Source organism: Panthera tigris, chromosome C1 (assembly GCF_018350195.1).
Source record: "Panthera tigris isolate Pti1 chromosome C1, P.tigris_Pti1_mat1.1, whole genome shotgun sequence".
NCBI classification, from domain to species: Eukaryota; Metazoa; Chordata; class Mammalia; order Carnivora; family Felidae; genus Panthera; species Panthera tigris.
In genome coordinates this window covers 160,868,112-160,940,200 of record NC_056667.1, presented here as the reverse complement: position 1 = coordinate 160,940,200, position 72,089 = coordinate 160,868,112, and the positions used below count along the sequence as shown (strand labels likewise).

The 72,089-nt window shown below is 37.0% G+C and overlaps 1 protein-coding gene across 1 annotated transcript; it reads left to right on the top strand.

Annotated features, from left to right (window-relative positions):
• The first annotated feature begins 11,622 nt into the window (after window positions 1-11,622).
• SP3 (Sp3 transcription factor) lies at window positions 11,623-70,784 on the top strand. The gene is made up of 7 exons (XM_042994719.1): window positions 11,623-11,891; window positions 12,515-12,669; window positions 13,215-13,337; window positions 21,047-22,406; window positions 60,745-60,937; window positions 66,367-66,563; window positions 69,023-70,784. Exons 1-7 carry the CDS (start codon window positions 11,885-11,887, stop codon window positions 69,337-69,339), a joined length of 2,352 nt encoding a protein of 783 aa, XP_042850653.1. The 5' UTR covers window positions 11,623-11,884; the 3' UTR covers window positions 69,340-70,784.
• The last annotated feature ends 1,305 nt before the right edge of the window (window positions 70,785-72,089 follow it).

The following is a 72,089-nucleotide window of genomic DNA, read 5'->3' as shown; positions in this document are numbered from 1 at the left end:
GTGCAAGAGGGTTCCCGTTTCTCCACATCCTCTCCAGCATCTATAGTCTCCTGATTTGTTCATTTTGGCCACTCTGACTGGCGTGAGGTGATATCTGAGTGTGGTTTTGATTTGTATTTCCCTGATAAGGAGCGACGTTGAGCATCTTTTCATGTGCCTGTTGGCCATCCGGATGTCTTCTTTAGAGAAGTGTCTATTCATGTTTTCTGCCCATTTCTTCACTGGGTTATTTGTTTTTTGGGTATTTTTTCCTGATTCTTAATAGATGCTTGAATTCACCAATAAAGGTGACTTAAAATTCTTATAGACTGTCTATATCAGTTATAATAAACCAAACCCTCATTAAATTATTGATCATTCCCTAAATATCCCTTTTCTCCTGCATATAAAATTCAGAATTATTTTTTTTAATTTTTAAAAAGTATTTATTTTTTAAGTGATCTTTACATCCAATGTGGGGCTTAAACTCACAACCCTGAGATCAAGAGTTGTATGCTCTACCAAGTGAGCCATCCACGTGCCCCTAAAACTTAGAAGTATCAAGTATAATTTCCATGGAGGATAAGACCTTGGTAAACTTTGTAGAAAATCAATGATTGGAAGTATCAGAAAGCTATTATTTAATTCAAAGAGTCAGCATGGATTCACATCTCATCTGCCTCGGTGATGTGAAATATAATGACAAATATCAGCTGAGGGAAGCCATGAGCCAATTACTTGGGATAAAGCACCATGAAAAGAATACTATACCAACAACTAATATAGAAGTTAGAGAAGTATGGTATAGGGATGAACTACTTAAGTAGATTAAACACTGACTTTGATATCAACGTGTGGAAGAGTTTGGAACAGATGGATTACAAAGCTCCAGGGATCAATATTAGGACCATTTTTTTTTTTCATTTTATATCTCATTGACTTAGAAGAAGGAACATGCAGTAAGCTGGTCATACAAAACCAGAGGGAGGGACAGTCAATACAAAGAAGGAATGAAATGACTTGACTAGACTAGTAACATAAGCAGATAAGTGGCTTATTCAGTTCAGTGTGGAGGAAATATGAAGTAGAAAGATTATCTCACGGTAGTATGAAATCAGAATGTTCAAAATAGAGTAAAAAAAAGGAAAAACTCATTAGATGTGTACATGATTGTGCTAGAAATAAATAAAAAGCATTCAAATGCTATGAGTGAGGCAGGAATATTGACTGCAGAATTTAAATATTCATGTAAATGTTAATATTTCAATAAAAATATTAATTATATTTTTAATGTACTAGACTGAGCAAATAACTCACTGGAATATATATAATTAGAGCAAATATAATGACACTTGCTCTCAAGTATGGTAGAACCCTTAAATTATGAGTGGCCTGTCAATACCAGAAATAAATTAGTTGACCGGGTCACGTAACTGATTATTTATTATGCTTTATAACTTACATATATGCTACACATATTGTATATCTTTCAAATGGCATATAACAAACACATTTAAAGATTTCCTTATGAGTTTCTGATGATTTGTTCAGCTGGTGAATCCTAGTTTTGTGGCCGCTCATTTTATTAGCAGTTTCTCCATTAAAATAAGAAGTCTGAAACTTTAATCCCAACAATCCAGATGTGTGGTGTATTGAAATCAGTGAATAATTCAACAGATATTTATTGGTTATCTTCGATTTGCTCACCGCCATAGATCTGTTTCTTGAACTCTTTTATTAAACAAGATAGGTGTTTTGATAAAGCATACACATCTACCATTCTTCTTTAATATTGGAAATTCAAATAAGTTCATGCCATAGCTTTAAGAAAAATGTCCCAGGGGGACAAATGAAGAGCTATATTGTTTTCAAACCATACCCCTCTCCTTCCTTGATTCAGGGAAGTCAGGGAAGCTGATACATCATGCTTGTACACAATATGTATATAATTTAAACAGCGGTGACAGCCCTGTCTTGAATTAAGGGTACATATTCAAATGTAACGGAAAGTTAAAGGGGAGGGAATAACCAATTGTTGGAAGCAATGGCTTTACGGCAGAGGTTAAGACTTGAAAGGAAGCTTGAAGGCATGTGAGAATTTGTATGAGAGCAGGAGAGTGGGAGGCACAGTCCTGGTGGGAAGGGTGATTAAACACAGGGCAGTGAGGAGTTGCAAGAGAGACCCTGTGTTTGTTACATCTTGGGAATGACTTAACATTTTTTAAAAACTTTCCTTATGTTGATTTATGAGAGAGAAAGAATCCCAAGCAGGCTCTACACCATCAGCACAGAGTCCCATGCGGGGCTTGAACTCACAAACCTGAGAGCACGACCGAGCCAAAGTCAAGAGTCAGGTGCTTAACCTACCGAGCCACCCAGGCACCCCAGGAACCACTAACATTTTAAAGCAAGGTAAAAGAAGATTACTTTGGTGGCAGATGCAGAACAGAAAGGCTCAGGGAAAGTCTGGAGTACTCTCTAGAGCTACGGAAGTCCAGCCCAGGGCAGAGCATGCTTTGATCTCTTTCAGAAGGAGCTGACTGCCCCTCAGTGATTTCTGAATTCAGAGGGCACTGCTTTGACAACGCATCTAGTGAACTTTAGACTTTGTTATTTCTTTTCTATATTATCTGAATTTCATATGTTATTAATATTTTCTCTTTTAATTAGATTATCTGCTTCTTGAGGGTGAAGGTCATGCAGTATCTGGCAGGGTGGGGTTCAGTAAATTTTGTGGGCTCAATGGGTAGATAGCTGAGACATTCTGCAGGAAGACTTGTTAGCACCTGGTAACAGGCTGCCAATGGGAGAAGAAAGAGATGTGACAGGGGTAATTTCACGTGTGGGCATGTGAGAAAATGCTGAGGACACTGTTGTCAGAGACCGGAATGTCATAAGGGAAAGGGGGGCTGGTTCCGTAGAGTTATGGGTTCAGCTTTGAATATTCTGAGTTTGAGGTAAATGTTGAGACATTAAGAGAATTTTTATTTTTTATTATTTACTTATTTATTAAGAAAAATTTTTTAATGTTTATTTTTGAGAGAGAGAGAGACAGAGACAGAGAGCCTGGGGGAGGGGGGGGCGCGGACGGCAGAGAGACACAGAATCTGAGGCAGGCTCCAGGCTCTGAGCTGTCATCACTGAGCCCCACGTAGGGCTTGAACTCACGAACTGTGAGATCATGACCTGAGCCGAAGTCAGATGCTTAATCGACTGAGCCATCCAGGCACCCCTTTATTTTTTTTAATGTTTATGTATATTTGAGAGAGAGAGAAAGAGAGAGAGACCGTGCACAAGCCAGGGAAGGGCAGAGAAAGACGGAGACAGAATCTAAAGTAGGCACTCTAGGCTGTCGGTACAGAGATCGACACGGGACTCGAACTCATGAACTATGAGATCGTGAATGAGACTGTGTCCTAAGCTGAAGTCTGACACTTAACCAACTGAGTCACTCAGGCACCCGAAGAGATTAAGAGAATTTTTAGTGCTTGAGGAAGTCAAGGTGACAGGAGGCAATTAAAGATAAGATTTGGGGATTAAATTTAGAGACATGGCTGAAGTTCCGAGAATGGTTCAGCTTCCAGAGGATGAGTTTTAAAGATAAGTTCAGGAAATCAAAAACTGAGTCTGAAGTAATGTTTTTGTATTTAGGACCTAGGAGGAGAAAAAGAAACTTGAAAGCTGCACTGTCCAATATGGTAGTCACTAGCCACACACAGCCATTTAAATTTAAATTAATGAGTATTAAATACAATGAAAAATTCAGTTCTTTGGTCATACTCACTGTATTTCAAGTGCTCAATAGCCCCACGTAGTAGGTGTGAACAGAGTGCTTCCATCATCACAGATAACATTACTGGACAGCATTGAGAAGTTATGGAGAAATACTCATTTGGGAGAAAACCAGAGAGCAGATGACCTTTGAAGGGAGGAGAGAGTTTTAAGGATTAAGTGTCAAATGCTAAGAAACCTGAAAAAGAATGAAAATCAGCGCGGATGGGGAACCCATGGTTTTGCAATGAGGAAGTCATTGGCAACCTTTCAGACAGCAATTTTGAGTAGCATGGTAGGCACAGAAACTGAGTATAGCATTAAATTAGGGAGGCAGTAGGTAGAAAGTTATTGAGACCTCGGAGAAGGAAGGGAAAGAAAGAAAGAAGACAATAATTCAAGAAAACTTCAGAGTCACAAGGAGGCTTTTTAAGGATGGGGAGACTGTTCATGTTTGAAGTTAAGTGCACCTATGAAGATGGTAAGGGCTCCATCTAGGAAAAGCTCCCTGGTTTTTCTCCTTATTCTCACATTCACGATGCTCAGAACATTCTCCCTTCTGGTACCAAATGTGCATGTTTATGCCCACACCAACCAACACCAGTTGAGTGCCTTACAGTTCAGTTCAGTTCTGGCACCATCTACCTGGAGTTAGTGTCAGACCTCATGGTTTAAGGGCTCAATCTCGCAAGACTGTCCTGATGTTAGAGCCCAGTTCACCAGTTTTTTGGGTCTTTCTTTCTTTCTTTCTTTCTTTCTTTCTTTCTTTCTTTCTTTCTTTTTGTTTTTTGTTTGTTTGTTTTGTTTTGTTTTTGGGAGAGAGCGCCAGGGAGCATGTTCCTGTGGGGGAGTGGCAGAGGGAGAGAGAAAGAATTGGAAGTAGGCTCCATGCCCAGCAGGGAGCCTGACATGGAGCTTGATCTCACTACCATGAGATCATGACCTAAGCTCAAATCAAGAGTTAGACGCTTGACAGACTAAGCCACCCAGGTGCCCTGAATTGCAAGTTCTTTTGACCAACAGGCTATAAATCAGGGTTCCCACAACTTCCTCCTAGGAGTAGATAATTTGCTAGAATGTCTCACGGAACTCAGGGAAACACTTACCTACCTTTACCAGTTTACCACAAAGGATGCAGATAAACAGATGAAGAGACACATAGGGCAAGACAGGGGGAATGGGGGGCGTAGCTTCCATACTCTCTCTGGGCATGCCACCTTTCTAGCAACTTCATGAGTTCAGCAACCTGGAAGGCTCTTCAAACTCTGTACTTAGAGGATGTTTGTGGAGCCATCATCACATAGGCATGTCCGATTGTTAACGCATTTTCCAGTACCTTTCCAGGGGGTGGCGGTGGGGCTGAAAGTTCTAAGCCTCTAATCACGGCTTGGTCTTTCTAGTGACCAGCCCCTGTCCAGGAGCCCACCCCAAGTCACCTCATTAGAACAAAAGATGCTCCTATCATCTAGGACATTCCAAGGGATTTAGGTGCTCTGTGTCGAGATCCAGGGTCAAAGATCAAATATTTGAACACAAGATGTACCTAGAGTTAGATGTACCTTCTTATCGCTTAGGGAATCACAAGAGTTTTAGGGGCTCTGTGCCAGGAGCCAGGTGCAGAGGCCAATGTATGTTTTTTCTATTATTTCACAGGCTTCCAAATCCATGCCCTACACTTATTTCTCTTTTTAGCTCTGGGTTCAAATTTACAATAGTCTCTTAGATATCTCATGGATATTCTCCTAGCCCCTCCAACTCAACACATCTAAAATGAAACTCATGATTGTCCAACCCATACCCATTCCCATTTTTTACATTCCTTATTCTAACGCATCTTTCCAGTTACTAAAGCTGGAAAACTTAGTCATATGTGAATCATTCTCTCCCTCCCCTCCACTCCTTCAGTCAATCAGTTGCCTGGGCATGTTTATTTTACTACTCTGCCATAGACTCATTTATTAATTTATTCTCTTTGTTTAAAGTTATGATTATGAAGTATTTCAGGCAAACAGTAGTAATAGGGGACAATACCAGAATAACATACTCAGCATAACTTAAGTAAAACTTGCAAATACAAAGCCTCTTGAGAAATCCATTCAGATCTCATTCTCCTCTCCACACCCAGGGTTGTCACCACCTAAAATTTAGCATTTGTGGCGCGCCTGGGTGGCTCAGTCAGTCAAGCGTCCGACTTCAGCTCAGGTCATGATCTCCCAGCTCATGGGTTTGAGTCCCACGTTGGGCTCTGTGCTGACAGCTCAGAGCCTGGAGCCTGCTTCGGATTCTGTGTCTCCCTCTCTCTGCACCCCCCCCCCCAACTTGTGCTCTCTTTATTTCAAAGGTAAACATTAAAAAAATAAAATTTAGCGTCTATCATTCCCATGCAAGATGTTATAGTTTTATTCCACATGTAGTGCAGAATATAAGTTGGTATGTTTTTCAACTCCATATATATAAAGTTTATACTGTTTATCCTGCTGTAACAAGCTTTTTTCACTTAGCGTTACTGAGATTTATCCATAATGAATCATCTTTTTTCATTTATTTTAAATGTTACTTAATGAATACACCATAACTTATTAATCATTGTGGATTATACTATATATTATAAATATAATATATATAGATGTATGTGTATGTATAATTGCATTTATTTTGTACTCCACCTCTTGGGTTGAAACGGAATGATGACATGGTGTGACATTTCAACCATTTTAGTGGTAATTGGAAAACTTCTATTCCTTCAGGTAAAAACTGTTTTCAATACTTTATACAGTTCTATCCAGCTTTTTCCCTGCCACCTGATTCTTTTTTTCCCTTCTCTCTTACTTTCTCTAACTAGGCCTTGGGTATGGTTGGCTCTTTTGGGAATACAGTTTGCCCTTGAACAACATGGGGTTAGGGGCGCTGACCCCTTGCACAGTTGAAAATCTGCATATACCCCTACAACCTAACTATTTTAAATCCCCTACAACTTAACTATTAATAGCCTGCTGTTGACTGGAAGCCTTGCCGATAACATAAACAGTCGATTAACTCATATTTGGTATGTTATATATATTATACACTGTATTCTTACAATAAAGTAAGGCGGAGAAATGATATTAAAAATCATGAGAAAAAACACAGTACTGTACTGTATTTACTGAAAAAAAATCTGCATAAAGTGGACTGATGTAGTTCAAACCGTGTTGTTCAAGGATCCACTGTAGTTGATGGATATGTCTGGATTACAGGATTAAAGGATAGAAAAAATTCTATTAAAAGACAGTGAATCATGAAATAAAGTATGAATATAGTTCAGGTTGAAGGTTGTTTCTCATCATTTAAGGACATCATACCTTAGTGGAATCAGGCTAGTAGTGTCATTTGTTAAGTATGGCTACCTCATCAATTTGCTAATTTACAACCAAGAGACTTTCTGGCATCTTATATTATTCTAAGAAAGGCAATTAAGAAGACACTATAATTCAAAGACACATTTTTTTTAAGTTTATTTTGAGGGGGGCGAGGGGCAGAGAGGGAGAGAATCCCAAGCAGGTGCTGCACTGTCAGTGTGGAGCCTGGTTTGGGGTAACACAGGGCTCAAACTCAGGAACCGTGAGATCATGACCTGAGCCAAAACCAAGAGTTGGATGCTTAGCCGATTGAGCTGCCCAGATGCCCCATTTGAAGACAGATTAACAAGGTAGAAATACTTAAAACATCTTTTTTCAGAAAATTGCAATGACTCAGAAATCTGTCAGTGCACTTAGCTTCCTAGACTGACATGAAGATGTTTTCATAAGTGTTATGGGCAATTAGAAAGTTTAGAATATCTAGGTATGTCAATAAGTTAGATCGAGAGAATGAGATCCCTTGAATTATGAAAAGATGAGTCCTTTTGTACTAGGATGATATTCATTAATGAATGAATGAATGAATGAATGAAAATGAGGGTCTAACTTACTTGGGAAAAGTGATTTTGAAAGAGGAGGATTATTATAAGGTTGAACAAATTTTATCATGTAGTATTTATTGGTTTAATTCATCATTTGTTTTCCCACAAGATAATTATCTTGACAATCTTTCTGCTTAATTTTAAACATCCACAATGTGTTAGGTATTGGTTAGAGCACTCAAAATATGATCCCTGACACATGGAGTTCACACCCTAAGACTTGCTTTAAAGATGATCTTCCTCAGGCACCTGGGTAGTTCATTTGGTTAAGCATCTGACTCTTGATTTTGGCTCAGGTTGTGATTCCGGGGCTCTGCGCTCAGCATGGAGCCTCTTTCTCTCCCAGACCCATCTCCCCCCTTGTGTGTTCTTTCTCTAAAATAAAAAAAAAATTAAATGATCTTCCTTATACATATGTACCTATTTTATCTACTTTATTGCATATGTGTATGAGGGGTTTGTTTTTGAGTATAAATCTCTACACCGACTGTGGGGCTCAAACTCAGGACCCTGAGGTCAAGAGTCCCATGCTGTACCATCTGAACCAGCCAGGTACCCCTATTGTGTTTTATTTTTTCTTTTTTCCATAATAGGTAGATGAAACTCTTAAACTGGTGATTTAAGAAAACTTGATATGTTGATTGGTGAAACTGACACATGTGGGTTTAAATCCCGATTCTGCCACCTATTTGAAAAATAACACAGAACAAGTCCCATAATCTTGCTTAACCTCAGTTTCCTCATCTATAAAGTGATAAGTCTATGATACATATCTCCTAAGGCTGTGAGGATTAAAAATGTGAAGGAGTTGGCACATAGGAAAAGCCCCAAAATACTCTCTCTTTTGGTAGATTAAGAAAAAATAAGAAATATGTCTTTGAGGTATATATTTTTTGTTTTTCTTTTTTGAGGTATATTTTTAATAAGGTAGAGAAGATAGAAAGTATGAAGGGGGTTAAGTATACTAGTCAATGTCAACCAGAATGTTTCTGAAATATGATAGTGATTATGTAAATGGAACTTGAAGATTCTTGAAATCCAGTGTGAACAGGTTAAAGAGATCCAGGGGTAGGTAAGAGGAGGGTCACAATCACAGCAACAAAGGTTATGTCAAAGAGACATTGATTTAGGTACAACTATTAAAAATTGCCATTTAGATGAAAATGGTTGAGTATTGGCAGTTTCATATGGTCCACTCACAGATGCTCAGGAAGGAAGAGAAGCAGTAGAGACTATGAGGGAAAGGGAAGAGTCCTTCAGCTGTGGCACAGTTCATCGGGGCTGTTGCTGTTTTTAATACAGAATGGCTAGGCTCTTACAGATGTGAATCAAGCATTATTTAGTAGCCTCTTCTCTTTGTAGAGAAAAAGGGGGTTGAAGATGGGTTAAAGTTCATGGATTGGGTGTAGAAATCTTTTAGGCCCTTTGACATTTATGTTTCCAAAGGATTTCAGAAAACTTTACACAAAGACATAGAAGATACAAAAATAAGTGAGGAAATTGAGGATAAAGGAAAATATAGTAACACCCAGATCTCCTACTGTGATGTAAAACAGTGGCCAGCACAGAACTTCCTGAAATCATCTTTGCAAAGGAGAAAGTATAAATGATGTCCAGCATGGTGCTTCCCTTCGTAATAAGCAACTGCAGTTCTGGATTCTTATGTAATGTGGCAGTAGATTCTACTGAGAAAACCCTGCTATCTTTTAATTAACATAAGCTGTACTTCAAGATTTGACTACAGTGCTGGAATAGCCAAGAAAAAGGTATTCTGTCCAGAGACTGTCTTCATTTCCAGCCTTAAGATATTGCATGACGATCACTCTTTTAAGTGTGGGCTGAGGGGGTCCTCTGAATCTAATTATGTAGTAGTAATACTTTTGGTATATATAGCTCTTAAAAGCGCTGCATTAAAAGCAGAATAGGAATAGTTAGCTCTGGTAGGTTATTTTCCCTTTTCAGAAAGATTAAATGAGTGAGGTATTTTTGCATCTTGTCAGAATGGTCTATGAACCAAAGAGGTTTGAAAATGATTTCTGCATTCCATTTGTCAGTTGGCACCAATGAGGAAATGAATTCCTGTGGCCAAATACTTTGCTCTCTATAGGTGGCTGGACTAACTTTGTAAAAGGGGCACGTAGGTGGTATCTTAGACTCATAAAACACACTGCCACTCTTAGAGAAACAGCTGAAAATCCCTCTTCTAGGGACAGAATGATCCTCTATCCAACATATCCATGCCAGAAAAGTGACAATACCGTGACGTTCCTCCTCTCCTACTCCACTTTTCTCAGGTCTGTCCTCCTCTTCAAGCCTCCCATTCCTCCCCCCCATCCCAAGCCAGCTTATTCTGATGCTTTAATTTTCCTTTAAAAAACTTAAGGGTAAAATAGTACAGCATTTATACTACTCGCCTTTTAAAGTTATTCTTCTATTTAAATATGAGACCAAAGGTCTTACTATTAGATGAGCTCAACTTGAAATTCTGAATTTCAAGTCTTGTTTTTGCATGTTTGTGGTTTTTAGGTTATTTCCCTAGAAGTTATGTCTTTTGTACATTAAGTGCCAAATATAGTGTTTTTGATCCTATGAGTATAGATTACAAGTATAAGTGCCTTAGAATTGAGGTGCAAATTTAGTGTCTCACAAACGGGCTAAGAATTGTATTTAGTTAGCACACACAAAATCTAGTTCAATTGCTTGGACTGCACAACTATCACACAAAATACAATAATTGAAACATTAATTCTTGTTTGAGTTAGATTTCTAATAAAAAGGGTTATTGTGGACAGCGTTTCCACCTCTTGAATTTAACCTTTCTTGGCAATTAGATCTAAAGGTCATACGCAGAAATGTTAGTTGGCAAAACACACACACACACACACACACACACACACACACACACACACACAAAGCCTAAGCATTACCCTCCCTCCGGGACAAAAGAAGATATGAAGGGTGATTAGGGCAAAGTAGTGTTAAACTAATCCAATACGTGAAATGAGATTTTAAAGTAAATAACTAAAATGTTCCAAGAAAAAATACTAAGAATCACTGTTTTTAAGATGTTGGTAATAGTTGGTGGGTTTTTTCGGATGTTGACTTGTTACCAAGACGATCCAAAAGCAGGGAATAATGTATGTTTGACCAGCAAAATGATTGAGTGGATTAAAAAAATTATTCTGCCCCGTTGAATATATATACTCGCTATGTACCAAATGAGATACACTTTAAGTGCCTGTTTTGGTGCCACTGGCCAGAATGAAAAAAGTTCTCCCGTTAGTGAGGTGAACTGAGATTTTTGTTTTCAATGCCTGCCTCCAGGGTACGTGCAAGTGGGAGACGCGTGGAAAACCTGGGGCTAAGGGGGATGGGAACGAGATGGCTCTGACTGTGAATCTAAGAGCTGAATGTGTGAGAGAGAAAATCCTCCTCCAGCCTCGGAGGGGGTGTCTCCCCCAATACCAACTCCCTCCCCCCCGGGCTCGTGGGGCGGGTCTGGTTTGCTCAGTAGCTGCAGCGGCCGTAGCGGCAGCCCCGGGGCTGAGCTGCGGCGGCCTTCTGGCAGCGCAAAGCGGCGGCTCCGAGAGCGTGAGGCCCTGGGGAGAACCGGCGGAGGCTGCTGTCGGGATGGAGGAAGCGTCGAGTGGAACCGGGGCCGCCGGGGACGGATTTCCTCCCCGGCCCAGCTCTCTACAGCTTGGCTGGGCCTGCTCCAAGCACCTGCGAGGTGAAAGAGGCCTGCGTCTGGGGCCTGGCAGCGGCAGCCGGCGAGCAAGGCGGGCACAGCGGGGTAACAGTCGAGCCGTAGCCGCTCTCGGGAACCTACGCCGCCACGGCCGCTTATTGTCTCTCTCTTTCCACCCGGGGGCAAACAGGAAGCGCGCCGGCTGACCGAGCGACTGACGGGCATCCGGGCCAATGAGCACTGCCGACCAAGAGCGTGGCGGCGAATGAGCGCGGAGAAGAGAGGCGGGACTTCCGGGCGGGCTGTCACCCTCTTCCCCCCTTTTGGGCTGGAGGCTCCACCTTTTGTGTTTCCCGCACAGTCAATCAAAATAGGAAAAAAAAATCCCCGGACCGCTCCGGCCGTGTCCGCCGCCGCTTCCCGCATCCTCTCCCGCCGCCGCCGCCTTCGCTCCTCACCATGTGTAAGGCGGCGGGGAGCCCCGCCTGAGGTGCCCTAAACACACTATGACCGGTACGTAAAGCCGAGAGAGAGCAACCCTTGCTGCCGCCGCCGCTGCCGCCGCCGCCGACCACAGCCAGCCCGGGGCCGCCGCCGCCGGCTCCCGGCCCCGTGTGTGCGACCGAGTGTCTGTGAGAGGCAGAAAGCCGCACTCCCTTCCGCCTCCCTCCCCTCCCGGCCAGCCACCGTCCACCCCTTAAGCCCCAGCAACGCCGTGTCCCTGCCGGGCCCTGGGGCGGGCGGCCCGGTCCGCCGGGAGCGCATCCCCCCGTGTGCGGGCGCGGGCGGCGGGCGGGCGTGTGTGAGTGACTGACGGTGCGAGAGGAGCGAGCGCGAGTGAGAGCGAGCGGCGCGAAGGGAAAGGGGAGGAGAGGAGAGGAGAGGGGGCAGGGGCAGCGCGGGGAGGAGGAGGAGGAGGGAAAGAGGAGGAGGAGGAGGGTTACAGGCAGCGGCGGGCGGGGGCAGCAGCAGGAGAGGAGGAGGGATCCGCCGCCGCCGCCGCCGGGGGGCGGGTGGGGGAGGGGAAGGGGACTCGGTCCGGGCTTTCGGAGTAATTTCGCCTCGGCCCGCGGGCCCCCTCCCTCTCCTCCACCCGCCTTCCTCCCCACCCCCACCCCCCCGCGCTGTGCCTGCAGCTCCCGAAAAGCCCGTGAAACAAGAGGAAATGGCTGCCTTGGACGTGGACAGCGGCGGCGGCGGCGGCAGCGGCGGCGGCCACGGCGAGTATCTGCAGCAGCAGCAGCAGCAGCACGGAAACGGCGCGGTGGCGGCGGCGGCGGCGGCGGCCCAGGTGAGGAGCGGCTGAGCCCCGGCCCGGCTCCCCCCTAGCGCCGCTTTCTCCTCCCCTCGCCTCTCCCCTCCCTCCGCGCCTCTCTCCTCCCCTCCCCCCGCCCCGGGAGCTGCCCGCCCGAGGCGCCAACGCTCCGACCCCGCCCGCGCTCCCCCTCCCGCCGCCTTTTTGTGAGTGTGTGTGTGTGAGTGTGTGTGTGTGTGTGTGTGCGCGCGCGCCCGCGTGTGTGTGTGTGTGTGTGTATGTATGTGTGTGTGCGCGCGCGAGCGTGAGAGCGTGTGCGCCCTCCCGGGGGTGGGTTCCGGGCGGAAGGTGGAGGCCCGGCGCGCAGCCTGCCGCCCGCCTTCCCGCGGACGGTGGAGCTGGTGTGCGTGCGAGCGGGAGGACTCGAGCCGGAGTCGAGGAGGAGGAGGAGAGCGCGGGCTGGCGCTCGCCCGGGCGCAGCCTGCGAGGACCGAGGCGCACTTCCTGTGCGAGCGGCGGCCCGGCCCTAACCGCCACCCCCTCCCCCTGTCTCCCTCTCTGAACCCGCCCATCGGGGGTAGGACACTCAGCCGTCACCGCTCGCCCTGCTGGCCGCTACCTGCAGCAAGATAGGGCCGCCATCGCCGGGCGACGACGAGGAGGAGGCGGCTGCCGCAGCCGGGGCCCCCGCCGCCGCCGGAGCGGTAAGTCTCGCGCGCGCGGCCCGCCCCCGCCAAGGCCCTGGGCCCGCCATCCCGGGCCTGCGGCGCGCCCGCCTGCCCAAAAGGCCTCCCGGGCGCCCGCGTCTTCCGCGATACGGACGGATCGCGCAGCCGGGGCACCCTTTCGGGTTCCTTCGCGTGCCTCTGTGGATCAGAGGCCAGCCCCGGCTTTCTCTAAATTGTCACTGTGGCGCCTCGATCCAAATTCACTACAAAATGAAGTCAGAGAGGGCGGGGGTGGAGGACTCCAAAATGGATGTTTGAGCATTTCATATCAGTGCTGAAAACTCCTTCGCTGAACACTACAAAATTTTCAAGCACAGCCTATCGGCCATAGATAGTATCAACTACAGAGGCAGTGTCTTTAGTTTCTAGTGTTTTTGAACCTGGAGCTTTTTCTGCTGCAACTTACTAGATCTTACTGATTTAAATCTTAAATTGCTAAAAAGAAACCAAAAAAGGAATGAAGGTTTAGTCTTTGAATTACCTTTCTGTATGCAGCAGTGAATACTTTGTGAGTGCTTTTTTTTTAGTGGCCATTCTAAATTGATGAATTTTAGTTTTTGCAGATGACTTAAATTTGTGATTTTTCGTAAGTGGAGTAAGTGAAACATTCGCGACGGTTGAAATCCGCGAAGTTACTTACACGATACTTTGGCTTTTGAAATTGAATATGGAATACCAGTGTTAGAAACAAAAGTACATGTAAGGAATTGTATTTACATGCATACTAACGTATACTGTACTTACAGTTGAATGTGATTGGCAGAGCTGTATTTCCATTTTGTTATGATTACCGGTCTGATACAATGTGATGGGATCCTGTTTGTAGTGTTTTTAGTTTGGGGGCAGAGGGTGGAGCTGGTCAGTGTGTTTCATGAGTGCTTAATACAAATTAGCTAGACAGAATTTTTAAGACAATCAGTTGTGAATTTTATCTGTTTGAATCGTCGCTGTTGCGTTAAACATGTGGATGTGTTCACTTGTTAAATAATTAAAACCTCTCCCAGTTGTTTTTTTTTTTTTTTTTTGAGGTGGATTATGGGAATTGATTTGTGTAGAGATATTTTGAATAGTCACTATAGACAGAAAAGTTTGATATTTGGCATAGTCTGCAGGAAATTCTTAGTATGTCTAGGCACTAAGTGAAGCTAATGTTAAGCTATATTGTTAAATATTGTATTTGTATTTTTAGTGCTTCAAATTATATTGTAGAGGTATATGAGTAGTTTTAATGTCTTAAAAAGTATTTTAGGTTTTGTGCTTTTGTAAGCTGATTAAAATGTAAAAGCATAAAATTATATTTGTGAGAGGCGTTGTTACTTTTAAACTTATGGATTGGTAAGCATTTTTTAATGAATTATTCCTCTAGGCCCATAGAGCCAAAACAAATTGTTTATCTTAAAAAACCACTGTACAAGTAAAATTGTGAAGCAGATTGCTTCTACTTATCTTTTAAAATATTTTCAATTAGAACAAAAACTTGTAACCACAACTTAGCAAGTGTATATAGCTCACTGTTAGGGGAGGGGGAGGGGAGGAGTGAAGGAGGAAGTTATGGGTGAAAAATATGTATATGTATATGTACTTGTAGATGGGAATCTCAGCCCTGGGAGTAGAACACTGTCTCTAGTCTCATCCTCCTGTGGCCATATACTTGTAGGGAGCTTGTTTCCTTGCCTCTTTGACTCCTCCTCTCAGTTACCAAATCTCTACTGACATCACATTTCCCGCCAGATGAACGTGAACTAGAATCAGTAGGAGCACTTTTTTCTTTGTATGTTTGGTATGCATGCATAAATTTTTTTCACCGAGTAGAATTAGCAAGACTGGCTTGAGTATGTTTGCCTTAGCAAGTGTGAAAATTAGTTTTCCATTTTAAAAATGAATTTCAGACATGTACATCTCAGAAAATGAAAAAATTTAAGCAATTTTTATGGGCATTTTTTTCTACTTAAAAATGTGCTTAGGTAATCTAACTGTAATCACTCAAATTACTGGGAATCATGAGAGGCCTGTTAAGAGCTTTTGTAGCTGTGCTTTTTTAAAATTTTATTTTGCAATAATTTTATATTTATAGAAAAGTTGCAAAGATAGAACTGAGAGTTACATTATACCCTTCACCCAGCCTCCCCTAATGTTAATATAACCATAGTGCGTTTGTCAAAACTAGGAAAGTAACAATAATACAGTATTATTAACTAAATTACAGACTTCATTCTCATTTTACTTTTTTCCCCACTAATGCCCATTGTCTGTTCCAGGGTCCAATCCAGGGTAACACATTGCATATAGTATTGTGTATGAAATCAAGTGGAAATGTACACATAAAATTCAACTTTATGCTAGTTGAGTTTGGTATTTTAAGATTAAAAGGGCATTGAAAAGCCAGTGAGCTACACTGGAGATTTGTTTTAAGTATTTTGAATTTAGAATTTGTTATAATATGATAGGGGTTTTTTCTGGATCCTGGCCAAGAGTGTTTGGTTACCTTCAGACCAGTGTTGAATAGGTCTAATCATAAAGCATTCTCAACTGTAATGTTCCACAGCATGGACTCCCAAAGTTGGTTTGATGTCAAAGCCCTTTTTGTATTTTATTATTAAAAGTTGTTTAAAAATAAATCAAGAAATATAAGAAGTAGACCTTTATGTCACATTAATTTGTCCAATCTGTATTCATGTGAGTTTCTGGATTATTTATTTGCTTATTTCATTTGTACTTCAAGTTGTGATCAGTTAATTGGGTAATTGTTTTTATTTGAAGTTGGTTTGAGTTCTTTAGTGTTCCTTGAAGATTTTAAGAAACTTGAGTCGTTCTTAGTTTCTTTCCACCTTAGCTTCACACTTGTTTTTGTTTCCAGTAACACTTTGTCCTTGCCGGGTTCTGGCTTTCACAAAGCCATTTGTGGGAACTGAGAAGTTAATAATCCTTTCCAAATGCTATGCAATAAGTGCTATGCATTTTTCCCCCCTTCCACAGGTATTATCTGAGAAGATAGCCTTTTTTTTTTTTTTTTTCCCATTCAACCGCTCCTCCCCCCTCCATTTTTATGCCTGGTTGCACTGGAGAAAGCCCTTGTAATGAATTGCTATAGCAACGTCCTAGGGCTACTCTTGGTTTTGGTCCTTTTTACGGTGTGATTATGTGTTTATGTACAGAGGGAGACCTAAGAGTACCTTCAAGTTACAACTTTTTACGATGATGCTAACTTCCATGTCAGCTTGGTGTTTGTTAGTTGTCTGATAAGAATATGAAGAGTTACTGAGACAAACACTGGTGGATTTTTCCTGAGAGTTATCTTGAACCTAAACCAAATGCTAGTTCTTGCCTGGGTTATGTGTTTTTAGGTCTCTCTTCTTTTGTTTCTGTAGTGTTTCCAATAAGCCTAACATTAGTGTTTCCAGTAGCTTAACATCACATGTTTTTACTTTGGTGTCTTGATTTTATGAATCGTCATCTCTTTGAGTGGGGTGCTGCTAATGAAATTTCTCTTACAAATGAATGGGCTTAGTCAAGGCTCTATAGTTTTGAAAGTTTGGGGGGACTTACTGTTGAATTATGGAAAGAAATTGGTTTAAAATTGGGAGTTTTTCATAGAAGACTTTAATATCTCAAGGTCAGTTTTATTGATCCATTCCTTTCTGTCATTTTCTTTGCAGCGATTTTAAAGTAAATACTTTTAACTATTCATTCAATAAATATTTACTGATCTTTATGCCAGGGATTGTACTAGGCATTCAAATCATGCTGTGTCCTCATAATCTGAGTAATCATAATGATAGGATTTTAGGATAGTGCTTTATAGCATAGTGGTTTATAGCATAGTGCTTTATAGTTTATAAAGCATAACGCTTTATTTTGATTCTTAAGATCCTGTGAGGTAATAATTTTCCCTTTTTTTTTTTTAAGTTTTTAAAACTTATTTTGAGAGAGCGGGCGTGTGGGCTCTGTGGCTCAAACAGGGGAGGGGGAGGGGGAGGGGCAAAGAGAGAGGGAGAATCCCAAGCAGGCTCTGTGCCCTGTCAGTGCAGAGCCTGAAGTAGGGTTTGAACTCCAGATCGGTGAGATCCTGACTGGAGTCAAAATCAAGAGTGAGTTGCTTAACCAACTGAGCCATTCAGGTGTCCCAGTTTTCCCATAAAAAAATTTTTTTTAATGTTTATTTATTTTTGAGAGAGAGAGAGAGGGAGAGAGAGAGACAGAGAGAGAGAGAGAGAGACAGCACCAGTGGGGGAGGGGCAGAGAGAGAGGGAGACAAAATCTGAAGCAGGCTCCAGGCTGTCAACACAGAGCCCAACGCAGGGCTCGAACTCAACAACTGCAAGATCATGGCCTGAGCTGAAGTCGAATGCTTAACTGAATGCTTAACCGACTGAGCCACCCAGGTGCCCCCCACCCCCATTTTTAACATAAGAAAATTGAGTCCTGCTTTAAATCACACACAATTCCACAGTTTTAGCTAGAAGTCAGTTCTTTTCTTTATAATGTAATATACTTACCTCCCCCAAACATAATTATAGCTTAAACCATGAAAGTCTAATAGTTTTCTGAATCAGTGTTTTTCCTCCAATTCTATTAAAAAAATTAATATTGGTAAATTTTTTAAAACTAAATTTATTTCGTTTAAAAGATCCCTTTTGCCTGTCTTTTGGTTAAATTATTTGTTGCTGTTTTTCTTCCCTCTGGGTTTGTGCTTCATAAATATTTCTTATGTATGCATTTCTCCTTAGGTTTATTCAAAAAGTTCAGATGCATCATGCTGTGTTACTTAACGTTTGGGGATTTCCCTTCAATTAATGACCTGCATTTTTGGGAAAAGTGGTACCACAATTTATTTTATTTAACTTCTGGATCCTTGGATAGTACTTACTCAGATTTGTCATTTGAGTAGTTATATTTATTTTCAAGGAATTTCTTGACTAAAAAGCTGTTCACTGATGGTTGATTATTTGCCTTTACTACTATTTTGTAAAAAAAAAAAAAAACACAAAAAACTTCAGATGCCATAAATTTGACTTTTTTTAAAGAATGAAAAAGATAAAATGCCAGTATGATAAAACAATCTGTACCTGAGATACTGTATTCTTTGATATAAGTTGAATAATTGTAAATTTAATGCTGGTCAAAATTCAGAGGTGAACAACAACCTTAGGAAGATAAAGATTGGATATTAGACATATTTTATGGTAGATTTCAGTATAAAGTCTAGATGTAAATGTCTTTAGATTATTTAAGATGCCAAGAGACTGAAATGAAACATGAATTATTACTCAGATATTGAGAACGATGACTTAAGCTTATAATGCCTATACCAGATAGAAGTTGAAGAATGACATGCAACTTTAATGACTGGTCTTCATTTTAGTAATTTAAGTTTGATAAGTTTAAATGTTTGTATTTAAAAGATGATTATTTTAGTTGAAGCTTACACATTTGTACTGGGTCCCACAGTTTATCTGTCTTTAGTCTCTTCCGCCTTTCTTTCAGTCTCCTTCACTGGGCCTTAGTTTATCTTTATAAAACACAGATCCTGATTGCATCACTTGCTTAAAAACCTTTTATAGCTTTCATTTATTATCTGCAGGATAAAGTCCAAACTCCTTAGCAGGATCTACAAAGCCATTAACTACAGGCCTTGATAAAAATGTCTTGTTCCGCATTACTTTTCTCTATGAATATGAGCCTTTTCTGGATTCTCTTGAACTCCACAAACTGTCCATTCTTTAGAATTTCCTTTTGTTTGTGAATATTTTTTTATGCCTTTATTAATGCCCCATCTCTCTTTCCTAGATGCCTACAGTGAAATCATAAATTTATTCTAAGAGTACTTTAAATATCTCGTGTGATACCTTCCCCCCCCCCCCCCCAATCTTCTATGTTCCCCTTCTATGGCTAGTGCACACCTATATTCACGTAGTAGTAGCATGTATTTCTGTGTCTGCTTGGATAAACTGTGAACCATTTAAAATAGAGAGTGTGTGTTTCATGTGCTTACTCATGCTTATTTCAACTTGGCACATATGCTCAAATGTCTTGAATTGAGTTATTAAACTGTGGTTCATCCATTGAAATACATGCTTTTCAACTACGCGTCTGCATGAGAATTAGGTAGTGAGTTTCTTTAAGAAACTTTTAAAATGTGGTTCTACAATATTTGCATTAAGTTTTGTGGACTGGTTTATACTGAGAGAACAGTATATGCCTTAACCGTTTTTTATGGTCATAGATTACAGTGTAACCCTAGATTATCCTTCTGCTCCCCAGTTGTACTTTCTCAAAAAGTTGCTGTGTTATTTTAGAGGATTCAGAGATCCCTTGAAGCCCAAGCATGGGTCCTAGGTTGAGAATGCTGGACTAGATTTGCTTATGTTTTCATTGTCTGGTGATAAGCATAGTCATAGGAATTCACATATAGATGGAGAAGGAAGTGGCATAGGAATGACTATTTTAAGGGTAATTCATATAAAGTCTTATTCTCTGTGTCTTTACCCTTGATCTTAGTGGGAGACAAGTTTGGTATGAATTAAAGGTCTAGGTTCTGGAGTTAGACTTGGCCTAGTTTTAAATCCTATCTTGGCCATTTGATAGCTGTGTGATTTTTCTCAGTTTTTCATTTGTGAAATGAGAATAGTGATAACACCTACCTTACAAAATTGTTGTAAGGAGTAGATAATAATCTCATAAATCACTATCATAGTACTTGGCATTAAAAGAACGGCTCCAATGTGAGACATTACCTTTATTTTCTTAAAAAGTTTTGCCCTTTGATGTTGATGTGTAAGATTTTATTGCTTTCTGCTTTCCTGTGTTGCTCAATCTGTAAAATATGAGGATGATAACTAAATTCTGTTACGTAACAGAATACACAATGTATATGTCTGTCATTTTCCTGCAAACATAAATAGAGTGGTAGATAAAATCATGTCTGTATCCTCCAGCTTTTAGATTCTGGAAAAACCTTTCAGGTGGAGTGACTTTGCCATGTGGTCACAGGGCAATAATCTTTCCTCATTAAAAAATTTTAAGGTCTCATTTTTTTTTGTAGTTCATGGGAAAAGTAAAGAATATGATGGCTTGCTAATGGGATAGTCCTAGCCAAGAGTTTACTCTGGAGGACATTAATATGTGCCATAAAAGGGGAGCTTTAATAGTTTGACTTAAGGTTTATAGCAGTAATACACAAATCTTAATTTTTCTTATTTAGATGATTTGATAACACTGTACTGGTTATGTTTCCTTTTTGTACACAAATATAATGTACCTGATTTAGTGATACATATTTTAGTATATATATTTTTTGAACTCCTCAGTGTTTGTGATAATGTTTGGTTTGAGCGGTTCATAATCTTTTCTAGCCACCTGTATTTTTATTTATTTAACTGTATAGATTAGAGATCATAGGTGAGGGAATAGAAGACCAGTTTGTGGTCATAAAACAAAGAATACTCTGAATTTTTTTCCTGCTCAAATAGCATGGGTTATCTTTGTAATAATTAACAAAATTGGAAATAATAGTAAATATTATGGTTTATATAGTACTGTCTCAGTATTTGAAGTCTACTGTGTTACTAAGAGAACTTTTAATTTCAGGCAGTAGGATTTATGTCAGTTTTTAAGATTTTTTTGAGGATTGATTCAAATATTTCACAGACATATATTGCATAACATTTTTTGTTTTCTTTATCCAGACAGGCGATTTGGCTTCTGCACAGTTAGGAGGAGCACCAAACCGATGGGAGGTTTTGTCAGCCACACCTACAACTATAAAAGATGAAGCTGGTAATCTAGTACAGATTCCAAGTGCTGCTACTTCGAGTGGGCAGTATGTCCTTCCCCTTCAGAATTTGCAGAATCAGCAAATATTTTCAGTTGCACCAGGATCAGATTCATCAAATGGTACAGTGTCCAATGTTCAATATCAAGTAATACCACAGATTCAGTCAACAGATGGTCAGCAAGTTCAGATTGGTTTCACAGGCTCTTCAGATAATGGGGGTATAAATCAAGAAAGTGGTCAAATTCAGATCATTCCTGGCTCTAATCAAACCTTGCTTGCCTCTGGAACACCTCCTGCTAATATCCAGAATCTCATACCACAGACTGGTCAAGTCCAGGTTCAGGGAGTTGCAATTGGTGGTTCATCTTTTCCTGGCCAAACCCAAGTAGTTGCGAATGTGCCTCTTGGTCTGCCAGGAAATATTACCTTTGTACCAATCAATAGTGTCGATCTAGATTCTTTGGGACTCTCGGGCAGTTCTCAGACAATGACTGCAGGCATTAATGCCGATGGACATTTGATAAACACAGGACAAGCTATGGATAGTTCAGACAATTCAGAAAGGACTGGTGAGCGGGTTTCTCCTGATATTAATGAAACTAATACTGATACAGATTTATTTGTGCCAACATCTTCTTCATCACAGTTGCCTGTTACTATAGATAGTACAGGTATATTACAACAAAACACAAATAGCTTGACTACTTCTAGTGGGCAAGTCCATTCTTCAGATCTTCAGGGAAATTATATCCAGTCGCCTGTTTCTGAAGAGACACAGGCTCAGAATATTCAGGTTTCTACAGCTCAGCCTGTTGTACAACATCTACAACTTCAAGAGTCTCAGCAGCCAACCAGTCAAGCCCAAATTGTGCAAGGTATTACACCACAGACAATCCATGGTGTGCAAGCCAGTGGTCAAAATATATCACAACAGGCTTTGCAAAATCTTCAGTTGCAGCTGAATCCTGGAACCTTTTTAATTCAGGCACAGACAGTGACCCCTTCTGGACAGATAACTTGGCAAACATTTCAAGTACAAGGGGTCCAGAACTTGCAGAATTTACAAATACAGAATACTGCTGCCCAGCAAATAACTTTGACGCCTGTTCAGACACTCACGCTTGGTCAAGTTGCAGCAGGTGGAGCCTTGACTTCAACTCCAGTTAGTCTAAGCACTGGTCAGTTGCCAAATCTACAGACAGTTACAGTGAACTCTATAGATTCTACTGGTATACAGCTACACCCAGGAGAGAATGCTGACAGTCCTGCAGGTGAGTCTTAAGTCATGTCATGCCATAGATCAGTGATTTGTTAACATGTAGGGATATTTTTTGGTTTAAGGTGTTTTCAGTATCTGGGTATCTTTAAAGGTGATGATACGATTCCCTATGTTTGTATGAAAGGTAGACATCAAAGTGTCTTCCAGATTGTTCTTCACTGAAAAGTTTTGAAGTCAAGGATTCATTTCTCCATTATGCCAAGTATGTTTGTAGTTTTTCCCCAATTTTATATCTGTTTTCACCTTTGATTGGTGTTGATTGGTGGCATTACAGAATTTTTATTTGGCAGGTAAGGTGTCTTGGTTGTGCTTGGTGTGATGTAAGTTAAATGTTTTATGCATTATTTTTGGTTGGGGAATTAGGTTGGCATGGTGAAAACATAGCACTGGGAGCCAAGACTGTCTCCCCTACTACCTAGCTGTGATTTTGGCCAAGTTAACTTTTTCTCTTGCAAACTTGGTTTTCTCATTATATAAAATGGGGTTGTTGGACTAGGTGACTATATCTAGGGTGCCTTCCAGACCTAAAATTCTTTGATTTTGTGATAGTTTATTCTTACAGGTATGTAGCTGAGCATTAAATTTAACCGTGCTAGATACATGGTTATTGATAGTATGGGTAGAAATCTCAGAAGTCTGTTTTTCAAATGTTGTGTAGAAATTAAACAGTTGTAAAAGAGATGGTATCATTATTACTTTAATGTTCTTTAGATAACGTTTTATTGAGTGTTTTGATGTGCACTAAATCCTTAGTTTTACTCTTCTATTTTGTATTTGGGTTATTGTGTTGATTGTACTACTATTATAACCTGAGTGAGTCAAAGATTCCAAACTCTTACATTAGGACACTTGAATTTAATTTTTTGAAGTAATTCCCATCACCATAGATATTACTTTTTTTCTTTGAAGAAATTTGTCATAATATGCTTAGAAAATTAGAATTGTTCTGAAGCCTCAGATCTGTACTTGGCAAGACTTTAATTGCATTTGAGCCTCCTGAAGCAGTGGTTTAGAGCAGCCATTATAAAAGCATGGTCTGTGGATCCCTGGGGGATCCCAGAAACCCTCTCAGAGGTCCTTGATGTCAAGGACACCACTTTTCATAATACTGACGTTATTTGCCTTTTTCATCATGTTGACATTTCCCTGATGGTGGCTAAAATGGCTTCTGTCCTGGCAAAAATGAAAGTAGTACCACTTCCAGGCTTGTTGTATTCTTCATGACCATGTGCTTGCAGTTAAAGAAAAATGCTATTTTCACTGAAGAATGACCTTGATGAACCAGTCAAAATAGTTGTTTTTACTAAATCTTGACTCGAGTGCTGCATGTCTTTTTTAAAAAAATAGCTTTACTGAAGTACAAGTCACATACTGTAAAGTTCACAATTCACTCTTTAAAGTATATAATTCAGTGTTGTTGTTTTTTGTTTTTTTGTTTTTAATTTTTTTTTTTAATGTTTATTTATTTTTGAGACAGAGAGAGACAGAGCATGAATGGGGGAGGGGCAGAGAGAGAGGGAGACACAGAATTGGAAGCAGGCTCCAGGCTCTGAGCCATCAGCCCAGAGCCCGACGCAGGGCTCGAACTCACGAACCGTGAGATCATGACCTGAGTGAGCTGAAGTCGGACGCTCAACTGACTGAGCCACCCAGGCGCCCCAGTGTTGTTTTTTTTTTTTTTTTTTAAATGTAATCACACTTGTACAGTCATCATCACCATCTAATTTTAGAGCATTTTCATCACCCCGCAAAAAAAAAAAAAAAACAAAAAACCCATGCCCATCAGCAGTCACTCCTCATTCCCTCCCTCCCCTTAACCCCTGGCAACTGTTAATCTACTTTCTGTCTCTTTGGATTTGCCTGTTCTGGATTTGCTGATTATTTCAGATAAGTGGAATCATGCATTTTGTGGCTTCTTTGTGTCTGACTTCTTTAATTTAATATAATAATTTCAAGTTTCATTTGTATTGTAGCCTGGGCCAGTATTTCATTCCTTTTTGTGGCTGAATTATACTCCATGGTATAGATATACCTCATTTTACTCATTTACCTGTTGACAGACTGTGTTTCTACCTTTTGGCTATTGTGAATAATGCTGCTGTGAACATTTGAGGACAGTTTTTATGTGGACATGTTTTTATTTATTTGGGTTATATACTAAGGAGTGGAATTGCTGGATTGTTTGGTAACTATGTTTCACATTTTGAAGAGCTGCTTACCAAACTTTTTCCAAAGCGGCTGCACCATTTCACCATTTTACGTTCTTACCAACACCCGTTACTATCTTTTTAAATTTTTTAATTATTTTTTTAATGTTTATTTATTTTTGAGAGAGAGACAGTGACAGAGTGTGAGTGGAGGAGGGACAAAGAGAGAGGGAGACACAGAATCCAAAGTGGGTTCCAGGCTCTGAGCTGTCAGCACAGAGCTGGATGTGGGGCTTGGACTCACCAGTGGTGAGATCATGACCTGAGCCAAAGTCGGATGCTTAACTGACTGAGCCACCCAGGCACCCCTCTTTTTGATTATAGCCATCCTAGTGGATGTGAAGTGCTGTCTCGTATTTAATTTGCAGTTCCTGCTATGTCTTTGTAATATTCTTTGTGACAAAATGGGAAGTATGCTTTAATGAAGCAATTTCTATGTCATACCATAAACAAGATGATTATCTTTAAAAAAATTTCTTTTCCAATTGTGCAGTTGTGTGAGTTGCAAGGTGAACTAAATGCTATTTTTGTGAAAGAGTGTTTTTACTTGAAAGAACAACTGACAAACTATGGTTATTGAGAGACTCATGTATTTAAGTGCAAATATTTTCTCAAAAAAAAAAAAAAAAGATTTAAGTGAGCCTATCACTTAAAAAAAGCCTAACAGTATTTGCTACCAATGATAAAATTTGGGTTTTCCAGTGAAAATCAGAATTTTGGAAAACTCAAGTTTATTTCTGTGAACTTGATTGCTTGTTAATTACTTTTTTGATGAGATGGATATGATCTTAATAAATAGGATTTGATACTGTATTATAACAAAATGTGCCAACATTTGGAAGATCTGTGTGATAACTCAGTGAACCAGTAGTTGTCAGATAACCAGTTCATGTTACAAAATCATGCAGCAGTAAAAAGATCCATTCAAAGTTTGAGATACACCTGTAACAAGTGTATGGAAAGTTTATCAATATGGTTTCAGATTTTACACTGCCACTGACTTAAAAGAAACTGCCACTTGTCAAGTTTGATACAGTATCAGAGAATACCCACAATTGATTGAAAGACAAATTATTTCTTCCTTTTCTAGCCACATATCTTGGTAAGACTAGATATTCTATGCTTCAGCCCAAACCACATGTTGCAAACAGATAGAATGTAGAAACAAGTATGAGACTCTAGTTGTTTTCTTTTAACCTAGATATTCACAAAAATGTAAAACATGGTGTCTCATTAAACTTTTTGTTTATATTTTTGGAAAATCATTTTTCATAAAATGTTAATTTATGTTGACATAATAATTTACTATTTTTAAACAAAACAATTACAGTTTGTCATAAATTTTAATATGGTAAATATCAAAACATATAACCTACACAAACAAAGTTTTGGAGACTTCAGTAGTATTTAAGAGTTTAGAAGGAGTTCTGAGACCAAAAAGTTTGAGAATGACAGACTTCTGAAGATTTAGCTGGTAGTTTTTCGAAACCAGTTTTTAAAGCTTGAATAAAGTTAAGGTTGTGGAGATCTGTACATGTTAGAAAAACATCCCTAGGGAATTTATTTGTGATTTTTGTGGATTTATGTTGGTCATAAATCAGTGTTACAAAGCACCAAATACTTCAAATACATTACTTCTAAAATACTATCAGAATAACAACACTGTAGGAATTAAATATGAAGTGGACTTTTTAAAGTGGTAATTTAGTTATTGAATGGTGGCAAGGAAGGGTAAAATAAAAGAAGGCCATTAAAAGTGAATTTTGTTCCAGTTTTAGGAATGGGGAAAATTTTTGAGAAAGTAAAATGAGAATAAATGCTGCATAGTATACAACAGCATATTTAGCAATGAAACCCAGGAAATTTTAATTTGGGGGAGATTTGGTGATAGGAAAACTATCCCTTGGTGTGTTGGAGTTTTAATTGGCAAGAAGCAAGATAAATTATTTTAGGATGTGTTTTAGTTGAAAATAAGAATAAGGTTTTTTAAATCTGTGTTAGAGCATAGTATGCCCAGATGAAATGCTTCAAATACTTTTACATCATTGGTTTGAATTTTTGTTTTTGTTAAGTATGTAACAATTTTACAATAAATGAGAAGACACAGATTTTTTACTGGGGCTCTGGAATTTCTTTGACTTTTTGTTTTTCTTAAGTTTCCCTTTAACAAAAATGACCAGCTCCTGCCTGTTTAAGGCAGTGCATCTGACTCTGGGCCCCTTCTCATGATGGGTATGTTTAGTGCCTCTTATCCCTTAGAAACCAGACTGAACGTAGAGCAGCTCATCATGCCCCAAGTTGCAACCCCACTCACTTATTATATTTCTGTTTTTTTCCCGTTGAGAAATGCATGCTGTTTTAGAGAAGTTCTGTTTTTTGAAGTTTTATTTTGTCTACCATTGCTGTGTATTTGAAAATCAGTGGGGAGAGACAAAGTATGGATTTATGTCTTTTTCCAACATTTTTTCTGGTCAGAAAATGTCCCCAGAGTTCACACCAAGACTGCCTTTACTCAGGCTCTCAAATTTTAGTTCTCTGCCAGATTTTGTTATATAAATACAAATTTATCCTTCAAGACTGGGCACATTTAAAATTCAGTCAGGTGTTTGAGGTAGGAAGAAAGGTTTATGGAAATCATTGCTTCTTTCTTTTTCTTTCTTTTTTATTTTTAAATTTACATCCAAGTTAGCATACAGTGCAACAGTGATTTCAGGAGTAAACTCCCCAGTGCCCCCCACCCATTCAGCGCATCACCCCTCCCACAACCCCTCCAGTAACCCTCTGTCTGTTCTTCACATTTAAGAGTCTCCCATGTTTTTGTCCCCCTACCTGTTCACATATCATTCCTGCCTCCCTTCTCTTATATTCATCTTCTCTGCCTCTTAAAATCCTCATATGAGTGAAGTCACATGACATCTGTCCTCCTCTGACCAACCAGTTTTACCTAGCATAATACCCTCTAGTTCCATCCACGTAGTTGTAGATGGCAAGACCACTTTTTTTTGACCACCGAGTAAAACTCCATTGTGTGTGTGTGTGTGTATATATATATATATATATATATATATACACACACACACACCATATCTTCTTTATCTTTTCATCCATCAGTGGACACCTGGGCTCTTTCCATACTTTGGCTGTTTGTTGATAGCGCTGCTGTAAACATTGGGGTGCATGTGCCCCTTTGAAACAGCACACCTGCATCCCTTGGGTAAATACCTAGTAGTGCAGTTGCTGGGTCGTAGGGTAGTTCTGTTTTTAATCCTTTGAGGAACCTCCATATTGTTTTCCAGAGTGCCTGCAACAGTTTGCATTCCCACCAGCAGTGCAAAAGAGATCCTTTTTCTCTGCATCCTTGCCAGCATCTGCTGTTGCCTGAGTTGTCAGTGTTAGCCATTCTGACAGGTGTGAGGCGGTATCCCGTTGTGGTTTTGATCTGCATTTCCCGGATGACGAGTGATGTTGAGCATTTTTTTTATGTGTCGGTTGGCCATCTGGATGTCTTCTTTGGAGAAGTGTCCATTCACGTCCCTTGCCCATTTCTTCACTGGATCATTTGTCCCCTGGGTGTTGAGTTTGACAAGCTCTCCATAGATCCTGGACACCAAGTCTCCATCTGACACATCTGCAAACGTCTTCACCCATTCTGTTGGTTGCTTTCCAGTTCTGATTGCTTCTTTTGCTATGCAGAAGCTTTTTATTTTGATGAGCCCCAGTACATTTTTGCTTTTGTTTCCCTCGCCTCTGGAGATGTGTTGAGTAAGAAGTTGCTGTGGCCAAGGTCAGAGAGGTTTTTTGCCTGCTTTCTCCTCGAGGATTTTGATGGCTTCCTGTCTTACATTTAGGTCTTTCATCCATTTTGAGCTTATGTTTGTGTATGGTGTAAGAAAGTGGTCCAGGTTCATTCTTCTGCATGTCGTTGTCCAGTTTTCCCAGCACCACTTGCTAAAGAGACTGTCTTTATTCCGTTGGACGTTCTTTCCTGCTTTGTCAAAGATTAGTTGGCCATATGTTTGTGAGTCCATTTCTGGGTTCTCTGTTCTGTTCCATTGATCTGAGTGTCTGTTTTTGTGCCAGTACCATACTGTCTTGATGATTACAGCTTTGTAATACAGCTTGAAGTCTGTCTTCTTTCTTTTTTTTTTTTTTTTAAGGTTTTTAATTTATTTTTAGAGAGCGTGTGCATGCGAGTTGCGGGGAGGGGGCAGAGAAAGAGAGGAAGAGAGAGAATCCCAAGCAGGCTCCCGTCAGCAGCACAGAGCCTAGTGTGGGGCTCAATCCCACAAACCCTGAGGTCATGATTTGAGCCCAAATCAAGAGTCAGATGCTTAACCAAGTGAGCCACCCAGGCACCTCTCATTACTTCTTTAGAGCAAAAAGCCTCATGTTTGGAATTTCCTATTACCCTTGGATAACTGCATAGTTGTGGACTAATTGGTAGATGTGCTTTTTAAAATTATAGGGAGAAAATGGAAGCATTACAAAAAGTTGGATTTTTAAAACTTTTCATAGTTAAGTGTTGGAGGGCAAGGGTAAAAGAGAAAAATGTGTCAACTACTATTTAGGTGTTTTTAGATATATAATGTAATTCTTTCTTGCAATAATCTTGTTACTTTTCTAACATTTGGGTAGAGAAGGAAACTGGCCCAAGGCTTTTACAGCTAACCTTTGTGGGTTTTCTGTTTTTTTGTTTTGTTTTGTTTTTTGCTATACTACACTGATTTGATGTTCTGCTATTTAATTTACATCAATATGTGTTTTCTTTCTTTCATTTTTTGGAGGAAGGTACTAGCCTTATTGTATTTTTTTCATGGTAAGTGTAGGGGGAAATATCTTCTGAAACATTTTTATTGGTGATTATAACAAAGTGAAAGTAATAATTTTTGGTTTTATCTAATTAATCACATGTCAGAATTGGCTGATTATAGGAATGGACAAATGCTGCTAAAAGGCCAAAACTGTTGCTTGAAAAGCAGGATGTATGGTGGGAAATGCAGTCTTTGTAGAGCTAAAGAATGGAAAAAAAATGTGAATGACTGTGATCCATGATGACTTAAGGTAATTGGTAAATCTTTTAGCCCTCTTATACAAATAGAGGATCAACCTAGCTACTGTTTTATGTAGACCTTAAAGTGTTTCATTAAACACAATCTGAGGATCTTTTAGTTAGATATCATTCAGTATACTCTGCTTTGTTTTTAATACGAACTCTTCGTTTGTGATCTATATACTGTATATGCATGTCATGGTCTTTCACTAAATTTTGGAAATTTCTAAAATTTTTATTTTAAAGCTTGGGAAAATCATTCATACTCTGATTTCCCCAGTACTTTTTATTCATTCAGTTGTGTGTATTTTCTGTACTTCTTGAAGTTGCTTGATCTCCTTATAAAAGTGTAGTACATGATTGGTATGGAAAATAAAAACATTATGGAAATAGTTTTTTCTTTTTGGAAATTTTTTTAAATGTTACTTTATTTTGAGAGAGTGCTCACACGTGCAAGAAGTGGAGGGGCAGAGAGAGAATTCCAAGCAAGCTCTGAGCTGTCAGTGCAGAGTCTGATGGTGGGCTTGATCTCATGAAGTGTGAGATCATGACTTAAGCCGAAATCCAGAGTTGGATGCTTAACTGATTGAGCCACCCATGCGCCCCTCTTTTTGAAAATTTTAACGTAGAATGTGGAAGTCTCTAATCTCTTCTCAAGATAAAACATGGTGTCATGTATGTTTTTTTAATATTATAATTCTATTGCCTGTACAGTTTTTTAATCCTGCTTAATTTTTAGTTCCTTTTTTTTTTTTTTTTTTTAACAGGATGAACATACCTGCTATTTAAGTATTTAAGTCAGGAATTATATCCTATTTAATTATCTATTAATATCGATAAAAGTAACCCCACATGAGGAAGGAAGAGCCAAGAATCAGATTCACTGCTTAAAACCAACAGCTGGCGGGTGTCTGGGTGGCTCAGTTGGTTAAGCATCCAACTCTTGATTGCGGCGCAGGTCATGATTCCAGGGTCGTGGGATCAAGCCCTGCATCAAGGTTGCTTAAGATTTTCTCCCTCTTCTTCTCTGCCCTTCTTCCCTCCTTGCATGTGTGTGCTCTCCCTCAAACAAACAAACAAACAAACAAACAAAACCAAAACCAAGAGCTGGAGTACAGCTCCTTTTTGTTAGAGGGGAGTTTAAAACAGTGTAGGTCTCTGTTACTCCAAGGTATGGCTTAAATGAGGCTGTACACTTAGAGAAATGTGAAGAAGTTACAGGGAATAGGAGGACAGGAACACAATCTGACCAGCATTTGAACCAGTCTGAAACACTGAACTGTTAGCTCAGAGTCTGGATTTGTGATATCCCTAATATTTCCTTTAAATCCAATATAAGATCTGGATCCGTGCTGGGGCCAGAGAGATTTGTGGAGGCACTTGCAACAATTCCAGACTTGGGATACAGAGAGAAAAATTTTACTGAAGATAAACTTGAAAACCAAAATTCTAAAATGCTTGGTGAATGCAAAAATCTATGAAAGATAGCCAATAAAATCAATAATTAGGAAATTAATTCATGTCAGATTAAAGAAAGAACAGCTTGTTGAAGAGTTTAATTTAAAATCTGTATGTTTAGGGGCACCTGGGTGGCTCAATTGGTTAAATGTTTGACTCTTGATTCAGTTCAAGTCATGTATGATCTCAGGATTGTGCGATCGAGCCCCCTGTCGGGCTATGCTTTGGGCTTGGAGCCTACTTAAGATTCTGCCTCTACTGGTCGTGCTCTCTCTCTAAAAAAAATAATAATAAAATAAGATCAGTATGTTTATAATCGTTAATGACAAAAAGGAAGTTGTAAAACAAGGGTAGATATGTAAACCAATAATCAGAAATCCTAGAAGCGCTAAACATACTTCATTGCTTCTAAAACACACATTGTTTAACATTTAATATTTCTGAAACATGGAGTATATATCACAATCCATGGCATGTCAATATTTAATTGATAGTGCTTTTTCTTTTTTACTGGTGGTGGTGTGTCTTGTCAGCATTGTTTTGGATTAGGTGAAATAAATTTGTGGAGGAATGGAAGGAGGAAATAGGGCAATCTTTAGGCTGGACCTAGGAAAAGAGTGAGCGAATGGTGATGTTCTGAAGAATTTGCCCACAAGACAGCATAGAAATAATGAACAAGCAGTCAGGAGACTTGAAAGATCGAGAGCCACCAGCATAGGAATTTTATAAAAAGAGAATAGATTGAATGGTAGGAGTAGTAGTATTCGTTGAGATAATGGATGAGAATTTTCTTGTGTTGAAGAAATACAGTCCACAGATGAAAATTTTACTTCAGGTATTAAGGAAAACAAAAATAAGTTCACCCCTGACTTACACTAAAATTACGGAGAAAGATAATCTTAAATTTTAACAGAAAAGACAGATTACTTACATAGAAATTGCAGACCTACCAACTTATCATCAGCCACACAGATGCCAGAAGATGGTGTAGTCATATCTTCGTAGTACTCAGAGAAAATAACCAGCAGTCAAGAATTCTATATGCAATTAAACTTCTACTCAAGAATTAGGATGTAATGAAGACATTTTAAATATTCAAGGCCTGAGAGTTTACTATTCAAAGACCTCACTAAACTAACTACTGAAGGATTAAGTAGAAAAATGGTTCCAGAGGAAATGAGTGGGAAATGTGGAAATAATAGCACAGAAGTGGATAAAAAATTAACAGTTTAGGGGCACCTGGGTAGCTCAGTCGGTTAAGCGTCCGACTTCGGCTTGGGGCATGATCTTGTGGTTCATGAGTTCAAGTCCCGCATCAGGCTCTGTGCTGACAGCTCAGAGCCTGGAGCCTGCTTCAGATTCTGTGTGTCTCTCTCTCTGCCTCTCCCCCACTCATGCTCTGTCTCTGTCTCTGTCCCTCTCTCTCAAAAATAAATAAAGCTTAAAAAAAAATTAACAGTTTAGGGCAGCTGGGTGGCTTAGTTGGTTGAGTGTCTGACTTTTGATTTTAGCTCAGGTCCTGATCCCCCAGGGTCATGGGATGGAGCCCTGTGTCAGGCTGTGCACTGAGCGTGAAGCCTACTTAAGCTTCTCTCCCCCCCCCCCCCCCGCTTCCCCTCCCTCCCTCTCTCCCTCTCTCCCTCTCTGTCTCCCTCCCTCCCTCTCTGTCTCCCTCCCTCCCTCTCTCCCCCCTTTACTCCTCTCCCCTGCTCTCTCTCTCTAAAATAAAAAAATTAAGTTTAACTGACAATAAAATACTTGTAACTTATTTGAGAGTTGTGGGAAATTTCATAAAGCAGAGAAATGTATAGTGAACTTTAATGTAACCACCTCCTAGTTTCAACATTTATCAGTGTTCTGTCATTCTTGTTTCCTCTATTTCTGCTGTTTAAAATTTTATTCTTCTGGAGTATTTTAAAGTAAAATTTCAGAATTGTGTAATTTTAACCCAAAATGGATGTGGTTAATGGAGTGGACCACTCTCCGCATGTGGTCTGGGAGTCCCTGGTACCCTTTTCATGGGGGTCTGTGAGATCAAAGGTATTTTCATAATAATACTAATATGTTATTTGCCCTTTTTACTCTCACTTCACATATAGTGTGCAGTGGAGTTTCCTGAAGCTATACACAATGGGTGATAACAGATTGAACATAGGAGCTTATATAAAGATCTAGTTGTTTCCTAATAAGCTAGATATTAAAGAGATTTGGAAAGACTTAATACTGTTCTCACATTTTGAAAATATATTTTCCATAAAAATGTTATTTATGTTAACGTCTAATGAGTTTATTTTAAAATTAATACAGCTTTAAGTTTTCCCCATTTTGATTCCTAATATGGTAAATATTGATAGATTATACTTATGTAAACAAAGGCCCTTTGAGTACATAAAAATTTTAAATGTTTTCCTATTTCTTATTTTTTAACTTTTTAAATTTTAATTAACTAATCTTTTAATTTGCATCCAAACTAGTGTATAGTGCAACAGTGATTTCAGTAGATTCCTTAATTCCCCTTACCCATTTAGCCCACCCCCCCAATCCCTTCAGCAGCTCTGTTTTCTATATTTAAGAGTCTCTTAAGTTTTGTCCCCTCTGTTTTTATATTATTTTTTAAAAACTTTTTAAAAATGTTTTTATTTATTTTTGAAGGGGAGAGAGAGAGAGAGAGAGAGAGAGCGAGCATGAGCAGGGGAGGAGCAGAGAGAGAGGGAGATACAGAATTCGAAACAGGCTCCAGGCTCTAAGCTGTCAGCACAGAGCCCGATGCGGGGCTCGAACTCACAAACTGTGAGATCGTGACCTGATCTGAAATCAGACACTTAACCGACTGAACCATCTAGGTGCTCCTGTTTTTATATTATTTTTGCTTCCCTTCCCTTATGTTCATCTGTTTTGTACCTTAAAGTCCTCATATGAGTGAAGTCATATGATACTTGTCTTTCTCTTGACTGATTAATTTCGCTTAGCATAATACCCTTTAGTTCCATCCATGTAGTTGCAAATGGCAAGATTTCATTCTTTTTCATTGCCGAGTAATACTCCATTGTATATATAGACCACATCTTCTTTATCCATTCATCCATCGATGGATGTTAGGCTCTTTCCATACTTTGGCTATTGTTGATAGTGCTGCCATAAACGTGGGGGTGTCCCTTTGAAACAGCACACCTGTATCCCTTGGATAAATGCCTAGTAGTGCAATTGCTGGGTCGTAGGGTAGTTCTGTTTTTAGTTTTTTAAGGAACCTCCCTACTGTTTTCCAGAGTAGCTGCACCAGTTTGCATTACCATTCTCATTTTTTATACAGACATAACTTAAATGAGAAATTCATCCTTTTTAGTGCATAATTCTGCAGTTTGACAGCCACATGCACTTATGTGTAATCACCACCATACTCAAGATCCAGTATCATTTCATCACTCCTACCAGTTCCCCGTACCACTTCATAGTCAGCTATTCTCCCTCACCCCATCCTCTGGCAAATCGGTATAACTCACACAAACAAAAGCTCCTTGACATACATTGTCATACAAACAAAAGCTCCTTGACAGTATAAAAGTGATCATGAGTTTAAAAGATTTAAGATGTTTGAAAACTGCTCTGATGGATAAGGATGTTTAAAAACATAAGCACAATATTATTTACCATACTCTAAATTTCTAGTAATCTTTTTTTTAATTTTTTTTAATTTTTTTAACATTTACTTTTGAGAGACAGAGACAGAGCACGAACAGGGGAGGGGCAGAGAGAGAGGGAGACACAGAATCCGAAGCAGGCTCCAGGCTCCGAGCTGTCAGCACAGAGCCCTACACGGGGCTCGAACCCATGAACTATGAGATCATGACCTGAGCTGAAGTTGGACACTTAACTGACTGAGCCACCCAGGTGCTCCTAGTAATCTTTTAATATTACCTAATATCCTTATAATGTTTAACTTTCCCCAGTTGGTTAAAAAAATGTGTTTTTAATAGTTGAAGGGGATTGAGAGATACAAACTTCAGTTATAAACTAAATAAGCCATGGAAATGAAAGTACAGCGTAGGGAGTGTAAAATAGTCAATAAAATTGTAATAACGTATAGTGACAGATGGTGACTAACGCTTATTGTGGTGAGCATTGAGTAAGGTATAGAATTGTCAAATCAATATTTTGTACACCTGAAACTAATATGACACTGTATGCCAATTTATACTTCAGTAATAAATTTTTAAAAATGTAGAGGCTTTTTTTAGGATTAATTTGTTCAAATTAGGATTCAGAAACTATTTTATTGGTTGATGTGCCTCCAGCTCTCCGCTTCTCAACTAATGGTTTTAACAGCTTTTCATCGTCTTTTGGATTATTTCGTTAAGGTTTGTACAATGGTGATTTTTCTAATCTTCTGAATCTTTTTGTGTTACGACTTTTGATTCTCCCATAAAAAAACTTTCCCTTATTAGCTATTTGGTTATCCAAAAAAAGGTTTGTACAAAAAAGGCAAGATAAGGGCCTTAGCTTTTGAATATCCCCTCTCTGTAAAGAGAGTTTTCCTACTGTTCTTATTCTCCAATCTTATAATTCCCAATAAACTTTTGCCTGCTGCTCAAAAAAAAAAAGGCAAGATAAGCTATTAAAGTCATTTTTAAGAAATTTATCTGTTTTTGAATGAATTGGATGAATTGGCGTCCTAGTCCTATCAAAGATTCTCTTTATTTTTGGGGGATATCATTATGAACTCATTTTATCAATTATGTTTTAATATATAGCATTCATTTTTGGTAGTTAATGTTTATATTGTTGAAAAAGAAATGGAATGCTAAGTATGAAAATAAAGGAATCTAGGTGTGGGTAAAGGTTCTTGCCATTTTTAGGAGGATGATCTTTATGGAGACTAGATTTAGTCTTTTTGTAGAAATTTATAATTTTTATATAAGTAACAAGAATAAAAATGTAATTTTTAACTTTTAAATTAGACCAGGAGATAGAAAATTATCAACCCATTAGAAAATTATCTGTCCAGCAGAAAATCAGAAAGAAGAAACGTAACAAGAGTCCTAGATTCAGAAATTCAGGACAGCTCTGAAAAGGAAACAAAAAAAATAGTAATCCCACAGCCAGTAAAGTTGGTAAATTATTTGCTAGTAATCTGCTGTATAATATTCTAGTCTGTTTTTCTGTGCATATTATATATTATTAAGTGTCTCGATAAAGTTGAGGTCATGTACACAACAGCTTTGTAACTTTTTCAAACAATGTATTATGTGCATTTTCCCACAGTTTTCTACATGATTATTTGTAGATAAGTATGTTTGTATGGATGTTCCATGATTTAACTAATCTTCTATTGTCAGATGTTTAGGTTATTCCTCATTTTTTCCTATTATATAGAAATCTTTGCTCACATTTCTGATTACTCGTGCAGAAGTACTAAAAGTGGAATTGTTGGGTTAAAGAATGTTAATTATTTAAGGCTTTTCTATATATTGCAAAAATGCTCTTGCACCAGCATTATACTTTTGCATACTTCATTCATACTGGGATAATCATTTTATCAAATGGGCAAAGCTTTGGAGGGCATAAGTAGAATCTAACACATTCATTTATTATTAGGGAACTGGAATGTATTTGCCTCTTTACTGGCAAATTGTGTTTGGTAAATTGCCTTCCTTTTTTTTTTTTTGGCATGTTTCTACCCCACTGATTTGTAAGATATCTTGTTTTTTTTTCCTTTAAGACATCTTTATATGTTAAGGCCATTACTCTTTTGTTACATACCATAAATTTTTTCTCCATTTGCTTTTAAGTTTGGTCATGGTGAATTTTGGGTATATGAAAGTTTTTACTGGACACTTTTTTGAGCAAAATAATTTAGAAACTTTGGAGCATAGTTTTTGATTTTAATTTCTATTGATTTACAAATCATCCAATATAATTCGAGTTTCTGCAAGACATTGGAAATTTCAATTCGTAATTTTTATCTGGAGTACATTATATACCTTCCAAAGTAAAATCATTTTTAATGTATGTTTTTGGTAACACTTGTTTTTTTAGAGTCTATGGAAATAGAGTGCTCACGCATCCATGAATAATTGTTTGAGGATGATACAGAAGTCTCAAATATCTATCTAACATTGGTAAATATAATAGCAGTATTGTTCTGATGTAGCTATGCAGTTTAAATCTTGGAATCTTAGGTCAACTAATTCAACTCATTAGATGCATCTTTAACAAATGATCTCTGGATCTGTTTTTAAGTTATTTTTCTCATTTTTTTAAGTAGTATATTCAATTTGTTATTAGCCACATTTTTTCCATAATGTAGCCACTAGTAATAATGCAAGTTAGAATTCTTAGACCCAGCAAAATGGAAATCACCTAATGTGTGATTTTCATTAGTATGCTTTCATTGATACACTGATCTATAGTGCCCTATTACTTTTAATCTAAGAGAATTACTTTATTAAAGCCAGTCTCTAAAATACTTGGTCATTTTAGTGGTTCTTGGGATAGTTTTTGTTTTTTTTAATTTTTTTTTTAACGTTTTATTTATTTTTGAGACAGGGAGAGACAGAGCATGAACAGGGGAGGGTCAGAGAGAGGGAGACACAGAATCTGAAACAGGCTCCAGGCTCTGAGCTGTCAGCACAGAGCCCGACGCGGGGCTCGAACTCACGGACTGCGAGTTCATGACCTGAGCCGAAGTCGGCCGCTTAACCAACTGAGCCACCCAGGCGCCCCTCTTGGGATAGTTTTTGTATCCAATTTTATTTTATGAGCGTACTTGACATGTGGTGCTTTTCATAAATCTCATAAATTCTCCTCTGATGAATAGTAACATCATCCTCCCAGCAACCTAGATGAGAGTAATCTATCATCATTCATTCAGTCATCAAATGTTTGAGGGTATGCTAAAGTATTCCAGGTAATGTTTTTTTAAGTTCCTTGCTATAGTAAAGAGACAAAGTCCTCACTCTCATGAATTTTGTGTTTTAGTGGATAAAAAAAAAAGTAAACAGTAATTTTAGATAATTAGTGTTATGAAGAAAATAACATAGGGTTATGGAATAGTAGGGAACATGAAAAAACCCCATGGAGATTGGTGGTTATTTTAGGTAGGATATTTAGGAAATAACCTCCTTAAAAGGAAATACAATGGAAGTACAGGTCTGAACATTAAGAAAGGAACCTATCATACTGAGATCTAGAGGAGTGAATGTTCCTGGATGGGAGAATGAACTGAGGGGGTTGGAGTTTAGTGAATGAGAGGTGTTGGAAGATGAGATTAGAAGAAGGCAGGGGCCAGAGGATATAGGCCATGGTAAGGTATTTGGATTTTTATTTATTTATTTTTTAATAGGAAAACATTGGAGGGTTTTGAGTATGGAAATGACCTCATTTTATTTATGTTTTAAAAAGATCACTCTGGCAGGTCTCTGGCAGATGGGGATCGGGGGTGGGGTGGGAATTGCAATGGCTAGTTTAAGCACAAAGCTAGTGCCATAATATAGGCAAAAGAGGATACTGAATTTGGCTAGGCTAGTAATAAGGACAGTGGGGAAAGGTGGAGTAAATGGAGAATTAGGACTTCTGTTGTGGCGTTGTTAAATATGAAATGCTTATTTAGATATCCCAAATAGATGGTTCAATAAACAGTGGATGGGCTAGAGATGAGACTTTGGGAGTCATTAATGTAGATAGATGTGACCAGATGAAATCTTTTGGATCATTGCTTTTCAATATTTGGCTGCATGGTAGGCTCTCACAGGGAACTTTTAAAAAATGCCAACAACTTGTGTTTACTTCCTCCCAATTCTAATTTAATTGCCATGCATGAGGCTTAGGAAAGATCTGTTTTATTTTGTTTTGTTTTAAAATTTACTTATCTTGAGAGAGAGAAAGCATGTGAGCAGGGGAGGGACAGAGAGAGAGGGAGACAGAGAATCCCAAGCAGGTTCTGCGCAGAGCCCAACACTGGGCTCAGACTCACAAACTGTGAAACCATGACCTGAGCTAAAATCAAGAGTTGGACGCTCAACCGACTGAGCCACCCAGGCGCCCCAGGAAAGATCTATTTTAAATAAGTTCCCAAGTGATTTTCAAGTGCACGTGTTTTGAAAATTAATAACTTAGTAGAGAATGTAGGTAAAGAAGAGTTTGGAAAGTAGTATAATTCGGAGCCTCAAATTATTTTTCTAGATTTTTTAAATGTTATGTCTAGCACAGAATCAAAGGTAACCAGGCATATGAGAAGATGAGACAGCATAAGTGAGACCTGTCAGACAACAGAAATAAGACTTATTTGAACTCTAGATACTACAATTATCAAACATAGACTAACACAAGCTGTTTACTGTGGTCTAGGAGATAAAAGCCAAACTTGAGCACTTATTTTAAAGTTAAGGTTTTTTTTTTTTTTTTTAATTTTTTTAATGTGTGTTTATTTTTGAGAGATTGCAAGCAGGGGAGAGGAAGAGAAAGAGGGAGACACAGAACCGGAAGCAGGCTCCAGGTTCTGTGCTGTCAGCACAGAGCCTGACGTGGGGCTTGAACTCACAAACTACAAGATCGCTGACTAAGCCACCCAGGCACCCCCAAGCTTAAGCACTTTTTAACAGAGTTAGAGACTATAACAAAAATGACATAGTAAATTTGTAAAAGAACCGAATAGAAATTCAGTAACTGAAACTTAAAACAGCCAAAATTGAGGGAAATCCTTGGAACTGAATCCTATGCATTTCAGCATTCAGGGGGTGAGAATTAGAGGAGATGCCAGCAAAGGAAATAGTAACTTCCAAGAAGAGAGTAATATCCAAGAAGTCAAGTGAATAAACTGCTTAAGAATGGGGGAGAGTGTTCTTTTCAGATATTGTGGAAGGTATGTAAGATGATAGAGAAGTGGGATTCTGGTTGTTGGTGACAAGTGGTGAGGAGGGCTGAATAGAATGACATAAAAGGAGATTTAAGGGAAGAGGAGGTAGCAGTAGTAATTACAGACTAATATTTTAAGGTTTTTGTTGTTGTTGTTGTTGTTGTTAAGAGGAATTTTGAAATTGGTGGTAGCTGGAGATGGACTTGAGGTCGAGGTAGGGTTTTTCATGTGCCTGTGTCAATGAAGAGTGAGAAATTGATGCAGAAAGAAGGAAGGTATAATAGAGGAAAATTTTTAAGAGGGCAAGCAAGATGAAATACAGGACACAGGTGTAGGGGTTGGCCGCTGATAAAAGTAGGGATAATCACATGTTTTGACAGGAAGGACATAAGATAGAGCCTTACAGATGCAGATATGTGGTGGGAAGATAAGGTAATTCTTGTCATTCTGCTTCTGATTTCCCTTTGTAATAAGACACAAGCTGAGATGGGCGAGGAGGTCAGGTGATAGAAATTTAAGAAGGAAGAAGATATAAAATGGTCATCTGAGAGAATTGGAAAGCAAAATTACTGATGAAATGTAGAATTGCAGGGGTGACTGGGTGCCTACTTAAGTAATTAGCACAATTGTTTTTTTTTCTCCAGCAGTTTGGATGCTGGTGCATGATTAATTCTTCTCTGTTTCCTTGTAGAAAGTTCTAAGTCCTTTTGGTTTCATCTCTGCCATATTTTTGTGATCTGTTCTCCATTCTCATATCGGTAGTTTGGCTTTTACTGTTACAGCTAGGCTCTTGTTTCTAACATTTAATCTTTTTCCATGCCTCAGTCTTCCCCCAGTGCATTTAAAATTCTTTTAAAAAATGTATTTAGTTCTTGAATAAACGATACCTGCACAAGGCACAAATTCAGAAAGTATAAAAGGATAATTATTAAAAGTTAGTTTTCTTCCCTCCTTATCTTAACCACCCAGTTCCCTATCCTAGAGATAGCCATCACCACCAGGTTTTTTTTTAAAGTTTATTAATGAAGTATAGATGACACTAGTATAGTATTTTTAACATATGATACATTACGTGTGATATAGTACATAATGTATATATTATAATAATGTATGATACATGAAGTATGGATGTTTTTAATGCATGAAATGTTTCTAGTGGAAGGATACATGTACAGACATTAACATACCTTACCTATATGTTCTCTGCCTTTCTTAGAATTGTATCATGCTATACACCCTCATTCTTCTGCATTAAAAATTTTTTTGTTGGATCTTAAGTGTAAAGCTCTCTCATTCTTAGCAATGGCAACAACAGTGTTCTATTGAATGAATATCTTGTCATTTATTTAATAAGATTCTTATTGATGGGTATTTATTTTCAGTCATATTTCAGCTAATACTGTGGTGCATATCCTTATATACATGTACTCTTTTTTCCCTTAGAGAAAGTAAACATACCTGAAAGATAAATATCTAGGAGCAAAATTCCTGGATTAGAGGTTACAGTGCATGTATTTAATTTTTTTTTTTTTTTTTTTTTTTTTTTTTTTTTTTTTTGAGAGAGCATGTGTGAGCGGGGCAGGGGCACAGAGGGAGAGAGAGAGTCTTAACCAGACTCCTTGTCCAGCGCGGAGCCTGTGGTGGGGCTCCATCTTAAGACCTTGAAATCCAGACCTGAGCCAAAATCAAGAATCAATACTTAACCACCTGAGCTGCCCAGGCACCCCCTACAATGTATGCATTTACAATTTTGGAGGATACTGGAAGTTGTACCAATATATTCTTTGCATAAGTTCTCTTCCCTAAAGACAGGCCATGCTGTTGGTTTCCTTGAAATCTTCACTGGCTTTTCTTTTGCCTTTTCAGCTGTATTAAGGTATAATTGATACATAAAATTGTATTCCATTACCTTTAAATTGAGGTCTGTTGAGTCTGCTGATAATTACAGAATTTCTGCTTTGCCAGATGCTGGAGATACAAAGATGCACTAAAGTTTTCACAGTCTAACAGGTTAAACCAGGGTCTCTCAATAGCCACATCATTGATATTTTGGGTCTGCTGATCTGTTTGTTGTGGGGGATGTCCTGTGCATTTTAGGATGTTTAGCAGCATCCTTCACTTCTACCCACTAGATGCCAGTAGCACTCCCTACCTTACAGTCATGACAATAAAAAATGGCTTCAGACATTGTCAAATGTCCTCGGGAGGGCAGGACTCCTCTTCTTCCCTTTGGGAACCATTGGGTTAGCAGACATGTAGAAGATTGTAATATAAAGTGGCAAATGATGTACTAACATTGAACTGATAGTACTTTGGGAGCAGAGAGGAGTAACCTTCCGATTGACATCTTTAAAGTCTTAGCTTAGATGCTACCTTGTCCCATAGCCGTTAGAGCCTCCTGCCTCCTTTAAATTACTGCTTGTTTAATAGCATCTATTTCCCTTGTTCTGTATTATAGTTACATGTTTGTCTCCTTTTGGAATTCAGTAGTCATTTCTCACTCATTTTTACGTCTGCTTTTTTCTTTTTCTTTCTTTTTTAAAAAAATTTTTTAAAAATGTTTTTATTTTTGAGACAGAGCATGAGCAGGGGAGGGGCAGAGAGGGCCAGAATCTGAAGTAGGCTCCAGGCTCTGAGCTGTCAGCACAGCGCCCGACGCAGAGCTCGAACTCATGGACTGTGAGATCATGACCTGAGCTGAAGTCAGAGGCTTAGCTGACTGAGCCACCCAGGCGCCCCTCTTTTTTTTTTTTTTTTGAGAATGAATAAATGAACAAATATCAGTAATGGATACAGAGCAAACATAGATTTGTCTGGTAATATATAAGGTAAATTTTACCTGCTTGCTTCTGAAACAGTTAACTTTGTTCCGATGTATGGGATGCGTGGTACCTGTTTATTTCATACCACTTGGAGTTGTGTAATTGTGCGAAATTTGTAGCTTTTAACAGACTCTTTACGTTTAGAATTCTGTTTCAGAAACCAACCTATAAACCTGTGGAGAAAAAAGCCAATAGAAGCAAAAGGAATTTTAGATTTAGTCTTGCCTGAATGTGAGGGAATTTAGAAGAATTAAATGACTTCACCTGAAGTCTTTTTTTTTTTTTTTTTAACTCTGTTAAGTTTTGTATATTCTAAGAATAACGTGATGAGAGATTTTAAAAATGAAACTTCTTTATCTTTGAGCAATGCATACTGAACAATTTGTGGATGAAATGTTATATCTGGGATTTGTTTCAAAGTAACATGGAGACAATGTGGGTATGGATAAACAGAATTGTCCCAGAGTTGATTGTTGAAGCTGCATGATGGGTACATTGGGGGTTTATTATATTGTTCTAATTTTGTATATATTTGAAGTTTCTATACCAAAAAGCTTCTTGAAATGTGGGTCTTGTTCTCTCCTGTTTTTTATTAGGGGACATTATGGATAGCTGAGTTTTTAAAAAAGAAATTTATAAGATTGGACTTTAATTTTGGTGTTTAAAATCCCCTGTGTTGTTTTGGTTAGTGAGCCTTGTTCATAATAACAGCTTGGACATGGTTGTATCACAAGTGTCAAGAGGTTGTATGGTTCTGTGAAAACCTGGGAGATGGATTTTGACCGTTGAGACTGTTTCCCTGCTTTATCACCTTTAATATGAAGATAAGTGATAAATTTTAGACACTATCCAGTTATACTAAACTACAATGAAATATTCTTGATTTTTCTTACACATGAAAGGGAAAAACTAGATAGATTTTTTATAAATGCTTTTGCTGTTTAAATTCTGGCAAAGGGATAGTAACTAAGGCCCAAGAGTTTGAGAGAAGAGAGGAGTTGAACAGGTTTCTTAGAGTGCAACTGTCTTTTGTCAAGTAAGTCAGATAGCCCTTAATTTTGATATTATGTGGTTAAGAGAAGGATGCATATTTTCCTATTTCCAAGAAGCTTACAGATTTGTTGGGGGTATTTAAATCAGACACATGGAACAGTAATCAACTATATAAACCTATGTACAATTGACAGTATAAATCAGTGTGATGTTATAATTGTATGTTACAGATAATTGTGTAGAAGTTCAAAGAGGGCTCCAGTTGTCTGGGAAGACTTACAGAGAACAGAGAACTTCCAGAACTTCTGTAGAGGAATCTAAATTTGTATAGGTAGAGAATGAAAGGAAGATATATACCAACAAGGCAAAAAGCATTAAGAGCATAGAGGCAGCCTATCCAGGAGACAGCCTAGCATTTCCCAAAAAAATGGTTTGTGAGATGTTATTAGATATTATTAAACAAGTTATGAAAATTCTCTTTAACATGTAAAGTTTCTGAGAAATCCTGTGGAAAATAAACCTCTTGACTGTTTAAGGAAATGAAGTAGCATCCTTTTTCTTTTTTAGATTATGTATCTCTAAAGATTCGTATTTTGTTGGGTTAATTATAAGGAACACTTCAGGAAATACTGTAATAGCTGAAGAGAAGGCTGGGATGTTGTTTGGGGACTGGTGGCTGATAGGACACGTTTGGGTAAGACTGGGGAGCACTGACTATACTACTGGTGAGGATTTTAATATTTTTAACTGAAGGTTAAAAGGTTGAAGGTTTTTGAATAGATGAATAACATGAATTGATCAGTTCTTGGAAGGCATACTTCAAGAATAGATTGGAATGGGAAGAAATTAGCACTAAAGAAGGTAGGAAGCTATTTCAGTTATACAGGAATAAAGTAAGGAAGTAAGAATGTTAGACATTTCAAAAGAGTTGGGAAGGGAAACTGATCTAGGGGAAGCAAAGGGAAAGCAGTTTTAATGGATTGAATTTGTAGTTCTAGGTTGAAATGACTGTTGGTAGTAGACATAGAGGACTGAAATTCTGTAGAGGTGATGGACATGAAGTCATGAGAGTAGGTAAACTGGACAAGAGACTTAGAAAGATTTTCAGGAGATTTTTAGGGATGGAGACTACAGTTAGCTGCCTTGGTAGCATCAATAAAACATACAGAAAAGGCTATATTTTCTACCATTTCTAGGATAATCTTGTAGGATTATAAAGTTTTAGTGGGTAATAATTTCTTTGGGTAGCAGAAGGACAGGCATTTATTCTAATGTCTGGCATCAGAAAATTTAGTTTGGACTCCATAGATTTGGTTTTGGATGTTTTGTTGGTTGAGATTTGACTTGTCGGATTATTTTTTCTCAGAAATGCATCTCCATGGATTGCTTATTGGTTCTGTTATCACCTCTGCTTTATTTGAAAGAGCTTATTTTATCCTAGTCTTTTAATAAGTTAGAACACCAGACTTGAAAAGATTTTGTAAGGAGGAATTAAATGCTATATGAAACCAGTCCACATATATACCAGTGCATTTATTTCCTAAGGAAAATTTGCTTTCTTATTTACCTAAGCCCTTTCTTGTGATAACTTGTTTATTGCCTATTACATGTAACTCACTAGGATACTCTTTAATTCCCAGCATTTCATCAAATCCAGCTATTATCTTGGGTCCTCTAATATGCTAAAATTCTTTTTTTGAATGCTTAAATGAAGGTGGAATAGAATATAAGCATTTATTTATAAGAGGAAGGGGGTTTCACCTTAAACCTGTGAAAATAAAACATCAGGCTTTGAAGTATTACCTTATAATTTGGATAAATAAGTAGGCAATTGGTTTTTATGTTACAGTGTTAAATGGCAGAAAGTTAACTGATAAGGACCATAAGGAAATCTTTTTGAAAAATATCCTTAATTTTGAGTAACATTATTTCTCTCTTTATTTTTCTTTCACCCTACTTTTGAGGAATGTGGCTTTTCCCCTACCATTTTTCTTCAGCCTGGACTTGTTTCAGCAGCAGTAATCACTTAAGGTTGGCACGAGAAGTTAAAGAAGATTTAAAGTACTTGTTTGCCACAATTGAAGTAAAAGGAGTATTTTGAGTTCTAGTCGCATCTTTTCAATTGCTTTTACCAAATCTTCAGAATCCTTTTTGAAGAAAAAATTATGTTCCATAGTGAAGAAACTCTACGTATTCTAGAGTTCCTGTTTTAACTGGCTAGTAGTAGAAGTAGTTTACCATTTTATCGTTTTGCATTTTGAAGTGGGTGTATATTGGAAAAAAAGAAAAATGTTGAATTCCAATTCCTTGAAGATGTAATTTGAAAGTTTTAAAATGTGATTTAAAAAATGGAGATGGTAGTCATTAGTGCTATCTACCTATTGTTTCTGGTTTTCTTTCTGGGCACACCCAACTTGGGTGTAGCCGTATAGCTTACTTTGGCCAATGAAACAGACCATAGTGACTACTCTGCTAGCCTTGACCCCTAAGTGTGGAAAGCATGCAGTACACCCTCAGCTGACCTATGATGGACATGAATAAAAAGATAAACCACTGAGATTTCAGGGCTTGCTTGCTATTGCTCCTGCAACCTAATTTTGCCCTGCATGGTTCAATATGGTAGGCACTAGCTGTCTGGTGCAGTGAAGCACTTAAATTGTGGCTGGATTGAACTCAGATATGATTAAGTGTAAGATACAAACTGGATTTTGAACATTTTAGTATGCAAGAAAATAAGAATGTAAAATAGGTCAATTTCTGTACTGTTGATGGGTTGAAGTGTAATTATTTTGAATATATTGGGTTAAATGACATATTATTAAAATTCACGGTTTTTAAGTTTTTTTTATGTGGCATCTAGAAAATTTAGAATTACGTAAGTGACTTGCATTATGTTTCTGTTGGGCAGCACCTGTGTTGTGTAGCCTACTCTGACTAAAATCAAAATTAATACTGTAGGGTGCTCTAACAAAAAATCTTCAGATGTGGTTCAAGGATCAGGCAGCAAGGAAACTGATACTAGAGGCTGGGAAGATGCTGTGCAGAGTCGTTTGCAATAACTTGAGGACAAGTAATATACCTAATGCATTTGTAGCTTTAGGGGATGAAGCTGGAAAACAAATTGTATTTTAACTGCTGTTGGCTCCATTTGACAAGTTATAAGAAGGAAATGAGCTAGAAAATGATTGGCTGGTTTGCATGTAGGAATGAGAAGCTATTTGGGGATTTGTAGGATTGGAAGAAGCAACTGGTTCTCACATTCAGTCAGTAAGAGATGAAACTGAGAAGCCTTTTGAGAAAATAATTAAAAGTCTTATGGCAAGGATCCAAACAAGGTGATGACCATCATCTATTGTTAAAATATCTGAATGCATTAAGGTGACTCAGAGTAACGGCCTACTAATTCATTCTGGTTAGGGAAAAGAGATGAAAGTATGGCTTCCCTACTAAAGCCAGGTAAAGGTAAGCCCTAAGTACTCACAATTAAGTAGAGAGACACAGTTTCATGTGACAAGAGAGCCAGCAAATCTAGTCAGTCTAAGCTGTATCTAGAAAAAAAAATCTGTGGTCTAGATACTGGCACTTGGAAATGGCTAGAATCAAACATATAAGAAGCCTTCTGAGTTTTTCAGGGAGTTGTATAGCTGAAGAAACCACAAGCATGAAAAAAGTGTGAAAAAATTGTAACTGATTGAGATTTAATGTTCTTAGTCCCTGCCCCTTAACCTTGTACCAGCAGGCTGAGAATTCTGCTTAGCTGGGGAGGCACATTCTGTGTCCACTTCATTTGTGGTAAGCAGGATAATAGACAAGGAAAAACGTCCTGGAGGGTAGAGCTAAGAGGCATAGAGAACACTGCTGAGAAACTCCTCATAGTGATCAGAGTATACCCTGCCCCCACCCCGTCTGTTCAGCGAGGTTTATGAATTACTATGAACCACTGACTGTTGTGTCTCCTGTTCCCTTTCTTTTGAGTGAGAGTGGTTTTCTATGGTTATACTTAACCTCATTCTTACCTCATTTTTATGGTTATACTTAGATTTACATATATCATTGTGTATTTTTTATGTGTAGGGAGAGATAGATAACTTGTTTTAGTAAATAGGTTTCTGTGAAGAGGGACCACATCTGGATCTGATAGATTATTTCCATACCATCAACAGATCCTGGTCTTTGAGCTTAATGCTATTACTAGATGGAATTTTCAGGTTGTGTTCTACAGGTAGGGGACAGGTGTATTCCTCTTGTAGGAAGGAGAATAAATTAAATGTTTGACCACGAAGGGGACTTGGGAGTCAGGATTCTTCATAAATAGTCCAATTCTGTTCTCTTGATGTTTCCTGTCATTTTTGAAGTCAGGTGTGGCCATGTGAATTATGGCCAATAAACTGAATTGAAATTTAAAAGCAGGATGTTGTTTACCACATTCCTTTTTACCTTGTTCATCAAGGCAGTCTTGGAAGTGTGTGTCAGGTAGCATTTAGGTTCATGAGGGACTGATGAGCCAGCCGATCCCCCCTGCAAATCTGAATTGGATATGTAAAATCAGTGAGAAATAAATAATTTTGTTGTGTCAAGCCATTGAGATTTGGGATTGTTTATTACTGTAGCACAACCTTACTAGTCCTGATTGATGGGTTAGATTATAATTTTAGTGACAGTAGGTGCTCATTAAATGTTTGGATTGAAGACATTGGAATCTAAGGGCAAAGGAAAATGGATAAATTCTAAAACTGCTGAGGTGCGGCTTTTCGGTTTATTTTCCTTATGATAGCCAAGCCCAAGAATGACAAGGTGCTCCTCTTATGTAGGTGGTATGGCAAAGAGATGATGTTAGGTAGAAGACAAAGGAAAAGATAGAAAAACAGTGAAACTTTTAACATACAACTAAACATAATTGTTCAAAGTTGTACATAGGTGGTGTGGTTTCCTATTCCTGATGATAGCAACTCAAGTTAAGATTGTTGAAAATCCACAGAAAGTGTTGTTGAATAATCCTTAGGGGGAAAAATAGGCATTTCTGAGACATTGAGGAAAAGGAATCTTTTGTTTAAATGGAGAATTTTTTTTTAAATGAGGCAGGGGAAAAAACCCCAAACTATTATTTTTTCTAGCCATATAGTGGTAGCAATATGGCTATCAGAACCTCAGTATGTAAAACTGACCTCATGGAGTTGCTCTGATTTACATGAGGACCTGGGACCCTACGTATTCATTTTCTCTACTGACAGATTTACAGTTTATAGTGTCCTTTAAAGACAGTTTGAAAGCCCTTAAGCTGCAACAGGTATAGCCACTGTGGCATAGTTTTTGGAGTTTCTTAGGAGAAGCCTCAGGAGAAGCCTTAGGAGAAGCCTCAGATTCTTTAGGCCTAATTTTTCCAGTATTCAGATACAATTTTTAACAAACTTGGCTGATTTCCAGTTTCAAGTTGGGTTAGAAGATACACATTAGAAAGGATAATGGGTGTGTAGCTTGGGAGACAGGGTTGATATCACTAGAGTTGGGAAGAAGGCAAAAAAAAAAAAAAAAGTAGATATATGAAATAAAAAAATGGAATTCTGGACTTAGTGCAGTGTTCTAGGGCTTGTCCAGTACCAAATTATTTTAATAATGAATTGCAGTCATTAAAGATTAAATAATATTTTCAGGTTCTGCTAAAGAAAGTAGGTAAGTGTGTAATTATTTCTGGAGAGATTTCCATTCAGAATATGGTACCCTGTGGTTATCTTGTAAACTACCATCCTAAACAACTCATGCCTTGAAGGTTTTGAATTTTAGAAGTTTTCAGTGTATTTTTAAAGTGATTCGAAGGGCACCCAGGAGCCTCAGTTGGTTGAGTGTCCAACCTCGGCTCAGATTGTGATCTCATGATTCGTGAGTTCAAGCCCTGCAAACGGGCTTTCTGCTGTCAGTGCAGAGCCCGCTTTGGATCCTGTGTCCCCCACCCCCACCCCCCATGTCCCTCCCTCTCTTGTGTGCGTGTGCTCTCTCTCTCAAAAATAAATAAACATTAACAAAAATAAAGTGGTATACAAATAAACATTGAAGTAGTAGATAACACTCTTCTCCAGTGTTTAATTTTAAGTTTTTATAATTAAAACTTAATGAAAAGAGCCTACCTTATTTAAATTTGAGAAAATGAGTTTATATTATGCTGTATTCCATTGCCATTGTATTTCAAGAAGTTATGATAATATGTAGTATCTAAAAAGCATAACTGAAATCTGTAATGACTATTTTTTAAAGAAATATATTTTTAAAAATTTTAGTTAACATGCAACTCAGTATTGGTAAAGAGATATTTTAAGAGAGGATTGCAAACCATGTATTTTAGAAGAGAGTTCTTGCAACATGAAATGAGAATGACTTAGTAATGAAATCAATGTAGAATTTTTTTTTTTTTTTTGCTTGCATTCTTGATGAGTAATGAAACATGTATATATCTGAACATGGAAGAAGTTTATTGGGTAGCTGGCATGAAAACTGAGAATAGGATTGTGTGAGGTGAGGTTAAAGAATCATACATAACTTTTTGATTGCTGTTTTTGTAGATTTCCACTCTTGCTTTTTTACTAAGGAAAAAGAGTTTTTTTAAGTGTAATTTTGTCATCATATACTTAGACTAGGAAGTTGTTTCCAGGGATAGAATATTTAGAAATTAGGTGGTAAGAATCTTAATTAACTTCTATAAGATCCAGCTTATGTTAGGGTCACAGTTTTGAATAAAGAGCAATGTTTTATCTCCCAGTTTAAGTATTTAATATATTCGTAATATGTCACTTCAGTTCATCTTCAGTTGTCTCCGAAAACTGAATCTACTCTTAGAATGAATGTTTGGTATTATTAGGGTATGAATAGAGAGAGTTGTGATAACCACTTGTAACAGATCACTTTCTTGCTGTTCCTTAGCAGTCAAGGATTATTGGAAACTGTCATCCTTTTTGGTTTTTTAACCTGGGGATGTGGCAGAGAACAACTTTTATCTTTTTTTTTTTTAAACTTTAGAGTAACTTTAAAGTAGTCTTTTCTTATCTGAGGAAGAGAGGAAAACTAGTCTGTAAAACTTATGGGGGAAGGGAGGAGCCTTATACTGTCTGCAGTACTGTCTTATATTGATGTGTATCCTTTACAGTTATTCTGAACTTGTTATCTGTGACATTGAAGATTTTATCTGTGAGGTTCCTCAAATGAAGTCCTCTATGGTGGGAAGCAACAGGGAAGATTTTTCCAGATTTATTTTTTTATTGTAAAAAGCACATGACATTAAATGTGCCATCTTAACCATGTTTAAGTGTATAGTTCTGTAGTTAACACTCAACCTTCATGGGACAGATCTCTAGAGCTCTTCCTCTTGTAAAACTGAGACTCTGTATCCATTTCCCATCTTCCCTCTCCCTAGTGCTTAGCAACCACCTTTCTACTTTGTTTCTGTGATTTTGGCTACTTTAGATACTTCATATTAGTAGAATCATACAGCATTTGTTCTTCTGTGAATGGCTTATTTCACTTAGCATATAATGTTTTCAAGTTTATCCATGTTGTAGCATGTGACAGGATTTCCTTTTCTTTTTTTTTTTTTGTAAGGCTGTACAATATTCCATTGTAGGTATATACAACATTTTCTTTATTCTCCCCAGATTTTAAAAGTCACATTAATTTCATTTGATCAAACTACAGTTAAAGACATATATTCATATGTAAGGAAGCTAACTTTACTTAAGCTACTTTTCCTGGGAACTAACCCCGGTAGAGAACTGATTTTTAGCAATAGTTGGAGTATGTTTTGCATAATTTTTTTTCCTTGTGTTCTGACTCTATCCATTTTTGATTATGTGACTTCTAACTACTTGAAACTACTAATGTTTGTTTTCTTATCTATTAAGTAGAGGAATATATATTAAGTGCTTACAGTAGTGTCTGAACAAGGAGTAAATCTTAAGTGTTATTTGATAGAACACTGCTCCCTTTAACAGAGACTTAATATTTTACTGTTTACAGTATATTAATTGCAAGTCACATAGCCTTTTTCTCATATATTTGTGGTATGGTTATAAAGTGAAGTCTTCTATGAGGCATATTAGAAAATCAGTTATTTCTAATTATGTTTACATTTGTGTGTGTATCTGATAAAAGCTTCTCTTGTCTATATTTACTAGGATGAATAATCCTATTGTATAATCTCCACTTGGGTAGAAAAGCTTCGAAGATGATTCTGAAAACTGCTATAAAAAAGAGAAGGGGAGGATTTGAAAAAGATTAGTAGAGATGAAAGATTAATTTTAAGTAGGGGGAAGGGAGCAGTCATAGAAGAATAATCTAGGTTTAGAGAGATAGGATTTGTGGGAAAGAGATTGCTTCATGTTAAAGCACAGATAATATATGTACATATATTTTGTTTAAAATAAGTAAAGGAATAAAGTTTGGTTTTAAAACTTTCCCCTAAAGTGTTAATTTCTTTTGATTAGACTAGCACAGTTAGATTTCTAGGAATCAATGTCTGGAGTTTAGAACTAGCTCCTTGAAAGAAAAATTGGAAAAAGAGACTTGGTAGCTCTCACATATCCTTAGGAATCTGAATAATTATGAATGTGAAAATCTAATTAAAATAATATATGAGATCTTGTAGGATTATCCTATAATTCTGTTCAGGTGATTTTTTTTTTTTATGGCAGGTGGAACTGATTAAAGGGAAAATGTAAATAAAATAAACTTTAGAATCAAATGAAATAATTTCGTCAGAGCTTAAAAAATTGAAGGCAGAATATGAAAGCCTTTGATAAGAACAACAAAAATCCTAATGATATACTATTGATAAAGGAGAATATCTCATTTTATCAACAGTATGGTAATTCATATTTATCTAGTATTATTTATTTAAATTAAATATGCATATTCCAGACTTGATAAACCAGTTAAGAATGTATCTTAAATATTCTATTAGCTCTGTTGATAAATAGTCTTAGGAGGAAGCGTTTAGCATTTTCTGGTAATATTTTTAATAGAAATCTATGCATGTCCTGGGTTATTAATGCCTGACTAATATTGATTATACATACAGATTACCACTGGTGCCTTCATTGATTCCATGTCAGCTCTGTTTGTGTTACATATGATATGCCTGCTCACTCTCTCTTTTTACATGCTTTTAGCACGATGCTGCATATTGCTATTTATATATCCTTGAATTGAATGAATTTATATTTTCTGATTTTAACTAAATAACCTTTAAAGTGGACAAGTGTCTTTAATATCCATGTAAAGAAGCCATGCATTGACTAGCAAAGAAAATGAAGTTATCACTGAACACCCAAGAAAATGGCAGAGTAGTCACTTTCTATCTGCTATTGATAACATTGAATCTTGCCCTAAATATTTTGTTGTGGCATTATCTAATATTGAGCCATTGTAATTAACAATAAAATTAAAATTGTTAATCTCTTACATGTATTTGTTTTCTAATATTTTATAGTCAATTAGAGTGTATATGCTTAATATTTATGGGGTGCATATTCACAGCTTTACTAATAGTGCCAATCAAAGATTTGGAGACCACTGGCTGGCTTTATCTTCCTAATCCACAAAAGCAGCCAAACTTTCTTTCCTCCTTCCTTCCTTTCTCTTTCTCTTTTTCTCCCTCCCTCCCTTCCTTCCTATTTTGTTTTATTATGGTGGGCCATGAAAACAACCATAAACGTGAGACAATACTGCCATATACCAAGCCAGATGAAAAGGAAATTTAAACATTTTGAGGTAGAGAATAAATATAATTTTGAAAATAGTGCCATTGGGGCACCTGGGCTTAGTTGATTAAGCCTTTGACTCCTGATTTTGGCTCTGGTCATGATCTTGGGGTTTGTGAGTTCTAGCCCTTGGGATTCTCTCTCTCTCCTCCCCCCCCCACCCCCACTTGCTCTCTCTCTCAAAATAAATAAATAAATAAACTTAAAAAAAAAGTGCTGTTTATTTTAACATTCTTTTTTTTTAATGTTTGAGAGAAAGAGAAAGCGTTGCACATGTGCACCAGCAGGGAGAGGCAGAGAGAGAGAGGGGAATAGAGAGAGAATCCCAAGCAGGCTCCATGCTGTCAGTGCAGAGCCTGGCATGGGGCTTGATCCCACCAACCATGAGATCATGACAACCAAAATCAACAGTCAGATGCTTAACCAACTGAGCCACCCAGGCACCCCTCTTTGAGAATTTCTATTTATATTGCTTCAATTTTTTTTTTGCATTTAAACTTGTTTTTTCTTATGTACCCAAAGTCCTTTCAAATAAGCACATTTGTTTTTTTAAGCATATTCATTTTTTATATTGTTAGTATATATTAATACATGTATTTGCTACTAGACATGCTAAATCTGCCTTTGTTGGCTAGCTTAGGAATTTCAGTGACATTCTTAGAATGCTTGCTTTCCCAGCATAACTCTTGGGAAGTGTCGTATGTACTTGTTTGCAATTCATCTTTCATTCTTTCAATCTACTCTAGGCAGGATTGTGTCCTAACTTCTCTACTGCAACAGTCTTTGTCAAGATCACCAGTGATTACCACATTTTTACATCCAAAAGTCATTTCTCAGTCTTCATTTTACCTGACTCATCAAGCACTGACACCTATGATTATGTTCTTGAAATGACTGCTTCACTTGCTTTCTGGACACTGGTTTCCTCGTGTCTCTGGCTGGTTCCTTTTAGTCTCCTCTACTTGTGAACGATGAAGTGCCCAGGGTTTCCTTTTATCTGTATTCCATTCCAAGTCACTCTCAATAATTAGCTGTGTATGCTGATGGATGTCCAAATTTATATCTGCAGGGCATGCTTTTGCCTGAACTCCAGAGCCATCAACTGCCTGATGAGCATCATCATTTGGTTATTTCATAGGCACCTCCAAACTTTGATATCCAAAAATGGGGGCCTGATTGGCACCCTTCTCCCACAATCTTTTCACCTTCCAGTCTACCCTATCTCAGTTAATGGCAGCTCCATCTCTTTTATTACACAGCACAAAAACCTTAGAATTGTCTTTAACTCCTTTCTTGTTCTCAACACCTCACAAAAAAACCTGTTAGTAATAAACAGGTTGTTAGCAAATGTCATGGACTCTACCTGACTGGCCAGTCCTTACTACTTCCTCAATAACACCTTAATTTTAGGCCACTGTCATCTTTTGCTTTGGTAATTATGTATTAGCTTCCTAATTTAATTAGTTTCCCTACTTATGCCCTTGTTCCCAACAGTCTCTTTAATGCAGCATCCAGAGTGATACCGAATTTATTTTAGTAAGATGTAATTTAAATTATATCACCCTTCTACTCCTAATGCCTTGGTGGCTTCCCTCACTCTGAATGAAATGTAAAGTCCTTATAATGGTCTGTGAGGTAATATGCAATGTGTAACATCATATATGATCATCTCTCCTCCTCTTCCACATTTTTACTTTGTGATCTTATCTCTTACTACACTTTCTCCATATTCATTTCATTCTACCCACACAGGCCTCTTTGCTTTTCCTTGAATACACCAAACATGCATCCAACTTGCTTTTCCTTCTGCCCAGAATACTTTTTTCCACCTTGCTCATCCTTTGCCTCCAGGCAGTTTTCTCTGACCCCTCTATTTAAAACAGCTAGTATTTCACTCCTTTCACTTCCTGCTCTCTTTACCATTCTCATTACACTTTATCACCTAAAATGCTGTGTATTTACTTAATTGTTCTGTCTTCTCGCAACTAAATAGGAAACTTGATGAAGGTAACTGTTGTATTAACTGTTTATCCTTAGAACCTACAACAGTGCCTGGCACATTATTGTCACTCACATACTTGTTGAGTGAATAATATTATATTCTAAACTTCAGTTTATGGACTTAATTTTTAGAGCACACTCATCTCTTAAAGGTTTTGTTTTGTTTTGTTTTAAATTCCTATGTTGGGGGAAGGTGTTAGTTGATTATAAGAAACTACAGATGAAGCCGCAACAAAAGAAGCTGATTGACACAGAATTCCTAAGTAATCTATAGATTACTCAAAAAATTTTTTATTTAGAATAATATTTATATTGAAGTATAATACACATTCAGAAAAATGTAAAATCATATGTGTGTACCTTGATGAATTTGTATAGAATGAACACCTAGGAAAAATTACCCAGATTAAAATATAGGACATTATCAACAAACCAGCAATCTCCTTAGACCCAGTTATTACCCCTTTTTAAAGATAGGCAGTCACCGTAGAGTAGTTTTACCTGTGTTAATAAGCTTTATATAAAAATAGAATTTCTAGAGAGAGAAAAAATGTGAGCCTTTTGTTTTAAATTATGTTTGTGACATTCATTCCTGTTGCATATAGGTTGTTAATTTTCATTGTTTTAACACATTTAACTGTATGAATGAATATATTATGATTTATTTTCCATTCTAATACTGGTGGACATTGGAATTGTTTCATTTAGGGTGAATTTTTAGTGTATGCATTTCTGTTGGAGTGAAATTGCTTAGGTTATAGGGTATGCATAGGTTTAGTTTTAGAAGATGTGGTCAAAAGGTTTTCTAAAATTATACCGATTTATACACCCACTAGCAGTGTGGGAGAGTTTTAGTTATTCCACTACTTTGCCAACAGTTGGCCTGGTCTGTTTTGAATGTTAGCCATTGTGGTGGTATGATACCTCATTGTGATTTTGCTTTTTATTTTCCTGATACCTAATAATATTGGGTACTTCTTAATACTTGTATGATCTATTTTGATGGATTATTACTTCCCTTTCCTCTGAGCCTTATAAATAGATTTCTAAGAATGATTAGGTACCACACGTAAGACATTAATAGAGCACAGTAAAAAATATTTTCCTGTCGTCTACACTCGGCTATTGAGGAAGATGTAACCTTGACTGCCTAGTACTGGAGACTTATTTTTAAGGTGTCTGTAATTAAAATGATATGCAGTTAGCAAAGGGGAATTATTTCCAATTTATTGGATTAATTAATTTTATCATTAAGATTCTAAAATACCCCAGATTGCGTATGAACAAGTGGAGTGATTTAAAATTGGTGTAACACATTTTGGGCAATTAATCTATTATTTTTAGTGAACACTTAGTGGTCCTGTCCCTATGAAATGACTTTTAATCTTATAAAAAAAACACTTCTCTTTATGTATTATTTGCAGATAGAAGGAGCACAGAAAAGCAGAGGGCAAAGTCTCTCCAGGTAGATTATTGCCTATATTGGAAGTTCCTCCTTAGGGAAGTTTTTGTTCATTTAGTCAGATTGTATTTTCTGAGCACTTTGGAGTGAAGCAGTCAATATCTAAAGGGATGTATGAGCCAATAAATATAATTCTACCATAAGTATATATAAAAGAGATGACATTTGAAGTAGCCTTTAAGGATAAATAGAGGTTAGTTCGATGAAAAAGGAAAAGAGATAGAAAACAGTCCAGGCAAGATGCACACACAAAGGAGTGACATTGAGAGAGGGCATGTATTCTGAAAATGGTGAGAATTTCACTGTTTTTTTTTTTTGTTTGTTTGTTTGTTTTTTTGTTTTTTATTTTGAGGGAGAGAGTGCAAGTGGAAGAGGGGTAGAGAGAGAATCCCAAGCAGGCTCCCACTGATGTGTGTGGGGCTTGATCCCATGAGCTGTGAGATGATGACCTGAACCAAAATCAAGAGTCGGATGCTTAACCCACTGAGCCACCCAGGAGCCCTGAGAATTTCAGTGTTTTTAATAGTGAGGTTTGGAAGACCAGGTTGGGGCCAGGTTGAGAACATTCTTGAATACCAAGTTAATGAGTGTGGTGTTTATACTGTAGAAAATAGAGAATTAGTGTAAGTGTGGTTATCAGGAAGGTGATGTCATTAGATTTTTATTTAAGAAGAACATTTTAGAGGCTGTGGAGAAGATGGATTAGCAAAAGAGGAAGATGAGAGGCTGGGAATGGACTGACAGGACTCTGCTAGAGTTGATAGTCCGAAAAATTAGGTGACTTGTAATGCTGTCAACTAAAGGAGATGCCAGAAGGTTGGTTGGTGGACAAGATGGGTTCAATTTACATGTGAAGTATTTTTGCTTGTGCTGTATTCAGATTCAGTAAGAAAGGACACTAAATTGTGAGTATTTATGTCCACGACACAATGTTTAAACGTATTTTGTAGGTTCCAGTAAGAGAACTAGCAATGGGGGGCAGGAACGTGCTATATAATATCTTCATTCCCTCAGTTAAGTTGCATTTCATTCTTGCCCTCTCTCATCAATTGCTGTTTTTTTCTTCTCTTTGGTGTCTTCAAGTCTTCTGTCTGTCTAGACTGCTTTATCCATCCTTGATATTAGTATTTTGTCCTCCTTTTTACCTGCTGCCTCATCACAAATAATGTAAGATGAGCAGCTTTAAAAACATCTGATAAACTGCCTCATGTGTGGACTTCAAACTTACTCTACTCTGGATATGTGGTATCCATGTACTATGTCTTTTCTTTAACTTACAAAGCTAGTATTATGCAATATTTGTGCAAGTACTTATGTATCTGGTCATAGTGATACAGATGGGCATCAGATTATAAAGGAACAGAAGTCAATACACATTTATGTTGTGTATTTGGAGGAATTTTATATATAGTATAATTCTTCATCTTTTCACTGAGGAAATAGAAACCAATTTTCCTTCAATTTCTAGCCATCGAATTCTCTCTGCATCTGGAGTCTAGCATTGTTCACAGCACATAGCAGCTAATTACTTATGGTATGAACGAATGTGCTTGTATCTTTTCTTACCTCATGTAATAGAGGGAGTTGTGGCTGTGCTCCATCAGCTGAACTTGTAGGGTCTATGGGTCATCATCCCCTCCTCACTTTTTAGGGGTTTCAAAATCCTGTATTTTCAACCAGTCTCTCTGTAATAGATCTTTCTCATAAGCATTTAAACATGTTCAAGTTTTTTGTGTCTTTAAAAATAAAACAAAACACTCCCTCCCCTTAATTCTCCTCTTTGGTCCTCTCAAGCGTCTATTGCCATATTTTTGTCTCTCTCTTAAACCAGACTTCTTGAAAAACTTGTCTGTACTTGTTATTAAACACATTCTCACTTCTTGCCCACTTTCTTAGTTTCTTTCTTAACTTATTTGCAGTATTTGATGTTGACCACTTCCTTTCTTTCTTGAAACACATTCTTTCATTGATGTAGCACATTTTCCTGGATACTAATTACCTTTGCAGGTTCCTCCTCTTTTGCCTGTTCCCTAAATGTTTGTATTCCTCACTGGCTACTTTCTTTTCTCATCCTCTTTATAGTCGTGGAGTGATCTAACCTACTTCTTTGGAAAGACTCCCATCACTGTATATATACCGATAATTTCTGTATCTCCAGCACTTGCCTCTGTTTTGAGCTCCAAAGGTATAGGTCCTGCTTCTGTACTCGTTCAGACTCCATGGTCTTGAACCTTGAACTCATTAACTGTCCTTCTTTAATTCTACTTGGTCTTTCTCCGGTATTTCCTATTTTGGTGAATGGCACTGCTCTGTACCCTGTTGCCCATGCCATGCTTCCCTTTCTTCCTACTTTCCCCCCGATACTTTGTTGTGGTTATCCTGATAAAATAAACTAGTTTTACACTGTTTGAGGTGTTTTTCTTGGTTGTTGGTTATACATTCTAGTTTTCATTAGTTTAAATTCAGCAGTTACAAGACACATTTGATTTTTTTAAAGCTATTTTTGCCCCAGTTATTAGTGACTAATTTTGGATTTAAAATAATAATTTTCCATTAAGATTTTTAGTTTACTACATAAATCAGAATAAAAATCTGTGAGAATTTGCTTTACCAAAGATGGTTATATTCAGTGTTTGTTTTAAATCCTGTATTGTTTCTTTAAAAAAGTTTTCTGAGATGAAAAACCTCTTCGTTTTCATGTAGAAAATGATATTGTATCACTATCGATATAAAGATGTTTGGCTCTGCTGAGAAAATGACACAACTTCCTGCCATGTCCATTCTTCCTTACCATTGCCTCCTCATTTTGTTTCCCAATCTGGTTTGTAATAAAACTCCTTGAAAATAGAAACTGTCTCTCATATTTCTGTCTCCTTCCATAGTGACATTGTGGCCATTATAGATATTTTAGTAATGATGACTTAATTTAAAGGTTAGATTTGTGAGTAACAGTTTCAAGTGAATGATCCCTTCTTTTGCATTCCCATAGTACCTATTGATAGGAACGATTGATATAGGCTGTGAAGGGTTTTAGAATTTGCTCCAATCTGAATTGACTGTTGGATTTATTGATTAGCTGAACGAGTATATAATTGAAGTTTCAGATTGCTTGTGATTTAGCCTTAGCTTGCTTAAAAAAAAATGTCTTTCTTTCTTTCTTTCTTTCTTTCTTTCTTTCTTTCTTTCTTTCTTTCTTTCTTTCTTTCTTTCTAATTTACATCCAAGTTAGTTAGCATATGTAGTGTAATAATCATTTCAGGAGTAGATTCCAGTGATTCATCCCCTGTGTATAACACCTAGTACTACAAGTGTCCTCCTTTTAATGCCCCTTACCCATTTAACCCATCCCCCCACCCACAGCCCCTCCAGCAACCCTGTTTGTTCCCTGTATTTAAGAGTCTCTTATGTTTTGTCCCCCACCCTGTTTTTACATTATCTTTGCTTCCCTTCCCTTATGTTCATCTGTTTTGTATCTTAAATTCCACATATGAAAATTACTTTTCTTAATAAATCTTTTAAAAAGCAAGCTCTCATGCTCGCTTTATTCTCTTTTTGGCTGAATTCTTTGATATTTAGAGTAAGATAGAAATGAGAACCAATGATTATGTTTAGGACCAATGGTTATGTTCCATAGACATGATTTTTGACTTTTACATAGTATTCACTTTACCTTAGAGAGGCTCACATCTCATGCTTTTTGGGCCAGTGGGCTGCTTCTCATCTGTATTTGCTTTTTTCTTTAGATATTAGGATCAAGGAAGAAGAACCTGATCCTGAAGAGTGGCAGCTCAGTGGTGATTCTACATTGAATACCAATGATCTAACACACTTAAGAGTGCAGGTGGTAGATGAAGAAGGGGACCAACAACATCAAGAAGGAAAAAGACTTCGAAGGGTAGCTTGCACCTGTCCCAACTGTAAAGAAGGTGGTGGGAGGTATGCACACATGAAACATACTCTTTTTTTTTTTTTTTAACACTGCTAATATCATCACCCTAATTTTTGAAATACTGCATGCGGTATCACTTAATTATGGGAAATTTCTCATTACATGATCATTTTGTGTGTATGTCTGTATGAGTGTGGTAGAAAAAGTTAGGGGACAAAATATATAAGATAGAATTTTCAGATCGAAGTGCCTTTTTTAAAACTAAAGTTACTTAATTTGCCTTAAAAAGAAATGTAACAGATGCCATTTAACAGGCCCATATGAGAAATTAGCCTATTTGCAAACCAGCAATGAGATTTGCCTAAATACAGATAAAGAGTTGATTTTTAGCTTGAGAATAGCAGTTATATAAAAATAAGTTCAGAAATAGTTGATAAGCATAAACATTTTCTATTTTCAACAGAAATGAATAATAAGCCTTAATGATGGAATTTTTTAAGAAAGTGGAACTGTAGTATTTTAATTCTGTACTTTAAAAAAATAAATGTTAAGGCAGAATAACATGACAGGAAAAACTCAAAACAGATCACTGATTATATTAAATGTGGATGGATTAAGCTTAATAATTAAGACCTTGAAACTCAGATTGTATTTTAAAAACAAAATCCAGCCTTATGTTAATTATAGGGAGCATCTCAGATAAATTGGCACAGGAATGTTGAAGGGGTGGAAAAAGATTTATTAGGCAAATGTTAACAAGAAAACTTGGATAGCAGTGTTACTGTCAGACAACGAAGGATCAGGGTGAAAATCATCACATGGTTAAATAGGGGTAGGTTTCTTAATAATACGAAGTTTTCACCAAAGGAGATTTAATAGTTATGATACTTTCCCCCCATAACATTGAAATATATAGAGAGCAGAAACTGATACGACTCTTAATGACATACTAATCAAATCCCTAGTCATAGTGAAAAGCCTTAACACATCTCTCTCAGAAATATGCCATAAATAGACAAAATATACTATTAACACAGTTAATGAGTTTAAGCTAATAGAAATAGAGCCTATCTGCCTTCGAGTTGGTGTCATTAGTTGATTTGTACATTGGCCAGCCCATTCACAATGATGGTAACAATGACTAATAACTGCTAACATTGAGGGCTTACTGAGTTTTAGATGTTAGAAAGTCTTATAAATGAGGCACAGAGAGGTTGAATGATTCTTAAGAGCAACATGCAACTGGGATTTAGACCCAGTTTCTTACTCCAGACCATTAACCACTAAACTGTACTTACTACCTCTTGAGTGGATTTGCTTCTATATCAGATCCTTAGGTATTTTTGTTTACTGGGTAATTATTTGTTTGAAATATTATTTATTCTTTGACATGTTTTGGCCAATTTAAGTTTGGTTAGACAATAACTTCTCTGAAATTTACTCTCCTTTTTAGAGGAACTTTAAAGATAAATTTGTTCGTGAAAGTCCAATCTAATTGAGGGTCAAGATCTGGCCTATATTTTACTTAACGCATTTTCTTGAAAATGAACTTCCTTTAGATTTGTATTTATTAAACTAATATGTGCTCATAAAAATTCAGAAATCTAGAAGAATATTAAAACAATACCAAACTTCTACCCCATGTCAAGATAACCATTATAACATTTTTGTATATATCCTTTCAGACTTTACATATCTTTTAAAGTGGAATCATTCTCACTGTTTACATGTCTGCTCTTATTTTGAAAATTTTTGTGACCGTATTTCCAAGTCTGTATAGAGTCTACATCAAGTTTTTAATGGCTGTTAATATTGTTGTATGGATGCGTAAGAATTTAACATCTTTTTTGAGAGTTTATTGCTGTCATTCTAATCTTACACGTACATTTTTGCACCTTTGTCTGATTACTTCATCACTGTAAGTTGGCAGAAGTGAAATTGTTGGATCGAAGGGAATTGTCTGCTTTTCTATCTGTTTCAAGTTATACTCCTACCAGTGGTGTATGAAAGTATCTGCTTTCCCACACCCTTGCCAACACTGGATTTCATCATTTTTTTAATACCTTTTAAAGTCTGATATGAAAAATAATTCCTCATTATTATTTCATTTAGTATATTTTTTGTTACATTGTGAGATTGAACATTTTTTGGTGTGTTATTTTACCATTTTAAGATTTCTTTTGTGAATTGTCTTTTGTGAATCTGTTAATTCGTGTGTTTAACCATCATATGTGCAGATATTTTTTCCTAGTTTTACATTGCCTTTCAACTTTGTCAGTGGTTTGTATAATGCATTGTTATACAAGTAAAAGAAGAGTTCTACCACTTAAAACTTTGCAAACTTTGTTTTATGCACAAAAGTTTTAGTGAATCAGTCTTTATGAAATACCTTAAAAAAAATACTTATTTTTTCTAGAACTTTTGTGAGTTCATTTTTTAAAATTATTCTAAGCAATCAAAATGGAAGTTCTTACGAAAAAAAACTATTGTTTCTTAGAGCTCATTTGAACAAACTTCAACTGATATATGCATGACAGGCAAAATTGTATCATTGACAGTTGTTGCATCTAATTAATAGAAGCATAGCATATAGTAAATCCAGAGCATTCTAAAGGGTTCTGCAAAGGTGAGGTGGGCAGTACTTCAAACATTTTAGAATATTGGCCTTTTTTCCCTCAGCTATTAAAAATACACATATATCAAGTGGAATATTCAGAGAACAAAATTTTGTTTACCTTCTTGAGCAAGGTGTAAAATAAAGTTAAATATTTAAAAATTGTATTCATCTGGGCATTTAACCAATATTTATTAAGCAGAACCAGCCCTCAGAAACTTTTTACTCTAGTGGAAGAGGCAGGTAATTTTAATAAAGTAGAATAAATTCTAAAAGCATTATTGTTATGTGGGGTTTGTGTGGATTAAACATCAGTCCATATTTTAAAAATTAAGTTATTTTGCAAAATCTGTCAGCAATTTCAGTTGGTGTCTCATTTCTTCCATTCCAAGCAAAAGAAAGTACTTGATTTACTTCACTTTTCTTAATTCCCATACTGAGAATTTAGCATTATTTATTGTGTCACTCTGTCTTGGCATTGCTAAACTATTGAGAACAAGTTTAGGCAATTAGGAATAGAAACTCAAAGTTGTTTGTTTTTTCTAGGTGGTATAGGTGTTAGTGGTTTGATTACGTAAATCAAGAAGAAAACTTACGACTAAATCTTTTATTATTACCTTTATATTTATTTGTTGAGAAAGTTCTTTTCCTTCACATCACGTGTCATAAATCCATATCTAACATATCTAGATCTTATCTTGAATAAAATTTCCTTTTTAAATAGAAATTTGGACCCGGGTGTTAGGCTTTTCCCTTAAATTAGATATATTTGTGTGCATCCTGTCCCCATCTCCCCCCCCCCCCCCAGATGCCTGTCCCATTTTCAAATAGTATTTCTCATTTTCTTAAAATTCAATTGAAAATACCTCTCCCGAGCTCTTTGGTTCTTTGAGAACCCAGATTTGTTGCTGTAATTTGTTACAATCTTGTGCTTTGTTAGTGCTCTCAAGCTAAATTTTGCTTAGTTAGTAAAGTATTTAGCACTTTTGAGTTTATAAAAGCACATGGATTCACCTGAGTGGTACACTTAGCATAGAGGCAAGAAGTCATGAGTACAAGAGTGAACTGAATTGGGTTCTCTGTGAAATTGCTATGGTGAACACAATATGTGAAATTGGTTTGTACACCAATAACCACAAACATTACTCTTTTTTCTTAGGGCTGTGTAAGAATAAAATAAATTTTAAAAACTAAATTAAATGAAATATTGGCTTTGGTTAATACTTTGGCATTGCAGGTGAGCCAGAAAAACCTGTTTCACTCAACTCAGCTCTTGGAAGAGAGTTATAGAAATTGGGGGTGGACTGGAGCAGAAACTAGAATTGTGTTAGATTATGACGTCCTTGCCCTTAAGACAACAGCATGACTCCTCCTTGTCTTTACTTATGCTATTCCTCTGCCTGGAATGCCTTCCCTCCTTTCTATCTAAATCCTACCCACCTCTTCCACGAAGCCTTCTCTAACTACTGGAGCCCACATTGATGTCTCCCTGTTCAGAACACCTATGGCATCTAACAGCCAGCACTGCACCGTTTAGCACTGTTTGTCCTATGGCAATTTCACATGCTACTGAGTGTGAGTACATTAAAATATAAATGTGGGGAAATATGCATTTTTCCAGTAAAAATTGAAAAACGCTAGGTATAATATATAAAGGAGGATTTTCAGGCTTATGGACAGTTTACAGGCTATATACCTAGACTATGAGATTGGGGGAGGAGGGGAAGTCGGGGCGGGGGGGTCTTAAATGTACCTTTTTGTAATCTCAGAAACATTGCAGAGTTTATATGATTTTGACAGTGAGTCTAAAGTGTCATATTTTTTATAAACTCATTTTTATTTAGTAACCAGCCCAATTTTTTTTTTTTTTTTAAAGCTTGGGAAATAACACTTTCTATAGTGTTTAATACTATTTGAATATCAGTTCTGGAATCAAGAAAGTTTTCTTCTTGCTTAGGCTAAAATACCTGTGTTCATTCATCTAAGCACATATCTCCCAAACCCTGTTCTTGGTATCAAATACTGAAATGTAACAAATGTCAAATTTTATGCTGTGGAGAAACTGTATTTTATTATATCTCTGATGTGTAATTTGGGGTATCTTTGCATGGTTAATATGAAAGGAATTTTAACTGTAAAGATAATTTTGATTTATATTTATTTTCTGTATAGGGAGCTATGACAGTAGCTTTGTCTAGATTTTTTTTTTTTTTTACGATTTTCTCCCAAGTCTCCATGTATATTCAGGGTGTGGCTATACAAATAAAGGAATAAATATGCTTAAGTCATGTTAATTTAAAGTCTGCTTAAGGTGCCTATCGTTTTTATTGTACTTGTGATTGGTTATGTAGTCATTTCTTGGTTTATTTAATTTTTAAATTAGCTGACATTGTGACTTTGAAGAGACTATTTAGTTTCTTATACCACTAGGACATGGATTGGGCCTATGCATTGAATTTGTGAATGGTTCTGACAGAATACTTAAGTAGCTTTATTTGTACAATCTTTCTTTGTGAAATGTCCTTTTAAATTATATAATTCTTGAGCATGTTTACATTTGGACAGCAATCACATTAAATCTGAAGTAAAATTAATAATGTGATATTACATGTTAGAGATATATATATATGTGTGTGTATATATATATATATATATATATATACACATATATATACACACACACATATATATATACACACACACATTTTTTAAAATTTAAATTGATCTTAAATGGTCTTGGTTTCTGATTGACCTCATGGCGTTAACGTCTTCGATTTGAAATTCAGCTTGGGAATATAGAAGTAGTAATGTTTACTTGAATATTTCCATAGAAGTATATATTATTCTCTGTGTGTTTTTTAGAGGTACCAATCTTGGAAAAAAGAAGCAACACATTTGTCATATACCAGGATGTGGTAAAGTCTATGGGAAGACCTCACATCTGAGAGCTCATCTGCGTTGGCATTCTGGGGAGCGTCCTTTTGTTTGTAACTGGATGTTCTGTGGTAAAAGATTTACTCGAAGTGATGAATTACAGAGGCACAGAAGAACACATACAGGTTACTAATATTTACTTTTCACTGAAAAAAAAAAATGACTTATAGGGCATAGTATCTTGAAGTCCCCCCCCCCCCCCACATCTTACTGATCTGAATCTTTTAAAATATGACTAGTTACATTCAATTTTTATCTTCAGTAATACCAATTTAAGAACAGTAATTCCAAATAAGCCAATATGGTTTATCTTGTAAAATAACATTTTATTTTATGCAGACTTTGGTTAGCTTTTTTTTTTATATAGTTAGCTTTTTTTGTTTTGTTGTAACGTTGTTTAATGTCTTAAGCCACATTTATGCAATTCTTGTTTATTATGTTAACCTTTTAAATTAGTTGTCTGCTTTTACTCTTGATCTGTCTTTATTTTTCTTCAACATGCTAAAGAATAATTCTTTTTTTTTTCTGATAAATTGAAGTATTTTACCTTTTCTTGTTTTAGTATCTGTGAGGTAAGCAAAAAACATTTCAATGAGGAATAACCAGGGCATTATTGATGGAAGAACTCTTCTGTTTGATTGTTTTTCATGGTATTGTGGGGTTGTTACATGAAATGAGCCTAGGAGTGACTCCAACTAAATCCTAACTTAATGTATCTTAGAGTTTTCTCCTGCTACCATATAATGGTCAAGGTGTTCATCAGTCTATGCTCAACACTGAAGAATTGAAAAATATATATTTATAGTCACAATAAAGCTTATTGTGAAATGAAAGTGTTGGTTCTAGATCTGGATTCAAATCCAGGTTCTCTGTTAGAGTAAGCAAATAAGCTGTCTCTCACTCTACTTTCACACCTTCTACATTGTCTTTAAATATATAAAATAACCTGTGAAGTATTTGGTAGTATACATATTACATGTGCTACTTATTTTCTGTCTTATTTGTCAGGTTAGACAGATGAGTTTAACCTGTTTCAAGCTGCAGCAAACAAAATAAGAAAATAGATCGAGTGTACTTAGAACAGAGATCAGTGTTGCATGGGATAGTAAGACATTGTTGGGCAGTGGGCTGGGACCTTAAAGTGGCCTGGTAACAGAATTTTCCTCTGTGGAATTTGATCAGGATATAAAAAGGAATAACATAAAAGGGGACAAAAAAGTCTGTGATCAAATAAATGTGAGAAACACTGAGTTAAACAGGGTTTAGTCCAGCTACCTTCAAGGCAACACCTCTTAGGACCATTAATTGAACATTAAGAAGACTGTGCATCTCTTAAGTTGGGAGATGTAGTATGTGTAGCATTTCCCAGCCTCCTTTGATTGTTGTGCCATTTTCCATGGAGCATCTCTCAGGATTAATTCCAAAAGAAATTTTGGGAAATACCTTCCCAGAAGAATAGAATGATATGTGAATAGAAGAGGTGAGAGACCATTTGCCATGAGTGAAGGTGAGATTCTATATAGCACATTTCTGTTAAGTAGGATAGAGCTATGTTATGGAGGTCCTTTTAAGTTAGGCAGTAGAGAATCTATTTCATAATCTGCAAGTTATTCTTATATTTCCGTACCACTTAGTGTCATGGTGAAGTTTCACACTGATACGATTTGGTATTTAAGGAAGATTTGTCTGCCATTGACTGACTGGATAGGAGAGGGGGGAATGACTTAGGGTGTCACTGCAGCATAGTTCAGGCGTGAGGTCTGATGAGGACCTACTTAAGGTGGAGGTGCTGAAATAAGAGATAGGTAAGAATTTTGAAGAGAATCACAAAATACAAGATTTGTTTACTACTTGATTTCTCTCTGGATTCCTTTTAGATTTGCCTTTTGCCTTTTCCTCCAGTAATTCTCTTTTGTAGTTGTCTTCAACATAATAGAAGTTCAGTCAGTCTTTTGTATTTAAAAAAAGGATTTTATTCATACTGGGGAAATAAAGTTAGGCATCAGGGTCTTGAATTAACTATAACATGATGGTATATCAGGCTTGCTCTTGACTATTCCAGCTAAAATCACATCAGCTAGCCATCTCCATTATTCCTGGGATTATCAGTCTTATTGGAGCACAGGCTATGTTTTTGCTTTAATCTTAAGTACCCTGTGTAGTTCCTTGAATTCACATTTAAAAGGTTTAGTATCGTGGATATGACATGCTAATAATACCTTAAATATAGCTTAAAACAGTGTGCTCTTTGCAGATGGTCATTTTTTAGCTGTACGGTGTCTTCTAACAGATGTTTCAAAACAAACTATTGGCATAGCTGAGGTATTCAAGTCGTATCCAAATATCAGTCTATAAGTTCGAAAATCACTTTTCATTCAGAAGTAAAGAGGACAGATTTATTTTGAGGGAAGAGTACTCTATGTGAGAAATCTTGCAAGGACAGCTCACGAAACGAATACGCTTTTAATGGAACTGAACTCTGCTTCCTGTCTCTGTCAGTGTTGGCTTATTTTCTTTCTCAGCAGATGATCAGTCTATTCATGTTGAATTTAAAAAACTAAGTAACCTAATTTCTTTTTAACAGGTGAGAAGAAATTTGTTTGTCCAGAATGTTCAAAACGCTTTATGAGAAGTGACCACCTTGCCAAACATATTAAAACACATCAGAATAAAAAAGGTATTCACTCTAGCAGTACAGTGCTGGCATCTGTGGAAGCTGCACGAGACGATGCTTTGATTACTGCAGGAGGAACAACACTTATCCTTGCAAATATTCAACAAGGTTCTGTTTCAGGGATAGGAACTGTTAATACTTCCACCACCAGCAATCAGGATATCCTTACCAACACTGAAATACCTTTACAGCTTGTCACAGTTTCTGGAAACGAGACAATGGAGTAAATATTACACAAATACTTATTCATTGTGGTTATTTTTATACAGTAGTGAGAAGAATATTGTTCCTAAGTTCTTAGATATCTTTTTATTGATGTGCAAAAATTTTTGGATTGACAGTAACTTGGTTATACATGACACTGAAATGCCTTACTTTGTATGATATTCCATAGTATATTAAAAATGGTAAAATTGCATGGGTTTTGTAGGTACTTTTGGAATCTAGAAGAAATGAAATTTTACCAAGTTATATAAAGAGAAAATTGAATTTAACAATGCGAATGGTAGTCTAACCAAATGCATCAATCCTGTGTGGTTTAGTGTAAAAATGAGAACATGTTGGTATTTATCTATTGTAAGATAAAAAAAAAGTTGGTGGGTGAAAGAAATCATGTTATGATAAAAAAATTTTTGTAATTTTCTTGATGACTGGAATTTTTATTATGCATAACTGACAAATCAAGTTTCCAAGCAAATGTTACATAGTGTAGGCTTTACTTAGCTTATCAATTTGTCATTTTGAAGCTAATTATTTTAATTAGGTTAACTATGTACAATATTTTAAGCATTACTCTTGTAAGATTTTGAAAACTACATTTTAACATGGAACTCTAGGGATAGTCCCTTTTAAAATCCTGTTGAAAAGCCATGTTTAAGATTTAATTTGCCAAAATAATGTCTTGTTAATATTCTTTCAATAACGAAGTTGGGCAATATAACCAATGTTTAAAAAAAAAAGTTTAAAATGTATAGGTTGAGGCATTTGGGTGGTAAGAAAATGTTAAAGTGAATTATCCCTTTTCTTGAATATTGGAGGACCAAAAAAAATAAGGTGTATTGCGTCTTAGCAGTGATTTTTTTTTTTTTTTTTTTTTTAATCCAATCTTGTTTCCAAAAACCATATGTCTGCCAGGGCCTTAAAAGCCATCATGTAAATTACCAGTAAAGTATAACATATGCAAACATAAAATCACTTCCATAGTGACGATACTCCAACCATATGGATATTAGTCATAGAAAACTAGAGGTTTATGATATTTTTTTAAGTCTTTTTTTTTTTTTTTTTTTTGTCTAGGTAGTCAGTCTGCACTTAAATATCAACCATTTTCCTTTTTTGCTTCTTCCCTTAAAATTTATATGTATCCAGTACATTTAATTGAGAAATGTATGTTTTTTATTATGCTGTATTTTCTTTTTATTTTTTAATTATTGTTTATATTTTCAATTATTAAAAAATGTACAAAATAAAGTTTCATTGCTGGTCTTGTAAGAGCTATACAATTTTCCTAAATGTATACCTATAACTGCAGCAGTTCACCTATTTCAAAATTTGGAATTCTGTTCATTTGTTATTCTTAAGACCACCTCAAACTTAAAGGCTACCTTATTGTACGTTTAAAGTGTATTATAACAGTGTGGTAGTTAATAAAACACTATTTTTTTTCTTTTGAGTTTGTTGTATTCCTATGCATTTAAAATATTTGCAGTGGTATGGGGTAAGAAAAATCTGTATGGTTCATTTTTCTTCACCTTTTTTCACAGATTCTTGATCTCAGACACTGAAATTATTGGGAGAAGGGATATTTACTTGAAAAGGGAGGAGTAGAGGCACTAGCAGATGACTGATTTTCTCCTGAAAATGAGCTCATTAAATAAAACTTTTGAAAAAAAAATCTTTTAATTCTAAGTCCACATTGATTCACATTAATTGTAATAATCCCATTTTGCAAACCTTGTTTTTATTTCCGCAGTTAAAGCAGTGCAGAATATTTTGATTCATTAAAAATGTGAGTTTACATGAAGATTCTTGAAAATGATAACATAAGACATACTTTGGTAACCGTGGCACGAGTTAGTTGAAAAAGTTATGTTTTGAGTTTGTGTAGGTCTAATCATGATAAGGGCAGAGTGAAAAGGAAAGGAAAAGTTAACAATATGACTGTATTTTGGATATTTTTAAATGAAAAATCCAGTTACTTTCCACGTGTTTCCAGTGGGGGTGAAGATTAAGATTTCCATTGTTTTCCAGGCCCAGTCTGACACTGTCAATAATATCTTTGAATGCATAGGACAACTCTAGATACACAGAAACACAGGCAGAGTTTTCTTTCCTAAATGTGAGACTTAAGCTTGTGATGTGAAATAGGCATTATTACTTGAATTATAGAAATTAATGGAATGTACAATTATTTTGAAGTTACAAGGATCATAATTTGAATCTTTAAACTCCAGTTAATTTTTAGAAGTTTTTTTATTACTGAAGATGTGTGAAAAGGATTATGTGAGAAGGTTGCTCACTTGAGCAAAATACCTATTAAGTCAGGGGATTAAAAATCTTTCTAGAGTGTGATAGTAGAGATGTTTTTAAATAATATTGAAATTTTACAGTAAGTTTATAGAGTGCTTTTGATCCATGAGTTTCCAAGCATATTTTATCAGTTCTTGGAGCATGAATACAATGAAGAACGTTAAGTAGTCCTAAAAATTATTTACACTTTTAGATTTTAAAGAGTGCCCACTAGGAATATGTCCGTGAGCTGTGGCTCTTTACCTAGCAAAAGAGTCAGTGTTCAGCCTCAGCCTAGGTCATTTCAAATATTTCTATTTTTGTATTTAAAAGTGCTGAATATATTGATCTATTTTTTTCTAGTTCTAGAATCTTAGTATTGTGTAAGAGTATATTTCTTAGTGCAAGTATACTCTTTAGTAGGTATTTCATCAATTGCTTTATTTTCGTGAAGGCCTAGAGGGTGCAT

Excerpts from the sequence above, each read along its gene's own strand:
- SP3 (XM_042994719.1), top strand. Across the intron at positions 22,407-60,744 it reads GAATGCTGACAGTCCTGCAG|ATATTAGGATCAAGGAAGAA; the intron begins GTGAGTCTTAAG and ends TTTTTTCTTTAG. Across the intron at positions 60,938-66,366 it reads TGTAAAGAAGGTGGTGGGAG|AGGTACCAATCTTGGAAAAA; the intron begins GTATGCACACAT and ends TGTGTTTTTTAG.